The sequence below is a fragment of the Micropterus salmoides genome, unplaced genomic scaffold, assembly GCF_014851395.1.
Source record: "Micropterus salmoides isolate LMB-PRFRI ecotype aquatic unplaced genomic scaffold, ASM1485139v1 Ms_hic_scaffold_1, whole genome shotgun sequence".
Classification (NCBI taxonomy): Eukaryota; Metazoa; Chordata; class Actinopteri; order Centrarchiformes; family Centrarchidae; genus Micropterus; species Micropterus salmoides.
In genome coordinates, this window is record NW_024040040.1 from 14,832,093 (window position 1) to 14,902,958 (window position 70,866).

A 70,866-nucleotide genomic window follows, 5' to 3' on the forward strand; every position below is an offset into this window, starting at 1 on the left:
AAATTACAAGGTATTGAAATTTATAAGTATACAGAATATTAATGAAAAGAAAATAATATTGTTATTTTAAAAAAAATCATAATTTGACACCATTACTACATATAATGATCTTTTTGAAAAATAATTATGAAATATAGGGAGCAAATTAAAACCCCTTTAAAAAAAATGTCCTTATTCAAACTATTTTACTTTATTTATGGATAAAGGGTGTCACAGGATGTACAGACTGTAAGTCCAAATAAATATTTTTTGGATATATAAATAAGCAAAGGAAAACTCCCGCACGCTGTCTAATTTCCAAAGAATATATTAACACAACGTTTCGGTACTAGACCTTCTTCAGGCAAATGGTGTTACATACTGAGAAGCCACCTTTTATAGGAGGTGACTTATTTGAAATTTCATTGGTAGTTTACATTACTGAAGTATGAGATGTATGAGAGTTTTTTGGTCCTATTGTGTTTTTTTGGGGTCATATGTCCTATGTATTTATCTAGTGTTATGTTTATTTGCTATTTCCTCTAAGTTATTTGTCTATTGATATATAAGGCACCGGTAAGATTTGCGAGTATGTCGATGTATGAGTGCATTTATTATATTATTCTGATGTATATTCAGTATACAGATATCTACATTCATTTCATGGAAGTATGAATGAATGTTTTGTAATGGCTGCCATATCTGATGAGGAAGTAGGTGATTGGTGTAGACAAAATAAGTCACCTCCTATAAAAGATGGCTTCTCACTATATAACACTATTTGCCTGAAGAAGGTCTAGTACCGAAAAGTTGTGTTAATATATTCCTTGCAAGTTAGACAGTGTGCTGGAGTTTTTCTTTGCTTCGTTTGACTTTTTTGTCCCCCTCCAACGCACCTGTTTCCCGTTTTTGAGGTGCGAAGTTAATTACTGTTCTGGATATATAAATAAGACTTGCCCAGGGAGCACCGGGGGCCTGTGACAACAGGCTACAAGCTAAATGAATTACAGAATTAATCTATATCAGAACATGTACAAAAAACATATTCATTAATGAATTTAATCAGATGTTTTAAACAGCTCTGTTATTATTCCGAAACACATAAAGAGACCTCTTCAAGAGATTGTTAATGAGTATGGCGGCTGATTACTAAGTTTTAAGTATCTTTTATTAAACACATGAGTGTATGAGTAGGTACAGGTCAGTACCTGTGTACAGCCGCTTCTTTCCTCTGCTCAGTCTTCCTTCTTGCTTTCGATAAGCTCCTGGGTCTGCTGGGCTAGCCTCCTCTTCTCAGCCTGCTCCTTCTTCAGGGCCTTCTCTATTTTATTACTCTGGTAGATCTTCACCCCGGCGAACGCCAGACACAGCAGCAGTGTCTTTAGGGCCAGGATGTACAGGAGGAGGGGGACATTGTCCAAAGCCTGAAGATAGATTGTGTTTATGTTATTAACACAGCTGCTCTAACTGTTTACTTTTGATTATTTGTTTTTCTTGCGGACAAACTTTACCAGTGAATGAAGGGAAAAGAAAGCTCTGGAACAGTCAGGGATGCTGGAGAACATGTTTCTCATCTCCAATTGATTGGTTTGGCCTAATAATCACATATTCCAATGATGTGATCCACCAAATAACACTGCAGGATATTCTGTTATCATCAACGATGTAATCTATGATAATCACACTTCAGGATGTTCTCTTACTAATGATTAAATTTGGAGTGACAAAGATCTGGTTTATTAAAAACAGCAGAAGTAGCCAGCTAGGCTGCTGCAGAAGTAAACCATCATGAACAAATCCACCACAAACGCGTGGTGATAAAGGGGTCACTTTTAAAATAAGATTATTATAGTAGCTTTGATGGTAATAGGGTTGTGTCTCAAAGCGATATATCACCGATGAATCAACCTCTAGGTCCCTCTTCAGAGGCCCCAGCTGTCCAAATGGGAGATGGAAGTTAATTTAGTCACAGAGAGAGGAGGAGGTGTGTGAAAGGGGGAAGCAGCTGCAAACCGTGTGCATTCTGGACTTAACAGTTGTAACAGTGTATCCAAAATTTCATTCAGAAATTGTACAATTTTCAAATTGCTATGCCAACTGACCCAAATTTAACACAAAGTTTAGGTCAAGACGTTTTCATTATCCCTACAGAAAACTCTTTAATTCGTCTTACATCCAGCCAGTCAAGTGGAATTTATTTCAGTTATTTGTAACTGTTTTGTTACAACTGCCTCAGAATGTTGTTACTTATCTGTATATTTAACAACTTAATTACTAATCTTATGTTTCTGCAAATGTTTTGTTGTTTTTATGTCACGCTTGTTTCCCATCCCAATAACGCCAATTTGAATATTAATGTTATTCTCAATCTATTAATAGCGTACGTACGCACTTCCAACCGGAGTGTAGCAACACACAGATAAGCAGCACACCCAGAACAGAGAGACGGTATGACAGATAAAGAAAGTGTTTAGCCACAACTTCGACCTAAATGTGAAGTTGTGACATATTATGCGACACACGCAAACTTGCTCAGCTAACACTTAGCAACGTCAGCATTATGCTAGTGACAGCTGAGACAGCATACGGTTTATCAAAAAAAGAGCCAAATACAAAACATGCCCAAGGTATCTATAAAAGAATACATCAGAGCTTATTTACCTTCCAGTTGATCATTTTAGCTTCGGTAGTATTGAAGATTCTTCTTCTTGCGACAGCCAAAATTGTATTAATGCTTCTCACCAGGAGGCGGGGCTTTAAGTGACAAGCCAATCGCAATGCAGTCTCCGTATGACGTAATCTGTGCTGCATTCAAATCTGATGGGGCAATCAGTCTAGCACATGCTTGAAGGTTCTAGTAGTCGAGAGAAAGATGCATAGATACTTTCATTAATCATCAGAAAAAGGCTTTTTGGAGATAGTGGAGGTGTGGGTCCCTCGCCAGAATGTGCTTTCTTAGCATATTCAGATTCATTCTAGATAGACTCATAGCTTGTTCCCTAGCAAGTTACTTATTAACGATTATACTCATAAACCACTTCACGAAAGTAAGGAAAAAACACTCAACAACCAAGCACCAAAATCACAAATAACACATGACCAAACCAGTGACTTGATTACAAATATGAATGTGAAATCGGGGCCTTTTTAATTAATTCAGATGTGTCTTGTACGTTACATCCTGAGTCTAAGTGGATACAATTCAGTAGCTCTGATTACATAAACTAATATAATCTAAAACAACCACAAAACAACTGCGGTAAGATAGAGGGGATTTTTTGAAAATAGAGAAATAGGGTACCTCTCTACGTCAATTCTACCGGTTGCTTCATTTGAATGACGTGGCAACTTTCCATTGGTGGGAGGTCACAGTGCACGATGCCTTCTAGTGCCGTCGGGTAAACTCATAGGATAAACCTGCAAGAATACATCATACACACTTACTATCCTACTATGTGTGCCAACACAACTTGATACAAATTTCTAAAACTTCAAATCATAGAAATATCACTATATCATATTGTGTACTTCAATATATTATATAATTGCACAAATATACACAGACATGCGTAGTCACGGTGGCCGAGAGGTTAAGGCGTTGGACTCGAAATCCAATGGGGTTTCCCCGCACAGGTTCGAATCCTGTTCGTGACGAGGTTCTTTTTTTCGTTTTACATTATTGCTTTGACCGACAGCACGGCAAAATTGTATGTTTCCAACGCCAGCGGGAACTTCCGGATCTCAAAAATGTAACCAATAGCGTAGGGAAGTGCCTTAAACCTGCATCCTTCTAATGGAAAGAAGAGGGCGACAACAAACACAAGTAAGCGGTTGGGTCTCGTTTTGCAGCCCGTCAATTTTTAAATACCGGTATCTTTTATGCTGACGATACAGTCTATACGATAAACGGAGCAACTTTTAGAGCTTTAGTGGCCCCGTGTATCATCATCTTAAATCTAAATTTAAGCCATGGGGTCTAGTTTATATTTCGGTAGGATTACAGCGAGTAATCGATCCAAAATAATAAAGCGATCCAAATAATCCCAATGTCATAGCAAAAGTTCTCCGTGGCCATTAAACCCCGGTCAAAAGTTTTAGGGACAAATACATAATCGTAATCATATAACTAACCATCACAAACATGGCAACAAACGGACAAGACAGTAACGTTACTGACCTATCGTTTGTGCGAAACAGCACAGGTAACGTTGCTCACCTATCCAGCAAAGCAGTTGTTGGTTTTCATTCCTTTCAAATCTAGAAGGTTTTTCCAGCATTGAAACACCTCACCGATGTTAACACGGGTCCTCCCCTTACCTGTTCAGACCTTTTCCTCTTCGGCTGTTTCCCCGCCATCTCTCCTTCTGGACAGGTCCTAGAATCCCGTAATGAGTCCAGTTTGACTGTACCGGTGTTTGCGTCTTCATCTCTGCTCCATACCGCCACCTGTTGCTGATTGGCTGGAGCAATGTTTTGGGGATCACAAGGAGTCACTTTGTTTGTGTTACATTTACAGACCCACGACTGTGTAGGAAAATAATAATAATAATAATAATCTTTATTTGTAGAGCACTTTTCAAAAACAAGTTACAAAGTGCTTTAACAAGTGTAAAGACAATAATACCCAAGAGACAATAATACAAAAACAATAAAAGATAAAAGCATGAAAACATTGAAAAGACTAAAATACACGTTTAAGATACATATAAAATTAGTAAAATAGAATAAAATAAAAGGGATAAAATAAAGTTAAATAAGATTGGGAAAGGCTCTCCTATAAAAGTGTGTTTTAAGAAGGGACTTCTTCTGACTCAGCCGACCTGATTTCCTCAGGCAGGCTGTTCCAGAGCCTCAGGGCCCTGACAGCAAACGCTCTGTCCCCTTTAGTTTTCAGTCGAGACTCTGGAACAGACAACAGACCTCTGCCCGAGGATCTCAAGGTATGTGCTGGTGTGTATGGGACTAAAAGTTCAGAAATATAACAAGGCGAGAGGCCATGGAGAGCTTTAAATGTGATCAATAGAATTTTAAAGTCAATTCTAAAAAATACTGGGAGCCAGTGTAGTGAAGCTAAAATAGGAGTAGCTCCACAGCTGAGTTCTGGACAGTCTGGAGTCGATCAATAGATTTTTGGGTTAAACAGGTGAAAAGGCTGTTGCAATAATCCAGGCGTGATGAGATGAAGGCGTGTAAAATGGTCTCGGTGTCCTTAAAAGTTAACATAGATCGAATTTTTGCTATATTTCTAAGTTGATAAAAACATGATTGAACAAGCTTTGTGGTGTGCTGCTCGAAATTTAAATTACTATCAAACCAAACACCAAGGTTCTTTGCCACAGGCTTAATGTGATTTACTAGGGAACCAGCAGATGGCAGTATTTGTTTTGCCATCTGCTGGGACCCAATGACCAGGATTTCTGTTTTGTCTGAGTTCAGTTGGAGGAAATTATTTGGCATCCATTTTTTTACTTCACAAAGGCAGTTGTTAAGTGAACTCAGCATTCCAGGGTCTTTGGATCTGACGGGCAAGTACATTTGTGTGTCATCAGCATAAATATGAAAAGAAATTCCATGTTTATGGATAATATGTCCAAGGGGAAGCAGATACAAGGAAAAAAAATGGGTCCTAAGACTGACCCCTGAGGCACACCATATTTAACTGGACAGGACGAAGAGACATAGTTGTTTACAGACACGCAAAACTTCCTATTTGACAGGTAGGATGAAAACCATTCTAAGGCAGTACCAGAGATCCCCACCCAGTGCCTCAGTCTGTCTAACATGATGTTGTGATCAATGGTGTCAAAAGCAGCGCTAAGGTCCAGGAGTACCAGGACTGAGCACATGCCTTCATCAGCAGACATTAAAAGGTCATTGGTCGCAGTCTCAGTGCTGTGGTACTTCCTGAAACCACATTGAAACTTTTCAAATATTTTGTTATTTTCCAGTACAGTGAGCAGCTGTTTGGACACAATTCTTTCTAGAATCTTTGCATAAAAGGCAGTTTTGAAATTGGTCTAAAATTATGTGGGAGGGAGGGATCTAAACCAAGTTTCTTTAAAAGTGGGTTCACACAAGCCGTTTTAAAATAATCAGGGACACAACCAGTAGATAGGGAGCTGTTGAAAACAGAGATCAAATGGGGCCCAACAGAATCTATTACTTTCAGTAAAAACTTTGTAGGTATTACATCAAGTGGGCTGGAGGACACTCTCATTTGTGATACTGTTTTTAAAAGCTCAGACAAGTCGATGGGATAAAACTGGTTAAAACTCTCTTGTTGCTGGTGAGGAACCTTTGAGTAAGAGGCCACGGAGAGGCTCTGATTGACACCACCTTATTGGTAAAATAAGATAAAAACAATTCACAGTCGTCATTATTTCCATCTGAGGCATAAGGAGGGGTTGGGTTTACCAGCTGATCCACAGTCTTAAACAGAAACCTGGGGTTGTGTTTATGTGTAGTAATGAGTTCAGAAAAATAGTGTGTTCTCGCATCCTTAACCATGTTATTGTAGTTAATTAATAAATCCTTCAGACTGAGGTAATGGACTTGGAGACTTGATTTTTTCCATCTGCGCTCTGCTTTCCTGCATTCCCTTTTTAGGCTGCGAATGCTGTCATTTATCCAGGGTTGCTTACTAGCTTTAGACGTAGGCCTAACCTTTAGAGGAGCAGTAATATTTAGTGACGACAAGCAGATATGATTGAAGTGATCGACCAGATTGTTGGTGTTGGAATCAGACAGGTGTTGGCTTTGGCTCTGAAGGAATGCGCAAAACTTTGAAACACTTTGTTCATTAAAGATGCGAGAACACACGGCGAATCGCAGCTAAAAATAATACATCTGTGGTCAGATATGGTCATGTCCACTAATTCCACAGAGGAAATGCTGACACCCTGGGTAAAAACCAAGTCCAGTGTATGACCACGGTTATGTGTTTGCCCTTTGACATGTTTGAAGTTAAAAGAAGTGCCCATATTTAAAAAGTCAGTTGTATTAACATTGGTGGGGTCATCAACATGAATATTAAAATCGCCACAAAGAACAATTCTGTCATAAAAAAATGGGCACAAAACAGAGAGCTAACGAACCGTGAGGAAATATTTGCTAAATTTAACAAAAACACTTTACTAACGAGTGTCTCAACACAAGGTTGTATAACACACACAGAACTTAATAATTAAATGTATATTAAAATATGGTAACATATAAAATAAAGAAAAGAAAAGAAAAGAATATTAGGAGTGTTTTTCTTTTCATTTTTCTGGTAAGTACTTTTTGTTTAAAGCCTGTTTTTCGCTAACCAAAATTAGCATCCAAGTTAATTTCACAATTAATCATCCAAATATGATCACATGATATCATATGAACTGAGTTAAAAAAAACAAGATGGCAACAGCCAAAATGCCGAACTCACTGCTTCAAAACAGTAGTCCACAAACCAGTGGGTGATACTACAGTGACTACTTCCACTTCTTTTATACAGTGTAAGTTCCAGACTCGTACATACACTCACCTAAAGGGATTATTAGGAACACCTGATCAATTTCTCATTAATGCAATTATCTAATCAACCAATCACATGGCAGTTGCTTCAATGCATTTAGGGGTGTGGTCCTGGTCAAGACAATCTCCTGAACTCTAAACTGAATGTCAGAATGGGAAAGAAAGGTGATTTAAGCAATTTTGAGCGTGGCATGGTTGTTGGTGCCAGACGGGCCGGTCTGAGTATTTCACAATCTGCTCAGTTACTGGGATTTTCACGCACAACCATTTCTAGGATTTACAAAGAATGGTGTGAAAAGGGAAAAACATCCAGTATGCTGCAGTCCTGTGGGCAAAAATGCCTTGTTGATGCTAGAGGTCAGAGGAGAATGGGCCGACTGATTCAAGCTGATAGAAGAGGAACTTTGACTGAAATAACCACTCGTTACAACCGAGGTATGCAGCAAAGCATTTGTGAAGCCACAACACACATAACCTTGAGGCGGATGGGCTACAACAGAAGAAGACCCCACCGGGTACCACTCATCTCCACTACAAATAGGAAAAAGAGGCTACAATTTGCAAGAGCTCACCAAAATTGGACAGTTGAAGACTGGAAAAATGTTGCCTGGTCTGATGAGTCTTGATTTCTGTTGAGACATTCAGATGGTAGAGTCAGAATTTGGCGTAAACAGAATGAGAACATGGATCCATCATGCCTTGTTACCACTGTGTGGGCTGGTGGTGGTGGTGTAATGGTGTGGGGGATGTTTTCTTGGCACACTTTAGGCCCCTTAGTGCCAATTGGGCATCGTTTAGATGCCACGGCCTACCTGAGCATTGTTTCTGACCATGTCCATCCCTTTATGGCCACCATGTACCCATCCTCTGATGGCCACTTCCAGCAGGATAATGCACCATGTCACAAAGCTCGAATCATTTCAAATTGGTTTCTTGAACATGACAATGAGTTCACTGTACTAAAATGGCCCCCACAGTCACCAGATCTCAACCCAATAGAGCATCTTTGGGATGTAGTGGAACGGGAGCTTCGTGCCCTGGATGTGCATCCCACAAATCTCCATCAACTGCAAGATGCTATCCTATCAATATGGGCCAACATCTCTAAAGAATGCTTTCAGCACCTTGTTGAATCAATGCCACGTAGAATTAAGGCAGTTTTGAAGGCGATGTATGGTGTTCCTAATAATCCTTTAGGTGAGTGTAGTTTTGTAGACATGGTATTAAAATTTCTCTCAGCACAGTGCACCTCAGCTAAGATGGAAATGAAGCTGCTTATTCACTTGGGCAATGGGATATACTGTATGTAGATTAATTACAGCATTTCTTCAAATAAAGTAGAGTAAATCAAACTATATGTAACATGTAGCCTACCTGGTTTACTTGAACTGAGAGTTGAACCAGAGGAAATCTTAATTTTGAAATGTCTTAATTGCATACAGAAATTAAAAACCTGTCTGTTCGACCTGTTCAAACAGGAAGTGAGATAGGAAAAGAGATAGTTCATTCCCAATTATTTATGTTGATTTTTTTATTTATAATCATGAAAGGTTTTGGCTAGATCAGACCCCAACAGAGCAGTATACATACTTTGAGGGTCAGTTAATCCCTGTAAACAAGTTTAATGTTGAACCTGGCCGCGCCACACATTCTTAGACTGGTGTTGCTTTTGTGTCATGATAAGACAAACAGTCTAAAGTGCTACAGCCACTGGGAGTACCTTTTGGTAACTCTAAAAGACCACAGCACCCTCAGCTTTTATTGCAATCCATGTACATGATCTATCCAAACTAAGCATGAAAGTGCATTTTTGACCTTGGAAATAACTGATAAAAAAATTATTAAAAAGTCTTAAAGGTGTCCTGTGGAGATTTTGACCATTAGTAGTGCTAGTGAGAACTATAGGGTCCACATTTTGTTTTCCACAAACATATGGGTGACGCTGTACACAATCCTACCATTTGCTTCATGCTAACAGGTAGCGATGGTCCGGCACAAAGAAACATAGCACTACCCTCCCAAAGGCAGTGAAGAAAAAGACTGCTAGCTAATTCACATAAAATGTAAAAAAAAATAATCAACATTGCAAATGTTTTATGTACTCCGTTTGTTAGACCTCAAGGATACACAAAATATTTTTATTACCAAACACTGACTGCAAACATAGCCCACAAAACTCCACAGGGCACCTTTAACTCAAAGTCCACTTACTGGCTTTTCCCAAAGCTTTCAACCACATCTTCATCAGCAGTTGGAGTTTTAATAATGTGGCAAAAGTATGGAACTTTGGACATGTGATAAGTCATGTGGCAATCTATTGAAAGCTGAATAAACTAGTAAATGTAACTTGAGTTAAGATTTTTCTTTTGTCAAGTTAAAAGAAAGCCTTGGATCAAAGCCCTTGTCAGTTTTTAATGGGTCCTGCTCAAAATAACTGAAAGTACCTGCTGCGTGAGGAAATGTTTAAAATTTTGCAGACAAAGAACGGTTAATAAAGTCATTAAATCACAGCTACTTAAAGGCATTAATGTAATTTCATAAAACACTCAAATTAACCATCATGCTGTGCAGTACCTGATTTAGCTTTATGAAAAATAAATACAAGATGAATAAACATGTCTATGCTGATAACTATGTCAGCCATCAGTTTAAGTGGAATTTAATTTTTCAGCATACGAAACGTGTCAAAGTCAAATGAAACTACAGGCCTGTTCCCACTGGGCTCTAATGAAAGGTCGGTTAATGAGCACACACAGGAAGTCACAATGTGCCAATACCAGAGCTGAATCATTTTAGAAAGTAAGAGTGTGAAATTGGGAATATCATTGTATTTACATAGTGGGGTTCATTAGATGCCATGTCTGTAGCTCTTAGCAGACTTTGGTTTCTCCTGATCTGCTGTGTTGTTAAAACACACTTGAGGTCATGTTTTATTCCCATTCACACAGAGCTGAAGCATTAAAGCCCAGGTGCTCCAGTCAATGGAAAAGGATCAGGCATGCAGTGTGTCATGCAGTTTATATAAGTTCATGCTGTCAGCTTGTGAATTTCCTGTTGAGAGAAAAGAAATAAGTCAAAGTACAGCTTGATCTGTAAAGTTCAGGGAGCACATCACTTGGATTGGCAAAGACAAAAGTACACGTATCCTTTTTTTTCAGCTGTCCAGCCGGCCACTTACTGTAACTATCAGTCCAAACTTTATTTATCCATCCACCTGTCCATCCCTCAGTATATCCACCTTTACTTGTATTTGTCCATCTGCATCCACTTGTGTCTTCACCACCATCCATTTGTCTAGAGTATCAATCTTACCACATAGCCTACTGATTCATTGATCTACCCATTTAATAATCTATTCTCTTATTGTAAATAAATCCAATGACAAAGCCAAGACCAACAAGGAACTGATCCTACTAACCTAATAAAGTGGCTGGTGAGTGTATATATAGCTATATATTAGAGCTGGCCCTAATGGCATTTTTTGAGCTTCGACGCTTCGATAGTAATTAAGAGCGAATAATCGAAGCTTCGCTTGAGGGGGGATCGGATGAGGGAGAGATAACGCCGGCATGGGTGCGCAAGTCTGTGTGAATGTGTGAGAGAGAGCAAGAAAGAGAGAGAGCGCTCCGCTTATTTATTCTCACAGCTAGGCTAAGTAAGTGATTATTACCAAATCTTTGTTTTTAACTTTGTTATAGCAACTAGCAGACCCAAGTACAGGACTAAGAAAGGGAGAAATATTTATTGCAGGTTAAAAGGATCGGATATTGAGCGAGGCAGAGTGAAAATAGATGCATGTCGAACTGGGTTGGTGGCTGCTGTACAAAGCAGAGGGAACCGTAGCTGAGAGTCCAGAGTGACAGAGTCTGATCCGAGCAGGTCCAGAGCAGAATCCGAGAATAGTTTCGCCGGCGTGGTCCAGGCGGAGAGTGCACGGGATGAGCGTATTTTCGGTAGCACTAAATCTAACACGTTATTAAGCAAAATTCATTTTTAACTTTAATTATAGGGACTAAATTCTCTTCTTCTACAATCGGCCTAATATAATTAGGCTTATTTAAATGCGTTCATTATGTTGTTGTCAGTTTGTTTCCAGCCTACAGTTTACTGATTAGGCTAATTTTAAAATGTAGGAAATTTGACTGTTTCGATCTGTAATGAAATTAAGCAATTGTAAAATTAATAAACGCCATAACTTCCACACTACTGCTGTCATCACTCAGTTTAAAGTGCTCACACACAGCTGAGGGCTTCATTTCGTTTTCCCTTTGATGTGAACTGGAGTGTTACGTTCACTGCTGTCGTCGGCGGTCAGCTGCGCGAAAAAAACCCTTAATAATCGAATCTCATAATTGAAAATCGAATGTGTACCCAACGGTCGAATATTCGAATATTCAGGTCCAGCCCTAATATATATATATTTACACATTAAAAAAATCAGCTTCAGTAGGGACATGGACTTAGTCTTGGGATTTGTTGACAATAAGAAAACTACAGAGTAATACCTGCGTCATCCTTTAAGACAGAAAAAAGCTTTCCTCACTTAAATCTATCTGACAAGCTCTCTCTTTGGTGATTTGATCCAAGTGTAGTTTAATGAGCAGAATAAATTCAATAATGAGGATGCCTTCCACCCTGCACCCCTGGGTCTAACACCATTGATAAGCAGTGGTGTAATGCTTCCCTGTGCTTTGCATTTTATTTTATATAGTAATAATTAGTGTAATTCCACTGTTTGATTGATTATCAAAGCTGAGAGCACAGAGATGTTTGAGCATTTGTGTCCTTGCAGAGATGTTTCAACAAACCTCTCAAGTGTGCTGATTGTGGGTTATGTCCTTGATGACTAAACCACCATCTCCACCTCTGGTCTGCTGCACTGTGTGCAAGGAACTATATCTAACATTAGTCAGTCTTTTCTTCATAACATCTAGCTCACCAGCACATGCATCCTAAAATCCTGACGTTGGCGTCTTCATCACGCTTGTGTTGGTCAGTTTTGAAATTGTACTTTGGTGAGCACAAGAAACCACTTGAAAGCCTGGAGCACCCTCTCTAGGTAGCCCTGCATTAAATATCTCTCCTCTCAGTAATGTTCCAGTCAAAAATCCTTTGCAACTAGAGGTAGGGTGTAGCTGAAAATATCTTCCTCTGGTCATTCTGTGACCCATGCTGTAGTTCCCTGTTAAATTGTCTGCAGGAAACAGTAACAGGACTTCTCGTCTTCTCTGCTTCTTCATCACGCTCAGAAGTTCTCCCTCCTCTCAAGGAGCTTAACGGAGGGCAAGCCTCCGTGTGGTAGCATGTTCTCCCTCGCTCATGATGATCTGGTAAAGCATGGGTGCGCTCAGTAGCGCCCCCTGTGGTTCGTCCTCGACATGGTGAGCGGCAGAGACACTGAGGACAGAGAGGAGACCTCCCAGTAGAGAGAACGAGACAGGAAGAGCTGGTAGAGGGTCACCATGGAGATGGACTGGCAGAGGATCACACCGATGGTCACCACCTACAGAGAGTCAGAGATAGCATGGGTTATTTGGCCACTAGGGGTGCAGAGGAACACTTTAAAAATACAATATCATCCTCTTTGGAGTCGTTAGGGTGAACTTGTTAGAAACCAGCTGCCTATTTACACATGAAGCAGATATGGAGTAACATTATCATCGAACCTTCTCCCTCTGATGCTCGTTGAAGACAGCTGACATGAGGAAGAGGACGGGGTGGCAGAGGAACCACAGGAAGCATCCCTGCAGAGAACACAAAGAAGACCCCATGAGCACCTGATGAACTGAAGGTGAAGGTTTGTCTGTATGTTAGTGCACTGTGGAATTCACCTTGGCGAAGCAGAGGTAGAAGTCTCTCTTCAGGGTGCTCCTCTCAGTTGATGTGATCTGATAGAGGACAGAGGCCAGCAGGAGGGCCAGGGCCACTCTCAGGGCCATGAGGAGGAGACCTGCCAGACTCTGCTGGGTGTGGTAGCTGTGATGTTCACTCTCTGCTTCTGAATACTGCTCCCACAGCAGCAACGCTCCCTGAAGACGAGTTTCACTTTTAATAGCTCTAGTATTATTAGGTGCCTCTCAAAGGTCTCTGATGCTGAAGACGCCAAATCTAACGTACTCCCCCCAAATTCTGACTGTCTTTTTATCCCACAACTTGAACTGCATCATTCTTATATATCACACTAAAATCCATTATTAACCTGACATACTAGTGTAATCCTGCAAACCTGGGTAACGACTCCACCAACAGCGACCGCCGTGGATGCCGGACTCTGTTCCCACTGCAGAGGTCTGGACTGAGGCTTCCTGCCTCGACTCAGGGTCCAGCTCATACATAGACTCAGTATCATGTACAGCATGGACACCTGGGACACCATATCCCAAACTGCACCGGGAACATGGAGTAGAAAAAAAGAGGGTGCACATAACATAACAATTAATTTGTTGTCCATGTACAACTGAATCTGCAAAACAATAAAGTTCCTCTTGCTCTTATAACTAAATCAAGCTTCAGAAGCAGATTAAAATATAGGTGGATGGAAAGAAAGGGCATATTTAAGAAAGAGGAACATACACTCTGCCAGGCTGCCCATCACTGGAATACCAACACCATCCCTGGAATACCTGCAGAACACAATGGGAGCAGGAACAGGAAACATTAGAGTACATCAGTTTATATTCTCCTCAGTACCAATTCATATGTGTAGCACACCTGTCAGCCCTCCCGTTTTCTCCTGGACACTCCTGTATTTTACCATTTTCACCCGCCGTCCTCCCGTTTGAATATTTTTCCCATACATCTCCCGTAATTTTAACCTTTCCAAAAAATAAATAAATAAATAAAAAACCCAGCTGGGCCTTTTTTGGCATTATGTACAACATTAGCTAAAGCATCCAGTGACGGGAAGTCAGTCAGTCAGGCTGCCTAAAAGGTTATAATTTTGTGCAGGTATTGGGACCAACAATACAATCACTCTCTTCTACCAGTTGGCTTACTTAACCAGTAACCTCTCTCAGAATCACAATTGGAGCCTAATGTGTAAGTGATGTATACATATCCTTATTCAAGTTTCTAATGCATAAACTTGTAAGTGCTGAATATATATGCCTTTTAGAGTTTTCATTTATATAATGCAGTGAGCCAGGTATCACAGTCGGACCACCTAATTGTAGTCACTTATACTTAAAGTAGGAAATAGTTGTTGCACTGATATTTTAAAGCGGTTCCCTAATGGTGATTTTAGGATTCACTGCAGTATGTGGACAGTGGTAGGGGTGGTGAGACAGCCCGGAGCAGGGTGCTTGAAAACTTCCCTTATTTTCAAATCTCTTCTGTTGACAGGTATGACATAGTTAAACTCAATACAACTTTACAACCTAGTCTGACAACAGACTGAACTGTCATTTCATTTCAGCTTATTCTTTCTGACTTTAATACCACATAGAACGGTATTTTATACCTGTTTCATGATAATACCGACTAAAGTATGAAAGTATGATGGAAAACTATGAGGATGATTTGGCCTAGAATTATTTACTATTCTAATCACATTTAGTCAGTATTTCCCAGCAGTATACAGGAATAATAGACATATTAATGGATAGATTTAACAATTAAAAAAGACCAATTCATTAATTTTCTTGCTCATATCAACGAGCGAGGACAATCTGCGGTCACAACAATCCTACTTGTTGTTTATAGGTGTATAAAGTCTCCCAACAGCTTGCAAAAACATTTCATAAACAACATTGCTGCTTAAAAAAAGGCTGGAAATCGGTGTGCTAATATTTCAATCACAAGTCACTGGGGTTTACACTTCCCAGCAGGTGAGTCAGATTCTACAGGATGTACCTGGCCAAGTGGATGTAGTTGCAGAGAGCTGAGCAGCCCTGTAATGCCAGTGCCGTGGTCAGCACTCTGAGGACAGTGTGCATGGGACCTCCTTTCCTCAGAGCCTGATACAGAGGCTTGATGTAGATACAGCAGGCCACGAAGTAGGCCAGCAGCAGGAGGAAGTAGAAACTTTGGAGACCTGGTAGAGAGAGAGAGAGAGAGAGAGAGAGAGAGAGAGAGAGAGAGAGAGAGAGATACAATCAAGGAAGGACACCTTTTGTCCTACATGAATAATGCAGATCTCTCAGGAACAGTCCCTAATGTCACATCTGTGCAGACTGTGAGTATCAAAAGATTTGACCTAGCTTCTGGAAAACCGTTATTATTAATATTTAACACAAAACATCTTTTAATAGCTCCACACAAGCATAAAGCAGTGGATGTGGATAATTACATTAGCTAATTAGCAGGCTCAGTAATGCAGTGCCAAAATGTGCTGAGATCTGACAGCTGTGGTGATGGGAGTACTCTGGATGTCTGACCTGCCTCCTCTGCGCTGAAGTGCTCCAGTGGATTTCCCGCCGAGTCGGCGTTAAACAGCAAGACAGTAAAACTGAGATCAGCATAAGAAGGTATCACTGCACTCTCCTGCAGAGACAAACAGGAAGCAAGACGAGGAATACTCAGCAGCAAAATAACTGGATAAAGATTATTAACAAATGTATGTGTATTGTATTTAACTATTTGGAGTATTCACACTGTCATTGTTGTGGTCATGTGCTGTTAGTGAACTGCCAGTTGGACCAAAGACAGCTTTCAACATTGGAGGGCAATAAAGTTAAATCTATTCTATTACTACTAACTTATTTATAGAGTTACAAAGCTAAAGCTAATACGAATATACGCTGTCTCTGGTTAGCTTTCTGGTTAGGTTAAAACAGCTAAACAAAAAAACGATTTATGATAAAAACACAGCAGCCATTATAACCTGAAACAGCTCCCTCCACCAGCCTCCTCCCTATAGACTAAGCTTGTTCATTGTTAAGCGTGGGTTAGTCTCATAGCAATTTGTGATGCTGCTGTTACCTGACATGTGTATCTGTCAGAATACAGGGCCTGCCAGGCTGTAGGTGTGGACTGATGAGGGATCGTGTGGTTGAGTTCTTCTTGATTGAGAGAAACTGAAGCAGGAGGAGGAGGAAGAGGAGGACAAACACAGTGTGATGATGTGGCAGTGTGGAGGAGACAGAGAAATAAGAAAAATAAATAAATACAGCTGCATCACATCCATCATATCAGCTGTCTGTATTAGTGAACCCTGGTTCTTACTGGTGAACTGAGCTTTAGCGAGCCTCTCAGGGCAGCTGAGGTTGTCCAGGTCTGAGTCCATATCCCGATACAACAGCAACCTGGACTCCTTCTCTGTAGCCAGAGCAGAGTTGTCCAGCCTGCACACCAGCAGGCCGTTGTCACCTACAAAAAGACGGACAGGACAAGAGGTTCAATGGTACTGATTCTTATGCAAATTATATTATTTATTAGATTTCTTCTTAGATTAGAAGAAAAACCTGGTCCCAGATTAGTTGTGTGGTAGTTTGATTAATTTAGTGGGGCCTTACGATTATTTAATAAAGCAGAACCCACCTTAATGTCTCTATCAAGTCTGCTGAAATTGTGCTTTACTGGTGCAAATCATGACAGGCTAATTGATAAATTGTTTTAACTATTTTTAGGCACAAATATCACACATTCTCCGGCTCCAGCTTCTGAAATGTGATTACTAGCTGCTTTTCCCTCTTTTATATCATTACAAATTCAATATTTCAGGGTTTTCTATTGAAACACAAGCATTGTTTGTGCATGTTCCTAAACATGTTTTCAATTAAATAAGCACAAGCTGAGCAGAGAGCCTGTAGCTTTCGGGGGCCCCTGGAGTTATGGGGCCACTTGGCAGTTATACCCATTTAGAATCCAGCTTTGCCTCCACCCATACCCCTTTGTGATTCAGAAGCATCTCAAGAAGCTGGAGGGATTATGTCAGTTTCGTTTTCAAACATACTGACATTCACTGCAGTTCATCTCAGGACAAGCTGAAACTAAACAGCAAAATAAGCCAAATTATAAAAAAGAGCCAAGATTTAAATGAATGTCTCCTCTCTGACCTCCACAGAAGCTTCACACTTTTATAACCACTCAATCCTGCAGTAGGGTGCAGGTGAAAGGACAGCCTTGGAGCTGTTGTAGGGGTTCAAGAGGATGGGTGTATATTATAGATATATAGGTTAACATCAATATATATAGGTTTGATCTCAATATATAGTGTCCTGGAGCACTCACTGAAAGTCACCATAAATAAGCAAAGGCTTCAAAATAAAATTTAAACTCTGACGATGCTGCAAATTATATCTCTCTAATAATAACTGCCAACAAAGAAAGAAACAGAGGATATGCAAAGTACGGTTATTAAAAGTGATGTTAATCATTAGTGGAGCCATTGTCAGATACAGTCTAGCACTAGTACATAAAAAATTAAGAAAACACATCACGCCGCGTTAAAGTGAAAACTGAATAAGCTACTGTCTCTGGTGTAATGACACGTTAGCAGCAGCACATCAGCATCGTTACCTTGGTACATGAATTTAGTGATGAACTGGCCCTTCTGCTGTCTCGCTGCTTCGCTCTTAAAAAGTCCCGTTACAGTTTTCCCAAAAACCTCCGAACTGAGCAGAACTACAGCTACAAGTGCGGCTAATGAATACATTTTCCCCCGTATGCAGTTTAACGTTATCGACAAATAGTTGGCGAATGAATTCAATGAGCCACGAAGCCAGAAGTCAACCAGCTTCTCCAAAGTTACCCAGGATCACACCGGAAGTTAGGTGTTTCTGCCCTTCAAATAAAATCTCTATTACTCACTTTGGGGAATAAAAGAAGAACAACAAATAAGAGTGTAGCAAAAACATCAAGACTTTATATTAAATTAGGGATTAAACTAAAGATGTAATGGATTGCAAAATCACTGAACAAACACTGAATTGTGTGAGTAACTAACAGCACAGTATTGAAAGTATGCTTTATTGTTCATTATATGTGATGTTTTAAACAATAATACGTTACTTGACCAAATAAAACCAACGTAACCGTTTTTTAAGATAGTAAATAAATTTTTACGAAACGCTCTTATTTTGATATTAATTTCCGGACGTTACATATTTATTTTCACTTTGCCTAGTCGGCGTTGTTTGGCAGTTTGATTGATTTAGGATTCACACAATCAACGAGCGCGTACTTCTATACGTCATACACGACAACCAATCAGAGAATGGAAACGAGGGCTAGATGTCCCGCCTATTTTCAACGTGTCAACACTGTCGTAAAACGCCCTGCAACTGTCGCACTTTCCACAATACATCTACTGTACTGATGAAAATAGAGAACTTCTGTACTACCTATTCATACAATGGATTATAAACACGATTAATATGTTGTTATTATGTCTGTATAAAACTTTACTTTGAACTGACAGCTGCCGGGGTTCAGTGTTGATGACCAGGATGGACTTCAGCAGGAGTGTTCTGGTGACTGGAGGCTCTGGATTCATGTGAGTCCATGTAGTGAATTCAAAGTATATATATTAAGAAAGAAGATGTGACTCGATCATTGTCATTATTCATCTTAACTTGACTCCTCTCGCTGTTACTAAAGTTACACGAACACCTCTTAAAGCTGTTCATAACTTAAGCAGCATAACGTTATTAATGTTGTAACGTTAGCTGGCTGTGGTGGAGCCGAATATGCTTTTTTATTTTACTGTGGGTGATTTAATTAACTATATAACAAGGAATTATATGTAATATACTTATTATACGTAGGCTTTTGTTATGCAGCATTTGCAATGTACATTTTTCCTAATCTGATGCACCAGTCAGGACGGCTTTCTGGTGTGCAATAACTTATTATGGGTTTTTAATCTTAATAAACAAAGTAGATAGTATCTATAGCTGTCAAAATAAAAGTACATTTCCCTCTGAAATGTAGTAAAGTAGAAATATAAAGTAGCAGGCAACTCAAGTACTGTGCAAGTCCCTCAAAATTGAAATTAAGCACATTACTTAAGTGAATGTACTTAGTTACTTTCCACCTCTGTCTATGAAAGTATACTTTACGTTACCTTTTGCGGGATGGATTAAATTGCTGTGGTCATTCGATGCACTTAATGTTTTTACATCTTAAGAAAAAGCTCTCAAGCAAGTGAAAGAAAAGTGAAAAATGTGCTGCTGTACTGTAAGGTAGGCATACCTTTACACATGACGTGTGGCCTGTAAAGCCACAATGTGATTATACAGCTTACAAATCACTGAATTAGTTCTTTGGATAAAAATGAACAATGGTACTGCAGCTGCAGTGTCTTTTTGGTGTGCGCCAAAATCAGAATTATTCAAATTCTACTGGTAGCTTTTTGAACATTTTCCTACTGCTGGTTACTACACAGGTTTTGATCCACCTCCCCATCTCTCTCTCTTTAGAGGCTCCCATCTTGTGTGTTCACTGGTCTACAGACACCCTGACTGGAGGATTATTAACCTGGATAATGTGAGTCTTCACTCTGTGTGTGGTAGGGATGACATTGTCCTTGTCCACAAAAGAACGAATGAATATACAGATGTACATATTTCAGATATATTCATTCAGATATTTTGAGTTACAGTTCCATAATGATTTTTTTTTTTAGCAAATATAAAATTCTGGGCAAGCAGTGAATGTATTTTCTCGTGTGTGAAAAGTCTGATCTCTTCCAGCTGGATTACTGCTGCAGCCCCAGGAGCCTGGAGAGTGTTGAAGACAGAGCAAACTACAGCTTTATCAGGGTGAGAGCTGCTGGCATTAATGTGGTAACAGCAGAGATCAGCCTCTGTGCTGTAAAAGTGAGCAGCAGGCAGTAACAAAAGGTTCAGTTTAGGGAGTTTCAGAGAATAGTAACATTTGTACTGTTACAATAACTAGTAGTATAACTATTTAAAGATAACACTTTCTTTAACAGGGGGATGTGTGTAACTCACGGCTGGTAAATCACATTTTCAACACAGAAAACATTGATGTGATCTTTCACCTGGCGGCCAAAACACATGTCGGTGAGCAGCACTTGTTCAAACATTTATCTATCAGGCTGATTTTACTGTTTATGTTAATAATCTGTGTTGTGCCTCGCGCATTTATATATACTGGTTGTCTTCCCTCGCTCAGAGTCGTCATTTGAAACTCCGTCTAGTTTCCAGCATGTTAACATTGAAGGAACAAGAGTTTTACTGGGAGCCGCCCATCAGGCCCGACACCCGCCACAACGCTTCATCTACGTCAGCACAGATGAAGTGTACGGAGCCAGTCTCGACGAGGTCAGCGAACAAACGAACAGCGAGTCACTTGATAGAAGGATTTAGGTGTTTGAGTGATTTTGTGACTTTGGATATTGGGTGTCTGTTCTCTGCAGGTGTTTGATGAGAGCAGTCCAGTGAGACCCTCCAACCCATATTCTGCCACCAAAGCAGCTGCAGAGTACCTGGTCAGATCCTACTGGGACAAATATAAGGTACACACACACAGGCTGGGAAGTGGTTTCTAAATGACATGAATGAACAGGGTTTTAAGAAGCTTAAATGATCTGAAACTGAAGACATTCATCTTAGAGATTCACTTGTTACAGGATGTTTTCTAATGATAATCAACTAATTGTTGAAGCCAAAAATGCCAAACTTTCCCAAATTTCATCTTTTAAATTGTAAGAATTTGCTGCTTTTATTTGCTGCAATAGTAAACTCATTATCTGTGGATTTTGGATTGTTGGCCTCATAAAACAAGCATTTTCATGATGTCGCCTTGGGTTTTTAAAAACTGGGATGGGGATTTTTTCAGATCGAAGATGAAGAAATTAATCTAGAAAATAATCAGCTGAGTAATTAATCATGAAAGAAAATGTAGCAGCCCTAAAATGATTAAACAGAATTATAAGTATATGTTAAAACATATGTGTGTGGGAGCAGCAGCCATGTTGGTTTTATTGCATTTTAATGTTGCATATTTTCTGCATTTCCAGGGTGTGCTCACACTAGATTTAAACAATATGACAAAAAGAGATTTCGCTAGTACACACAGTTGGATTTCTTTAGTTTCAGTACTGTAATTACCTACAGTATATCTGAGGAGAAACACTTTATTTTTCAAGTTTGGTTAATTTTGATCTTTAAACTGGTCTCAAATGTGATTCTACTTAGTTACTTAGTCCAGGTTTTGTTTGTTTCTTTGCATGTTAAACACTGCTCTGTGTATCTGTTACCAGTTTCCCATCATCATTACCAGGAGCAACAACATCTACGGGCCCAGGCAGTACACTGAGAAGGTACAGCACCCTGACTTTCCTGTTAACATTTCCATCCATGATCAGTCCCTTCAGCACAATTCCACATTTTGGAGCCACAACTGACTTTCGTAGTAAATGTTTATCATTGTTTTCTTTCTGTAGCAGAACTAGCTTTGTCAAGAGGCTTGTGTCTGATTTATTTTGCAAACATCCGGTGGCGTTAACATAATCACTGTGGAGTGGTTTGAAATGTGTCCTGCATTTCGACGACACATTCAGAATGATTAATTATTATTTAATTATTAAGAACAATTACATTCACAGATTTTGCTGGTTTTAAATGCACCTGGTAAATGGAAGCGTGCAATGATCCTTCACTTTACTGAAACTCAACACACCATCAGGTTACAGGGATGAAGATATTCCCTGATTAAAACCGGCATCAATCATCTTCTCGATCTTTCAGGTCATTCCAAGGTTTCTCACCCTCTTGCAAATGAACAAGAAATGGTAGGTTTGTTTAAGCTTTACTTTGGAAAGAAACCTTGCGGTTGTAATCCAGCTTCAGCATTTGCCTGACAATAAGAGAAAAACAAAGCGAGTGAATCTAGTTTCTAATCTGGGTTTCTCCCTCTCCTCTCTGCCGCAGCACCGTCCAGGGAACCCTCCCCATATCCCGCCATTTCCTGTTCGTCGACGACGCCGTCAACGCCTTCCTGCTGGTTCTGGAGAAAGGGACTGTGGGAGAAATCTACAACGTGGGAACGAGCTGTGAGATTCCCATTGTGCAACTGGCCAGGGAACTTGTTAAAATGGTGGGTTTGGGAACTGTCCCACACAGAAACACACACAGTAATAGTGTCAATACCCAGCCCTTAAAGATGAAAGGTGTTTTTAATGACAAAACTGTGCATATGTTCCTTTAGGTCAAGAACGTGCCTGACTCCGAGGTAAAGGATTGGCTTGAGTTTGTGCCTGACAGGTGAGTAAACTAGTGGTGTATGTATGAGCATTTACTAAAATTCCTTTGTTCTGCTACTGTCATGACAACACGCATAGCTGCTGTAAATAAACAAAAGCCTACCAAGTACAATCAATATTACAGCAAGTAAGACATGCCACAATTTTTAAGCTTAATGTCGGCTTCAAATTAATATTTAGGAAGGATAGTTTAATATAAATTACTTTACTTCTAATCAATAAGGTAAAAATCCTGCACTCCTGAGGCCTACATGTTGCTTCATTATACATAAAACCCCCCAAAACTCTTAACACTTGATATATTTCGAGGTTCTTACTTTATGGAAACAAAGAAGCAGTGTACACATGGGACCAGAACCCTGATAAGGCGGATAAGTGTGACTTTTAAGTTAAAACCAAATAAAGAATAGGATTTCTATTGGCCAAAGCCCCTCAAGGGATTGCAGGATCCCACGCCTGCGGGCATGACATCACAAAGCCTATAAAAGGAGACCATTGCCATTTCACTGCTGTGGGAGCAGCTATAGGAGGCGTTCATCTTCAGAACTTTCTTTCCCCATCATGATGAGGTCTATCACTGTGTGTGAAGCCAATAACTGCACTTTATCAAGACCACAGCTGTTGGATCCAAGTTCACTGCTGGTAAATGGGAAATCGTCTGTATTTGCATAACTCCTTTCTAGTCAAATCCTTTTGAGACTGTATTCATGGTTATTAATAGTTTTTATAATACTAATATTTCTAAAATATAGATATTTTACTAAAAACTAAACCTGCCCCTCAACAGATCCCAGCATACCTCACCTAAAATATGATAGGCCAACTCGACACGTCATTCAAGACACACATGAATCTACTACTACGTCCTTGATTTATGCACGTCTAAAACATCAAACACATGACCTTTGACCTCTTCCCTATAGGCCGTGTGTCGACCTGCGCTACCCCATCACATGTGAGAAGCTGCAGCAGCTGGGCTGGAGAGCAGCCGTGTCCTGGGCTGAAGGCATAAGGCAGACCGGTGCAGTAACGCAGTCTCGCGCACACATGCACGCACGCATCTTTACAGATTAAATATGAATAATTAATGAAATATTTAACGTTAATTTCTGTGTTTTGTGTGTGTGTCTTTTAGTCAAATGGTACAAAGACAACCCAGACTTCTGGTCTGGCGCAAGCGAGGACCAAGGACAAATCAGAGGCCAACTTGAAAAAGCTACCAACAAATAACTCAGCTGTGGCTTGCTGCTCGACTGACGGGAGTGATCTAAGATACAGAGCAGTGACGTTTTTCTACAAATAACTGATATTTGTGTAACACAGAGGCTATTATGGCTGATCTACAGTGCAAACACCAGTCTCACTGTTCAGAAGAGTTCTATCTGCGTTGTGCCTCTCACTCTAAATGATCGTTGGACCAATGACGAGGCAGCAGGAAGGCCGAGCCTCCCTTCAACCAAAACAAAGTTTCACCAGAGAATGAATGCACTTTATCTTGATATTAATTACTGATTCATCTGATGTTCACAAGTTGATCAGGACCTCTACAGGGTATGTTTCAGGCTGTATGTGAAATTAGAGTTGTGACTGATCATTCCCATGTTGTGTTTCCTTCAATGACCAAATATTCTGGTGGTCAGCTCAAAACAGTGAAGACCCATGGATTACATTTACAGGCACCGACTCAATTAACGAGGTTACTACTGTTAGTTAAGTGCTTGTAAACGCACCACTGAACTCATCAGATTATGAAGAAGCCTTGTGAAACATTCAGTGAGTTTTAGAAACTTTAAATAAAATGTTAAACCTTTTACAGTCCAAGTCCAGCATTTTGATACTTTGATTTATTTTTAGAGCAGTAGCCTTATAATAAAAGGGATGAGAAGGGAACTGCAGCCAACTCAAAGCACTGATCTCGGTCTGGTGTGTTTTTATACATAGTAAAAGATATATTTTTCATATAAGTCTCTAGAATGTATTTAACATCTAATAAACTATTTAATAACTTCAAGGTGTTTGACAGTGTTTATGCTTTTCTCTAACATCTAAAATCCAACACTTTTAAAAAAGACAGACAGACCCAAACACTGGTTACATTTGCAAATCCAAACCTTTATTTGTGGTAAAATCAGAATAGATGCACAGTTTTTTTTTTTTCTTTCTTCGTGCAGTGCTCCTCTTCGTGCACAACTGCTAAACTAATACATAAAGCAAATACTAACTACCAGGCCGGTGTGTGTGTCCACAATGAGGGGTCTGGCCAGTCAGTAACGGCGACAACTCTGGGCTTCATTTAATTTCAGTTCAGTCACTAAACGGCAATCATTCCTAAATATGAATAACCCTCTGAGGTTTGTTGAAGTGAAAGTAAAATAAAGCGGCAGAGCGTTGGATTTGTTTTGTGTCCCCGTATTTGTCTTGCAGAATGCTTTTTGCCGTTTTGTGTGTGTGTTTCTGCATACAAAAGGCAGTAAAGTGTGACGATTCACCTGTGTACCATATCTTTGATCTGCCATTGATAGTGGCTTTGCGAGTGCCGCACTGCATTCTGGTCCATTGAGGCTACTGTTGTAGTACAACTGCAGAATGTCTGTGCTAAAAGTAAAAATCCAAACAGCTGCGATATATTCTCATGCAAGAGACCGATGAAGACTCCTACGGATCAGCTGCGAGTCACTCATGTAAAAGACACCTGGACGGACGTCATCAGGTCGTCCTTTCCCCATTTCTGATTGGCCAGAAGCTCCCACATATGGGCATTAACACTGTGACGCCTGAAAATATGCAAATCACAACAACATAGCAGTAGAAACACAGTTAATTCTGTGTTATGAAGACTTTTGAAGATCACCACTTGCCAGACATTCACAACAAGGGTATTAACGGGAAGGAAAAGTGTAAAGACTTAAAATGAAAAAAACAACAACATTTGACCTGGAGAGAATCTGAACACTTGTTTTTTGTACTGCATGTTTTGTTTTTAGTTTTTTACAAAATGGTCTTCGTAACGTTTTGTTAATTTTTTTTCTTTAATCCAAACCTTGGCATATACGTTGTTACTGTCTCAAATTTTTGTTTGCCAATTAAAAAATGGCTGTTTATGGTTGATTATCATTATTGGCAATGGAACCTGTCGCACAAACAGGTTTATGGATCTGATACTGAGTCCAATGTGACTTTAAAGGTAACCTGTGTAGGATGTTTCTCTTAATATGTCACAGTCGCATCAACTGTAATATAACTGTCAGTGCTTCACTATGTGGCCTTGTGTGACACAGCATGCACATCTTTACAAATGCTGTAACAGACAGCGAAGGGAAGAGCCGCGGTACGGCCGTCGGACTTTGCATCAAAACAAACCATGTAACAACAACCGCAAGCGGGAGGTAGAAGTTGGGTGCCAACCTTAAAACAAAATAAAAAAGGAAGCGATTGATTTTGTCGGTGGGCAATATGGGAGGCGATCCAAATTTGTCAACCGTCTGAGATTTTGTACCGTTTATATTGTGGCACCTAACCTTCATGGGCAGAACCGCATTATGGCAACATTGAGGCATTAATTTAATTCACTGGACTAACCAAAAACTGACATTTCTAATTGGTTATTTTGTCTATGAATGCAGATAATTACAATACACCGCAAAACAAAAAGCTTCAGCAAAAAAGGTAAACACGAAAAGATGTACACGCCTTAACACAGATTTCTGAAAAGCAGATGATTTTAAGTGACAGTTTTGGTATTTTTGGATTCATCACAGCTTGTTACTGTGACACATTCAAAGAGAAATCCTCACACGTTGCATCTTTAACATTAAAAAGCTCACACTACCCCAGAAAAATATAAATTTTCACTCATACCAATGACATTCAACATTCAAGTGCCAGTGTTTTTGTTTTCTGTCTTTTGGTCAAGTCACTTTGTAAAATATCAACTTTTGTGTTAGGCTTATAAAAATAAATACTTCTCAAAAATGCTTGATAAATTACACAAACTAGCAGCGAAAGTAGACTCGAGAACTCTGTGTGCAAACAGCTGAATCCTGTGGTTGCTGTTAACTAGAACTTCACCCGGTCCCAAAAAACAAGGAAGAACCTTTCCATACAACACACACACACACACACACACACACACACACACACACACACACGTGGAAAAACCTCTCTTTTTGAAACCTAACTGCGCTACACTTCAAACACTCGCTCACTCCTTCATACCTCCCGGAGGTTTTGAAGGATATGTTATTACAGAAGACTTTAGTTGAATATTAAAATAAGTAACTCAAGTATTTTCTGTAAAACTCGGTGGGATTTAAGTCTTTCTGTCACTTCTCTACAACAGAGGGGCCTTCAGGCCGCAGCAATGGGAGCATAGCACCAATAATTGTTCACGGACAATCGAAGCACTCCTGCTGGTAAGCTAGTTACTGTAGTGACACAATCATTTGCCATGGTGACACTGTCAGCATGTCTGTATACAGTGGAACCAACTTCACTATCTCCATTAGGGCTGGGTATCACCCTTGAATTTAAGGCATCAAAAGGTTTTGAAAATATTCAAAAACCAAAAACTAAAGTGCTGGATTTTTAAATGAGAACTTTGAGTTTTCTTTCAGAAGAAATAAACCGAGCAGTGGAGTTTACTTCTAAATAACATAAAGCTTATGGTCCAAACAAATGTTACATTTAAACTAATTTACAGTAGAGGGTATGTATTTGTTCACGTGATACCACGCAACCACACACACACACACACACACACACACACACACACCCCCGAGTGGCAAAAACAGACCTGCTGTGGCTTCAATAAATGGGAAGAGCTGCGATACCGTGAGAAAAACAAAACCAACTTGAACAGCCATGCCAGCAGCTCTGCGAGGCTGTACGTAGGTACAGCTAAATGCCAACATCAGCATGCTAATATGCTCACAATGATGATGTTAACATGCTAATGTTTAGCAGGTTATTTTTACTTAAAAGCTGAAACAATGTTTGAAGCAATGTTTCAATTTTGTTTTTTCATAGTGAACACACCCTGTTACCCCTGTGTTTTCCAATCCAGGGTGAACAACCAAGGTGACTTCGACGTACAGTGAGGTCACATGCATTCCCACTACTGAATATTGTATTTACTTTTATCAGTTTCTACAGTATAAAAGAAGTTGTTAAATAATAATTTAGATTTTTCACCCACGCTGAAAAATACCCAGCCCTAACTAACACGTTTTAGACTTTCAAGGCACTGCGCACACGTCAGAATTTGGGCTGAATTCACTTGTGCTCCACAGTAATCCGAACAAAGCAGACAGAAAACATCCCTAGCTAAACTCATGCAGAGAATCTCGGTGACGGCAAAGTGAAAGCAAACCACAAACAACGGATCTCTACTGCACTTACTGCAGAAGTCCAGTGCCCAAGGGGGCATTTTGACGAGCTGGGATGAGGGTTTGGGGCACAGTGGTAGTTAAGTGTTGCGCCAACACAGCTCAATGGTAATTACAGCTGACAGATATGCATCTGCCATAGAAAAAGACCTAAATACATTGCATATATATGTGCATACTCTGAACACTACTCGACAAGATTGCTCTATAGGCTAAACAAGACGAAACGATAGGTGAACTGAAGTTTTACCCTCCATGATTCCCTGCTGTATAACTCAAATCCCTATCTGCACTATCAGCATTCAACTAATCACTCATCTCTTTTATTTTATCAGCAGTCCCTAGCATCTTTATCACTGCACGTGAAATGCTCAGTCATCCCTTCATTTGTTCACAATTATACCATCTGCACCCCAGTGGCTCTTACAAGGCACAGCGATGTCTACACGCTGAGCCAGATTCATTCAAGTGGTTTTGTTGCTCACTGTATTTCCTTATTAACGGTATGCCTTGGACTTTAGGCTTTGAGAACAGCATTTTAACATACTTAGCATTATTATTAAAACATAAGAGACTGAACTAGCTGCATACTAAGTTTGTGGTCGGCCTCAGCCATGGATTCAAGTAACACATCCTGACAATATCCCCTCACACAGGGAATATATGACAGTTTATAATTCAGTCAAGCATAAAATGGGTGAATTTTTCTAACAGTGCCTGATAGCGCTCAAATTCAGTCATTTGTGTGAGCTCCAAAACAAACAACTATCTGGGTGGAAACTTTGGGGAGTGACGGACACCACTGAGTGCTATAACGAAATCAGAGAGTGCATCTTCAACTGTGATGTGAGGAGCTTTAATTTGGCCTGTGCAGATCCTTCTCCCAAATGGTTGAGGACATGAGTTGGACTTGCATGTTTAAAATGCGACGGTTATCAATTAACTGCCGACAAGACATCTGGTTAGGTGTCCAAGACTGTTAAAAAAGTTAAACTTAAGAGTTCTGTTGATGTGTGAAGTGAGTTTCAAACTAAGCAAATCCTTCATAACTGATTGTCATTTGCACGGTTATCTTCAACATCTTATCCTGTTACTGATGTCTATCTTCCTGCTGGTTATTCCTTCATACGGAACAGTAACAGTTCTTTTAGGAAATTGAAGATGGAGACCGTCTACAACTGCTGAAATTATAAATGTTTGTTATTCATATCATGGCCACACGAAAATTCCTTGATTGGTGCAAAAATCATCTATTGGGACACCTCAAACACAGTTCTGGTCAACAAACTGTTTTAACTGGTGCTCATAGTAGTTTAACTATAGCAACAATACAATGCTTTGTGCTACAGTCACGGTTAGTAACAGTTGATCCACACACTGAAAGAATACAGAAAGTAATTTCCTGTTTTTGGTGCATTTGGGCACGTTGTGTGGCCCCTTATCTTGGCCACAGGAAGGTGAACAAGGTTTAGTGAGATATAATGTATCACTGAACTCATTTCTCCCACCAGAAATTCTGACACAAGAAGTTGGTGCACTGACACACCAAGTAGCTTTTGGAAAATCTAGTTTGTTTGCGACCTGCTGTCTGCTCGAATCCTGAGTCCTCCAGCATTACTCGTCCCGAAACTCTTCAAAAAAATTATGTCAAAGCCAACTAGTTTCCCAAAACCTACCAGCTGTACTCGAGGAAAACAGCTTTGCAAATTGACCCAAACATGACATGTGATTAAAAAGTAGTCTAAAAATCATAGAGGACGGGAAAAATCAGAGTTCTAACATAACTAAAGCCTGCTGTATTTAATTGTAATTGTATTTATTTGCTTGGCATTTAACTCCTTGACCAAAAAACAACAACACTTGCATATGTTTTATTGTCTTGGTCCAGCCTTGTCATTTGTCAAAGCCAGTGGGCAATTTGAGGGAAAATTAGTTAGTCTCTAAAGAATGAATCTGCCGACTTTGTTCAAATTGCCCACTGAACTAAGCTCACAAGACACTGCCTGGTCCAACGTCGAGTGATCAAACGGAATTTTCTTCTTCTTCTTTTTTTTATTTTTTTATTTTTTTTTACACATCATGTTTCACTTAATTCATATTTGATTAGTCACATTCTTTTTCAGTGGAGATTCTCTATTTGTTTTAAGAAGAGTACAACTATTTACATTTAATCTGTATTTTCATTCCACTAAAGTTGTTCATGTAAACAAAACAAGTCAACCCTGATGAACAATTAACAATTTTCCCCACCAGGTAGCAACAGAGCATTTTTTGGCTGCTCATTAACACAGTGGGGATTGGACTTTCACCACTGAACCGTCCAAATTTCCAGTGGAGTTCCTTTTAGAAATGTAATCAGGGATGAAACATGGACATCCTGGGTGCAGGTTAACTGTCCCTTGTTGCCTGGTTCCACAGCAGGGCCTACCAAGTAGGGCTAACCAGGGATCAGGCATTGATTAAGTCACAAAAAAAATCATGTGATCTTCTTACGTGTGGTTTTAGTTCTGTTATGCCACTTTTCTACAAGCACACCTCATCTTTCCTGTATCTTACTGTGCTATGCCAAGAAAGGTTTCTCCTTAAACATTCCCAGCAGTGCTGAAGTGGGACATTGCTAGCCAAAGTGCAGCACACACCAGCTATGTGATTAAATTGCTGCTTTTCAGAGGAGCTGCCGCACATTGATGCTGGGAAAGATAACAGCATTAGTCTGCAAAGGCGCGTGTCAAGACGCTGCTGGTGTGTGTGCTAATATAGAAAAGCACTGCTGTGTGTCTTGCCTTCTTTTGTGTGGATTCTTTCCTAGCTGATCTCTTTGAAACATCGCAAGAGAAAAAATTATTTTCATTACAGGAGAAAAGTGGAACGGTAAACGATGAGGCTCCTATCTGTTGAATGAATAGTAGTAATAGGAATGTATAAAGGTCATGGTGCAGGCACAGTTTGGGCAAATCTCAAACCTCCAACACAAGATCAGGTAAGCACTATCTTCTCTGCTGGTCCTGTGCTATGGACAAGTCTGGAATTGTGCCTCACATTCGCTCATAGTACAGTAAGACAGGACTTGGCTACAATGTGCTACGGAGGTGTGGCGTTATATCCTTTGGAAAGGCCCAGCTGTCCCTGCTGTGGAGTGGGTTAAGCTAGATTATCCAGTTATTTACTTTTCTCCCTGACCTTAACAGATCTTAAAAGACCTAATGAATAAACTGGAATGACTTATTTCAGAGAAGACTTTTCATGTAACTCTCCAGGATAGAGTGAGCGATAAATTTTTGAACTCATTTAGCCTTTTCTTTTGTTGTGTTTCCCCCTTGTAAGAAGCTTTTGACCAACAAGGGTTTCAATGTTTGTGGTGGAAGCGGAGCCAGATTCCCAAGAGCATGGTGGCACTAAGAGTCAGCTGAACAGCCACTGATAAAATTTGGTTGTTTTCAGCAGCAGCCATGTAGTGGTTTTAAACTTTTATACCTGAAAAATGTTGTAGCATTGCTCTGACATCACTGCTGGATGTGGTCATGAGTGAATTTGGCGACTTTTGCCAATATTTCATAGCATAGATAATTGTCGGACAGAGTATATTTTATTTTGGCCAACATAGAAGAAGGTTAAAGAGTGATATGTTTAACCAATAATTTAAAATCAAATATGACTTGAGAGTGGCATCGGCCTTTGAGGCACATATCTATATCTACAACCACATATCTGAATGGTATGAGAGGGAGACTGCTGCTGTACAGCGAGGCCAAATTCTCTCTTAATGGCTCTGTAACTGACATAATGTGATCCAACAATTAGTGACAAGATGGCTTTGAGAAACCCAAACTCAACTCAAACCAGAGCTGTAGATGTGACATATAGGTCAATTAGTAGGCCTCGGTTTCCCAAAAGCACAAAACCACTGCTGTTATTCTCTGCTCACTGGCTAGTAAAGCAAAAAGAGACAAACGTAATGTTCCTTTTTGACCCATTTTAGCCACTCTGGATGAGGGTTTATGAAAAGAATCTGTAAATACGGTTACAGTGGTGATATGCTTTTGGGAATCAGCTCATCAGAGACCTTCTGACAAATTTGAACTCCAATAGACAGATAAGGAATTGCTTTGAGTTTCCTCATAGCAGTTTTTGTAAAGTTTTTTTTTTGCCAAGGTTTGATTTAGTTCAAGCCTAGTTTGTTTCCTTCCAAATAGAAATAAAGAAAAACATGTTTAAACCCATACATGACATTAAATACACTTTTTTTTTTAGTCACAGTTGGCCAATACTTGTAGCCAGTTACGTATTATGGCAATAAAAAAACGGAAATAAGAGACAAAGTTCAAATTCTTAAAGGCACAGTACAGAAACAAATGATTCTCCATTATGTTTTGTTTCAAACAAAGGTAATGCTGTTCGCATTTGTGGTATTAACAACCACAAATCCTAAGACTGTTTGCTAGCATCATTGCTAATGGGCGACAAGGTCTGCTGGCTTCCCACTGACTGGGTGTTTCAGTTTGTCCAGCCTCTTGTCCCTTCTGTCTCTGTTATACACCCTTGTCAGATCTCTGTAAATCAACACTTCAATATGTTTTACAAAGGTGAAAAAATAAAAAATAAAACATTTTCTGTTACTGTGGCTGCTTTTAAGTATCTGTCGTGTAAGTGAAGAAGACCTCAGCCAGCTCCCATTTTTGAATTTATATGCAGACATATGTTGCTCAGATTTGACATCTTGCCTATCTCTGCACTATATTTTAGAAAAGTTTTTGGCCGGTGATTTACAGCATGGCCATGCGTTACATACAAAGATGACATGAGAAGGTACACAGGACGCCTGGCTGGCTTGAATGCAGACAAAAACACAATGAAGCCAAAACTCAAATCTAAAGTGGGGAAAAAAAAAACAACTGGATTGCCCCCTCAGTCTTTACCGGCTGTTTTGTAGGACTTAACCCGCTGTAAATCTTAAGTGTCCATCTAATCTTAGGGGGTTAAAGGAACACCTAAAACCTGGTTAATTTCCTTCAAGCACTTGCCACAGAGGGAAAATAGTTTGAAATGTCCTCACTGAAACCAAAGGATGTTGCTCGCTGGAAGCTAACAAGTAAATCTGTGGCTAGTGTTGAAAAATAACCAACTAAAATTGGAGAATCCCTTTATAATGAGGCATATTTCAAGAGGTGAGATTTACCAGGAATTAAGGAATAAAAAGAAGATAAGATGGGGGACTGTAAAGACGAAAGTGGAGATGCAAAGGAATACTCTAAGATGGAATTAAAAGATCTGAGTGCATAGGGAGGGAGGAGGGCTATATAAATGAGTATAAATAGTTTAATATCATGCACGTGGGTTGTTGGGGTTAATGGAGGGGAGGAGAAAGATGGGGTGCAGACGACAGTATGGAGAAAGGAAGGAGAATGAAGAAGGAAGAGGGATGAGTGAAGGGGAGATGCAGGAACCTAGTTGCCCCACCAGTCAACTTGAGAGTGTGAGTAGTTGCCTCCGTAGCCGTCACTGGTGTAGAAGTTACCAAAACCACCTGAGGGGGAAGAAACAGAGCACAAAACTCAAAGTTAACAAACAAAAAGTAGCATGTTAGCTTGTCTCTAACACATCAAGTTGTGTTGTAGTGCAATGCTCAGTTAGAAAATGAGTATTATTATTAATTTATGTGTAGAGGAAACAGTATTGTGCCTAATATTGATCCTTGTGAGACACTTAACAATTTAAAATTAATAATTTTGTCTCCTATGAATAATTTATGACAATTGCATTTTCTTAAGCAATTCTACAAAAAAATATTGCAGCGTGTGGAGTGACTATAAAGTATAAAATGATTAAAAACACAAGTTTAGTCCTAAAGCCAGATCCTCACCTCCTCCAAAGCCACGGGTTCCTCCATGTCCTGCCTGGTTGCGACCTCCACGTCCTCCAAATCCTCCAGAGGTGCCTCCGGCGGCAGTCTGGCGATAATCACGGGCTCCAAAGCCACCAGAGAATCTGGTGATAAAATCAAATACATAATTTAAATCAAATACAAAGTGAACTTCACTGCATTTGGACAAAACATTGATAAGCTAAGACCCTTTAACATTTATAGAAAACACACACACACACACACACAATTAAGAAGAGACAGTGTGTTTATGTATACCTCTTAGAGCGTCCTCTGTTGCTGCTTTTATGCTGGTGTTCATAGGCTAGGCTCTCAAGCCAAGAGGGAACTTCCTGTTTGGCCTCTACCAGGATGTCCAGCAGGTCTTTAGTGATGTTGCCATTTTTATCATTAAAAAATGATGTGGCCAGTCCTACAGGTAAAAAAAAAAGTAAGCAATTGTAGCAGTAAATCTCAGCTTGTTGTGTGGTGGAGCTCAAAAAGCTCAACAGTCTATCCTCATGTTAGATTATGTAACACAAATGAAACGAGGTTAATCCCACTGACTGACATTTGTTGTTGTCTTACCCAGGTTTCCAACTCGTCCTGTACGTCCAATACGGTGGACATACTCCTCTATGTCGCTGGGTAGGTCAAAGTTAATAACATGTTTCACATTGGATATGTCCAGACCCCGAGCTGCTACCTGAGTATGAACAAAAAGAGTACAGACGTGTTCAAATGCAGTAATGATTCAATTTGGTTGTAACAGATGGGAGTTTGTGAATACCAAGAACAGTATTGCTACACATAGTAGTACTTTCTTTTGAGGCTGTCAATTAATATTTGCTGCCATATAAGTGTAATATACACATTATTAAGACAAGTTTAACCATTTTCATGGAAGAATTTCATTTTACTGACCGCTGTGGCCACCAGAATGGGGCATTTTCCTGATCTGAACTGGCTCAGGGCCTCCTCTCGGTCTCGCTGGGAGCGATCGCCGTGGATACTGGTGCAGGCGTAGCCCTCCCGATACAGGAAGTCCTCCAAGGCATCTGCGCCTTTCTTGGTCTCCACAAAAACCAGAGTCAACGAGTCCTTACCTGATGAACCGAGAGAGAAGACATCTTTGGTTTATCATTAAAAGGGGAGTGGGTAAGCTGTAGGCAGTGGGTTTCATTTCTTTCTTTTAATCCGCAGGTAGAAGGGACAAGATAAGCATGCATTAAAAACCTAAAACATATGAAACACCACACAGTAGAATCTGTATGTGTAAAGGAACCACACCTGAAAGAACAACCAAATCAAACTTTATACTCAACAAAACACTGATGTCAGCTTGCAAGTAGCTTTTCTGACACCACATTTTTGAAACAATTTGGTTTGACACAACCTTTTAAAACTTTTTCACACGGTCCGTGTCAGGGAGTTTAAACTTGTTTCATGGAACACAAAAACATCTGGACTCCTACTGCTGCCAACAGCAAATCTTTCATGTTGAAATGTAATGGCATCTATCTTACTCAATCATTAAATTGCAATAAAATAGAGCTGTAGGTACAAAATAAGATCATACTGACAATCTTGAGATGTAAGTCCTCCAGTGTTTAATCAAATCATATGAATCATTCTTTCAGCCCTACAGGCAGGTAATACGTCTATTTTCAGTCCCTGGTGTGATACATAAATCTTAACAACATGCACCTTAATTAGATTAAATTGTCACATCACATTACAACAGATGTTTTTCAGTGAACACAATAATGTAATGGGTAGCAGTGTGGATAAAAACCAAAAAATAAGCAAAAACATTAACACCATCAGCAGCACTGTGTTGTGCAGGCACTGTGACTAGAGACACTGATGGAAAGAGTTTGGTCATAGTCCTTAGTTAATGCTCCTGCTTCATGAACATTACCACCTGATTATAAAGTAAAGGGCATTGGGGCCAATGTCATTTACATTTATTAGCTGTTGTGACTACAACATAACCAGACTCTTTCTATCAAGGATTGGGTCGGACGTGAAGACACCACAGCAACATACGGTACATAAAAGATGCCACAAAAATACTCTTGATCTAAGAAAAAAAAAAACACAACAGGCATGTTTGATTTAAGCTTAGCAAACCTGAACCATGAAATGGTACACAGAGCCAAAAAGAATAATAATAAACAAAGGAGTCTTCATCCACAGAAAAGAACATTAAAAGGGCAAGCAAAATTATTTAAAATGTGAAATGACAGAGTTTCACCATTGAGGATCTTACCAGGTTTCTCTATGTTGTCTCCTGTATTGTCCTGTACCTCGCTGGGGATAACTTGGGATAAAACCACACCAAACCACCAACATGTAAACTGCACTCAATCAGTAGTAGAAATCCAACTCTGTGTGTTTAATGTTCCTGATTTACCAAAGGGACACAAACTATTGCACTGGCTGAGATGAGAGGACGACACTATGACAATGGAAAAAGGATTGGGGAAATAAAACTGCACAGTGTGTGTGTGTGTATTTGTGTTAGCAGTAGCTCTAAACCCATGTAGAAAAATCTGTTTGTTTGATGTGTCGTAGACCCGTAGTGTTGGGACACATGAAAAGGTTAGGAGTTGTTATATCTTTGGGACTGTCTCACCTGTAGCACTGAGCAGGTCCAGCAGGAATGACCTCTTATCGCTCTCTTCTACCCACACTACTTTCTGAGTTATGTTCTCTGAGGTAGAACCAACTCTTCCCACCGCCAGGAAGATGTACTCTTCCAGGAAATCCCTAGCCAGGATCTGGAAGAGGTGCAGAGAAGGTGCTTAATAGTAGATTTTACACACTGGATGGGCAAGATTCAACTAAAATGTTCTTTGTGTAGATTTGTAGAGACAAATTCCAGCTTTAGAGCATCAAGCTCCAATATTCCTACCATTTTCAATGTTGACATTGTTTACTTCATTTATTTTGTTTTTTTTACATTGCACTCATCTGTGCAACTCAAGACATTCTGAATGCTGATGACATTTGGGACCTCTGATGGAGCTTATTTGATACCGTAGGTTTTTACTAGTATCACTCATAACTTAAGATCAGGAAATAAACGTGTTCATTTAGAAGACTTTGATAGCCAGAAGTCTTGCATGGTGAATAACAATTGATTACTGTATATATCAAAGAATGCTATATGAGCTTTCTCTACAGTCCCTTTCTTTCAAAGCTACAACGTATACCTGGATCTCTTTAGGAAAGGTTGCGCTGAACATCATGGTTTGTCGGATGCCTTTATGCGGCATGGTGTCCTGTTCGACGATGCGTCTTATCTGTGGTTCAAATCCCATGTCCAACATACGATCTGCCTCATCCAGGACCAGGTAGCTGCAGAGATGAAAACAGAGGAAGAGAAAAGAGTTGGAGCCTTTAAATCAAGCAAACTGCTTATTAATCTTTAGAAGAATGCAATTTCATTAAAAAGAAATCTCTCATCGGCATCGTCCATTAAAGAAATCAAGCAAATTGCTTATTAAGTTCTATGCATCACCCCCTCCTCCTGTCTATGTCTTACTTGCAGTAGTCCAGTCCAATCTTGCCCCTCTCCATCATGTCCACCAGTCTTCCCGGAGTGGCCACGAGCAAGTGGCAGCCTCTCTCCAGATCTCTTATCTGCTGGCCAATGTCTGCTCCTCCATACACAACACAGGGACGCACTCTGGACCGGTAGGAAAACTACAAAGAAAAAGATGAATACATACATAGATTAACATGTCTTTATTTTTTAGCATTCCATGCTACTGTGTTTGTGTGTGCATGTATGCGCTCGCGCATATGTGTAGAAACCTTTCTGGCTTCATCATATATCTGCAGTGCCAGTTCTCTGGTTGGAGCCAATACCAGTGAGATGGGGTACTGCTTACGACGCCCGTACTTTCCATTCTCCTGTAATAAAATGACAACACAACATTTCAGTCCAACAACAGTTGATGGTTTTGTTAAGCAGCTACCTGTATAAGCCCCTAGGTGTCCCTGTTGCGCTGTCTATTCCTCAGTACGTCCAGCAGTTACTGCAGTTTGTACCTTGCAGGACACCATAGTTGTAAAGTACGTTCCGGCGGGGCCGCTATGTTGCTTTATGTTTACTTTCCGTGCCCTGTAAGGATTGGCTGTGTATCGGAGAGAGGATTGTTGCAGTGGAGGTCTCAACCACAATCCCGAATCCAGTGTCTGGCGCCTCCTTCCCTCCATACGACACCACACAACACCTACCAACACACAACGCACAGTCCAGGGGAGGCCTAGAGAGACGTCAGTGACCTCAGTGACGTCAAGAATTCAAAGGAGGGAGCCCAAATTTTCTGCTGGCTGAGAACCATGTTTAACTAAATACTGAGCTCAAAATTTCTCAGTACAGGTCAACACTTAACACAAAAATTATATATATGTCTAGCATGATATACTATACCTTACTACACAAAAAAAAAGCATTTTAATGCCTTTTCTTTAATTGTTGCTTAACCTTGTTAAATACTTCTGCTTTACAGTGCCCAGTTAAATATGCTTGCATTAAAACCAGTAAAGCTATTTAGTGTGGTTAATTGCTGATTCAGGGGGCCTCCAAACTGTGTCAGGGGAGGTTCAGTGAACGGAAGTAAAACCATATTACATCAGTTATCAAAACGAGATCACACAGAACAGAATGTGTGTGTGATCTGGATAAAGATAGAGTTTTGGGGAAGTTTACTGTTTTTCCCCTTTGCCAGAGTCAGACACTGATGAACATCTGAGGACAGACCTTTTTCTGTATTTGTTGTCTGAGGTTAAACAGCAATATTTGGCCATCTTGGCTTAATTGTTGAGCATCTGTGGAATCAAATAACATAATCATGGTCCTATAGTTAGAAAGGTTAGGAAAGTTAGGAAATTAGAAAACTAAGCAAGTAAACTGGGGTGAGGGGGCTCATTTTCAGCATTAATATAACCAACTGAAACTGCTGACTGACTGTTGAGTAATTACTTCTCTGTCTAAACATGATGTAATGTTTTTGTTGTTTGTCTAGTGAAAACGCTATAAAAACTATTTATCTAATCTCAAAGACTTAATACCCTATACCAATTGATCCATGTGTTTTAGTTCATTATAAATCATTGAGGAAATAAAGTGCCATTATTTGGGGTTATTATTATTTGGTTTTGGGTTTATTCTTACCTGTCCAGATGCTTTAGCTGCGTTAAGAGCTTCTCCTGGTCCTTCAGTATAGATCTGGCTGAGAATGGGCAGAAGGAACGCCGCAGTCTTCCCAGAACCTACAAACACAAAGTCAACCTCATTCATCTCCATTTGTAGAAACATCATTTTATTTTTCAGCTCAAGAATCTATGCGTGTGTCCTACCTGTCTGTGCGCAGGCCATGAGGTCTCGCTTTGACTTGACAATAGGAATGGCATATTTCTGGACAGGGGTTGGTCTGGTGTAGCGACTCAGAGCAATGTTACCCATGATAATCTCACCCATGTCCACATCTTGGAACTACACAGGACACACAATCAAACACATTTATAACAAGAGGAAAGTAATCATGCAGCTGATATATAATGAAATATTGTTGGATCCCTAATTAAAAACAGTAGCTTACGCTCTCGATGTGGTGAGGGCAGTTCTGTCCTGTGGCCTCGACAGGAATGTCATCATATTTCTCAAAGTTAATCCCAGTGTTGCTGGCAGAGAACAACTCACTACAGAGAAGCAAAGCAGGAGAAACACAGTGCATGTAAGTCTACTGTCCAGAAACGACAACTCAACAATGACTTCTTCTTATCATTGTTATCTCACTGCTAAAAAGATTATTTGTCAGATTTTTTAATTAAAATTATTTTCACTCTGAATGAATATCCCGGTTATTTTCTTGATTGAGTTGACCTATAAAACGTCAAAACAATGTCCAACACCATTCCATAAAACCCACAGTGATGTCTTTAAATGTCTTTTTTTGTGCGGCCAACATTACAAAAACTCTAAAGATAATGAGTTTAATATATATAAAAGCATTTATTATTTAACTCAGAGAAAAGCAGCAAACTCTCAATTGTGAAACTAGGGAACGTTTTTGATTGAGAAAATGACAAAAAACGAATAAGAGTTACAATTAATATTCTGTCCAATGACTGATAGATGAATTGTTAATCTTGTGATTTTGGTCATTCTAACTCTTTGTAAGTTAAGGGCTACACTGCATGACTTTCCGAAGCATAATAGACATAGCTTGAGAGATGCTTCCACTATATTATAAATATTGTTTTTGAGTTTTGTTGCTGTAAAATCAGGGTACATACAGGAATCCTGAAGTAAAATCCAATACCTTTTAAAGGTCTTTTCAAGACTTTTTCTACATATTTTAAGACTGCCGCGCCACTTTGAGCTGGCTGTAACTGATTAAATCAGATGGAATTTTTTGAGGTTTTAAAAGGAATTTATTAATATTAATAACATGTTTATTGCCTATATGTCATCAGGTTGTAACACCACCTAAAAATTGAGGCATTCACCAACTTTCTCAGTTGCCTATAACAGCCTGTATGGGCCAACAGTTTTCTATGTGAAGGACTGGTCAGATTTCCTGCGAAAAGCAACTCACTTTCATAAGCTATGACATTTATGTACACAATATTACAGCAAATCATGTGAAACACAGTGTGATTTTGTGTTTTAGTTGGTTTAAACTAGATAAGGTGAGCTTGCCTGCAATGATGTGTGATAACTTTCATCGACCACTTGATCAATACAACAAAATTCAAATAGGCCAGGAGGGAACAAAGATGAAGAGAATAAACTGCGTGATGAATAGCGTAAGTAGTGCAGGCGGTGTAGCACAGGCACAACCTGGAGGAGGAACTGGTCTAAATGTCTGTATTAGTATAACATTAAATTGAAAGTATTTTGTTAATTTCAAAGTAAACTGTAAGTTTGATGGTAATATATTCAATATGTTACTAAATTCAATATAATAGAATATAACTTAGCACTAGTATAATATTAATTCAAATTACAGCTGTTTCAGTTTGGGGTTGTTTTTTTATTCATTAACTTTGTGCAAGTAAAATGCTCTAGGCTACATAATAGTCTCCAACCTTGATTTTGGGCAGGCTACTAACTCGTCAATAATCATACCCATTTATGCAGAACAATGAGTTCAACATTTATAAATTTTGTTGCAGCACATCAAGCCTTTTTTTTAAAATCCCGCTCCATCCAGGCTGTGATTGATTTGTTCACAAAAAGTGACACTGACGAGAGCATCGGCTTTATGAAAAGTTGAATTAGTTTCAATAAAAAGCAGAGCTTTAGCTAAATAGCCGGCTAACGTTCGCCAAACCCACACGCTCCTTGAATTTTCCCTGTTGTCTTCTGTCTTACCGATTCCGCTGCTGGCGGCGCATCTCGCTCTTGTTTTTCCAGGAACGGGGCTGTTCAAAGTGGCCATAGAGGGACCAGCCAACCGGGTTAATCCCGTTACTACTGATCGCCACTCCGACTATGTTTTGGACAATTAACATTGTGGGTCCGGCGGGGTGGGAGATTATGGTCGGTTGTATTCGCAAATCATTTTCCGGTTCACACGGATCTATTTTTTGGAGCGTTTAAGAGTGAAATAGAAGACAGAAACGAATCACATAGTCGCTACTCACTGCCTGTCTAGTATTTTTGCCTATGCATTATAAATAAATATGTTCACCTACACTTTTAGCAAACAAACCTTTGGACAAACAGGATTTTCACATTGAAAAAAATATCTTCAAAATTTAATACCTTGTTAAATGGCGATTAAGACTTTTTAATACTTTTTAATGGCCTTAATTTTCGCAAAATTGATTTATTACCTTTTAAGACTTTTTAAGACCCTGCGGACACCCTGAATATAATGTCAATGCTTTTAAATATAAAGTGACAACTTTCTAGCTAACACTTCTTTGCTATCTTGAGCATGTTCTCTAAATGTGTCATTATGTGCTATCCTATGACACAGAACTCAATCAAACCCCAACCACATCATTCACAATTTGTCTAATGCTGACAAAGGCTACCATCTCTTGTGAACCGTCTCCCTGATATTTCTTGATCACCCTACAAAATGCATCACATTATCCAGCTTTCTTTGTCTGGAGTACACCTCTCTTGACTAGTGAAAGTGCAGACTCACTGTTCAAGGCGTTCGTTACGTGGTGTTGGTTTGGACCAATCTCCTTCATCTCGGGACTCCTCGACCCAGCGGCTGTTTCCTCCCCCTCCTCCTCCACCACCAAATCCACCATGCTCAAACCTGAGCACGACACAAAGACAATGTTGATACAAGGTGTGTGATGTTTTCCAGATTCTACAAATCAGACTTCTCTAGACTCTTCTCTAGTTTTTAATTTCATCCTATGTACAGGTGCATCTAAAAAAGTTTTGGGGGGGGGGTAATTTGAGCTGGAACTGTGTTTTTAATACTCTAAATATCAAATATCTGAATTAACTTCAGTCTTACAAAATCAAAAAGTCAACCAGGGTTTTCTCAGCAACAAATGCCACACCCGTGGAGCTCCAACTGACTGCAATCATTTTTGAATCTCATTTCACACAATTGTTTTTTTTCTGAATAGAACACAGAGACAACACTGCAGCTAACGAAATGGAGTCCACTAGCACCAAACCACGGCCGTCTCATTGCACAAAACAAACTCCAACAAAAAAATCCACGTAAGGATAAAAAAAAACAACAAAAACGTTCTATGTGTTGAAGCCCTTCAGCAAATTAGGATTTGGTTTGTTTATACTAGCCTATAGTGATGCCAGGCAGGGGCAGCCAGCTAACCTGAGCTACCACTGTTTGCTTTGTAACATTTAATTTAGATTTATAGTCATTTTACAGATACTCAGGTACACAGCTTCTCCACCTCTCAGTCACTGTAACTTACATGACCCACTTAATAGACAATACTGCATCATAACAACAACACAGTGGAAGACCCATTCACTACAGTAACTTTACTTACTGTCTAACTGTTATAAAGTGTGGCAATAATCTAATTTATAATATTGAGTCTACCTCATTAACCGTTTTCATTATCATCCAATAAATTTAGTTGTGAGGAGCTTCTCTGATGAGAGATTCACAGCACTGACGTATCATGTCGGCTAAATGCAGTCAGTGTAACGTTGTCATAATATGACCATGGTAACAACAAGCTGATAAAATAGTACACTAGCATTGCAGTGTGACTTCACCTCAGTTTCCAGCGTTTTCTGTGATGCTGTCTCTCGTTATGTCTCTGTTTTGGGCGATGCTGAGTGCTTGTTTATTAGTTCGAGCATGCCCAGGAGCACACACTTGGAAAGTGGTTACAATCTGAAAAACGTACTGCTAGACGCCACTAAAACATATATGTCCTTTAAGCTACGGCCCCCACTTCATTTTATTCAACAGTACACCAGTATAGCGTAACACACAGATAGGATCACAAGAGATTTACTTTTTGCCTTCATACTGAACATGGGACCTTTACCTGAATCTCTTTCAGTACAGTGACAAAAGGAAAAGTGCTATAGCAGTGGTTATTCAATCTGTCTCTGGGTCTCATTTCTTTACCTTCCTCTGTTAGCATTGCCTCTGTCATTGAAGAACGCAGACTTCCCTCGGTTGTTGCCAAAACTGCTATAGGCGTCCTTGGCAGTGTTCCAGCCGCCTGTGTCTAACAGCAGAACGAAAACAAAACTATCAGAAGACAGTTTCATTCATATAGTATTATTAGTGAACTGTTCAACAGGGTGCGGACACAACAACAGTGAGAAAAAGCTTTTATTTTTTACTTTTGGACCCACACATCCAGGCTGTGATTGATTTGTTCACAAAAAGTGATACTGACGAGAGTATCGGCTTTATGAAAAGTTGAATCTGTTTCAATAAAAAGCACCGATTTCGCTAAATAGCCAGCTAACGTTCCCCAAAACCCACATGCTCCTTGGATTTTCCCTGTTGTCTTCTATCTTACCGATTCCGCTGCTGGCGGCGCATCGCGCTCTTGTTTTTCTGGAACGGGGCTGTTCAAAGTGGCCACAGAGCGACCGGCCAACCGGGTTAATCCACTGCAGTCAAGCCAGCCTCCACTTCGAAAACGACAGTCAAGCCAGCCCAGTTATGCGATGCGTGTTTTTTTCTAGGCATTACGGTAACATTGTGTCGCAGCACATTTCAAAATAAAAGTGAGCTTCTGCTGAACATAATGCAATTGATGTGGCAGAAACGACTGAATAAATAAATAAATGTTAAGTATCTAAAGAAAATATTACATTCTCACAGAAAGCTTACTACATTCAGCCAAGACTCGAATTCATGTAAAAAGAAAACCTTCTGTTTCCACTAACTCATTTCCCTTCACAGGGACAGCAGACCACCTCAGGGTGACCCTCTGTCAGTATCAGAGCAATCTGATGTAGTATTTTTAAAATTACAGCCCTTGAAGGTGTGTAATATTTTCCCTATTCACAAAGATTCAAATTGACGTAAAAAGGAAACCTCCTGTTTCCACTGACTCATTTCACTTCACAGTGACAGCAGACCACCTCAGGGTGACCCTCTGTCAGTATCAGAGCAATCTGATGTAGTATTTTTAAAATTACAGCCCTTGAAGGTGTGTAATATTTTCACTATTCGCCAAGATTTAAATTGACGTAAAAAGAAAACTTCCTGTTTCAACTTTTAACAACTTTAGTTTAGTGCCCTTTCACAGGGGCCGATGTGAAGCCAACCTGCGCTTTTTGTTCAAAATGTGGTCTCACATTTGATTCACATACAGCAGTGGACGGCAAGAGGCAGCCCATGAGCCAAATTAAAGATTTCAGTGCAAGACTCCAGCAAGGTGAGAGGAGGTGGTGCTCAAACGCAGTCAAGATGGATGTATACGTGTATGTAGGCTATTTATGTAGCCTATATAAATAGCCTAATTGTAGCCTATATATTGATTTATTTTAATTAATATATTACCATATTTTAATATAGGCCTACACTTAAATATATGTTGTGTGTGTATCATGAATTAACTACAAATTTCGTCACAGTCAAAATGTAATTCAATGTTTGTAACGTTGATATATTATTGTCGCATATGTTGACATCCTTGGAGGTATACAGATGAAATAACTTAATTAAAAAACAGTAGACCTATAATGTAACATGATAGTAAAAGCAGGTAACCTGAGGGCTATGCCTACAGAAGCTTAGAAACAGAACAACAGAACAACCAGCTGACCAAGATGAAAGACAGAAAGGGGTAAAAACCATATGAGGCCAACACAGTGGACTACTAGTAGGCCTATAAAAGAGGTATTGGCGTCTGATCAGCAAACTTCAGACCTCTATTAAAATGAATGAATTATCAGGATGATTCTTTTGTGGCTGTCCACCTCCACAGTTTGTCCAGTTAGAACAATTAATGATGTTGGTAATCAGTCCAATCCAATGACACTGTCACAGTCTTTGTTCTTGTGACTTGTTTATTGTAGAAATGGAAATCTAGTATGAGCAGAGGTGTGTGTGTGTGTGTGTAACAGTGAACAGAGACTGGGGCTATGTTGTTTTCTTCATTTGTTGAAAAAGGTCTTATGTTGTGAGAGTACCCTGACAATCATCTTTGAAATTTTAACCTTGTCCTTTGTAGATCCAATGTGACTTGTGTGAAAGGTGGTTCCATGAGCAGTGCCTTGCTATGGACACCAGAGACCTGAAGAAAGCGAGAAAATCAAAGTGGAATTGCTCTGTGTGCCTGTAATACATCGCACCAATATATCTTGTATGGACAAGGAAGTAATGGGAATAAAGAAATGATCCAAGATACACACATATGCACATTCTGAACAATTACATTTTTTTTGTAATATATACACATAGCCTACTTTTATTTTATAAAGATGTTTAATATTTTGTCTATACACATACATGTGTATATATATATGGAAAATAATGTGCAGTATGTGTGTGTGTGTGTATATATATATATATATATATATATATATATATATATATATATATATATATATATATATATATATATGCGGAAATGTTTAAATGTATATACATTTTGAAAATGGACATGAGACTGCTTTGATATTGGCTGACTGTTATTCTCTGGTGGTCACTTGAAGAGGACACTTTCAAGTGGTGTAACTTTAAAAACCTACATCAGATTGCTCTGATACTGACAGAGGCCCACCCTGAGGTGGTCTGCTGTCACTGTGAAGTGAAATGAGTTAGTGGAAACAGAAGGTTTTCTTTTTACATGAATTCGAATCTTGGCTGAATGTAGTAAGCTTTCTGTGAGAATGTAATATTTTCTTTAGATACTTGTGGTGTCTTAAGCATTTATTTATTTATTCAGTCGTTTCTGCCACATCAATTGCATTATGTTCAGCAGAAGCTCACTTTTATTTTGAAATGTGCTGCGACACAATGTTACCTCATGCCTAGAAAACACATGCATTGCAAAACAGCGCGAGGGCTGGCTTGACTGTCGTTTTCGAAGTGGAGGCTGGCTTGACTGCAGTGTCAATCCTGTTACTACTGATCGCCACTCCGACTATGTTTTGGACGATTAACATTGCGGGTCCGGCGGGGTGGGAGATTACGGTCGGTTGTATTCCTAAATCATATTCCGGTTTCGCACAGATCTATTTTTTGGAGCGTTTAAGAGTGAAATAGGTGCACGGTAGATCTTGTCTATGCATTATAAATAAATACGTTCACCTACACTTTTAGCAAACAAACCTTTGGACAAACAGGATTTTCACTTTTTAATAGCCTTAATTTTCGCAAAATTGGTTTATTACCTTTTAAGACTTTTTAAGACCCCGCAGTCACCCTGCGTATAGACACAGACAAGGTGCAACAGGATAAGAAAACATTTTTTAGGTTTCATGCAGTAAAACCAAATCCCACCTTTATTTTCGTAGCCAGCGAAGCCCATCGGCTGCGCTGGGTTGATCGGGTTGAAGGCCCCGCCTCTGTTGCCGCGGTAACCTCCCCCAACACCACCTCGGCCACGCTCCATGCGAGGCGGGCCACGGTTAAAAGAGTTGCCGCCAGCCATGCGGTTGTCATGGTAGCCATTAACAAAGTTGTTGCGCCCCCCATCCCAACCATCTGCAGAGGGAAGGCAATAATACGCCATGAAACACAATGTATGCAGGATTATTACTCATGAGATGCTGTGAGAGTGCTAACATTACTGTTTAAGTGCTTGATCAAGGTCACAGATTACTTAACACGCACTTCTTCACAGAGAAGAGGAGGAGTAACAAACCATAAAACATACTGATGAATGAGCAATGCATGGTAGGGAACTGCAAATGCAGAGTTTAGTAGAAGTTCAGAGAGCAACTTACAGTTGGCTGCGGGCGCTATGGTGTAGCCACCCTGTCGACCAGCAGCAAAGGCATTTCCTACTGGACAGGAAGACAATGTTTGAGCAGTCTTTTTTAATCAGTCACAAGTGCAGTTAATAAAGGTACCCTGTGGAGTTTATGACCACTGGTTCCATTACGCAGCAAAGTGGGTCCCCACTTTTTGGTTTGCATCATGCATGCATAGACACACAAGCATGCGGGTGACCAGATTCATATTCTGCCACCGGTTTCACACTATTCCACTGATCAACAGTTGATGGCAAGAAGAACCATAGCCATGTGCCAGCAAAGGCAGGGAAGAAGAAGACTGCTAGCTAGCTAACATGGATGTAAACAATGCAAAATATTCTGAAAATCAGCTTTGCAAATGTTTCATGAGGAAGGAAATACATTCAAGGGTTCACACAATGTACTTTGGTGAGTAACACTGAATGCGCTTTTTGTTTGTTTAAAAGAAAACTCCACAGGACAGCTTTAACTTGATGCTACACACCATTTTTGGAAGCGTCTTTGTTCCGTAAATGTGGAGGAATGTATCGCCCTGCAGACAGAGAGAGACAGTGTCCAGCATCACTTAATGAATTATAAAACTGTAAGGACTTGATTTTTAATTATTCAAAACTTCTAAAGCACCCACAGATAATCAACATTCATTGATCTATGGTGCATATCTGCAGCTAGAAAACATGGAAATCCAATGCAGATTTCCGAACTCGTCACCTAGACTTGCATCAGTGACGCACTTAAACTGTACTAATTTGAAATTAGTAGTGAACAAATAAGTGTGAATTTAAAAAAAAAAAAACGGAGTTTTAGTACTTCTGTCAGTTAAAGGACATTGAAAATATTCCCTTTGTTGTCTTTTGGTCAACATCCCTGTCCTTCCCAATTTATTCTCTATGGACCACTTCCTTGTTTGCTGTCTTTATGACATCTCCAGTCTTATTCCCGTGCTTTAATACTTGTCGAGGCAATGTTCAGGTTTGTGAGTGTCTATGCACATTCATAACTCTTTTAAAAACCGTGTTGGCTGCTTACTGTTAGTGCCTCCACCTTGTCCGTCTGCTGAACTTAAGTCTAGGACAGCGAGCTGGAGAAACAGAGACAAACTGTCAGAAAACCACATTCAGCAGAACAAATCTCCATCCTTGTTGCAGCAAGTGACACCAAAACCTGAGAACTAAAGCAAACAAGTTTTTTTTTTTTCGTAATAGCTAGATGAAGACTTTGCTTACAGACACTAGACAGTTGCTAAACTGTCACAATTTAAAGGAAGAGCGCACAGAAATATTCTTGGCTTTTTTACATTTCAGCACCAGTCAACTCTGCACAAAACCTCAACACACACAAATCCTATTATGGATATATCAGCAAACTGCACACAGCTGGTCTGAGCAACTTTCCAAAGGATAGGAAAGTGATGAGAGGGAAAATATTTGATGTTGTTTTGTCCAGTTTTCTCTGAGCAGAGAGTGTTTAACTGCTGTTCAGAAAATAACTTTGGATTTAATTCTTATATTTACAGACAGTGAATTTTGGTCCTGGGGTGGGATGCTCTACACTGCAGCAACATTGGTGAACTGTAGGCTGATAAGGGGGATCTGCATAAAAACCTTCCCACTGCAGCTTTCTTTGCATCCTAGACGAAAAAGGGGATTTGTTTAAATGTGGTCTGAGTTGCGCATCCAACTCCCTCACACATTTGCCAGTTAGACCTTTCAAAAATATCAACTGAGAACATACAGTACTTTTCTGTTCCTAGCCAACTGCCTGACCAGTCAGACTCAGCTAGTCTACGTTGCCAGTGACGCAGAAGAAATAAGCTTCTCTTTTTTTTTAAGCGGGACGCAGTCAAGACAACCATGAAAACTGCAATAACGATACTCCGTTTTATCTGAAAGCCAGTGGGCTAAAGCGTCGAACACCGCATTGTTTCTGTCAGCCCCGCTAGCTCCCTCTCCGCATACCTCCATTTTATTATTGTGTCAAGCTGCAAGACAAACGCAGTGAAGATAATAGCAATGGGTGCGTTTCATATGGCAACACGGGGAAACCGACGGCACCACTCGGGCGTAATTGGTCATTTGGCTCTGTCATAATTTAACAGTTTGTCCACAGTCTAATCTAACTGTCACATTTAACAATAAGACTACAACTTCCTTAAATAATTTGCCTTGATGTAGCACACAGCTACAATCCGACAAACAAGGCCCTTAAATGTTTTCCACGTCGTATGGTTCGTTCCCATTGACCTAACGTCACACTCCTCGCCCCGCAGTCGCTCATGGTCGCGTGACTGTTCATGTCAATGTAGAAATGAAGCGCACCTAACGCAAGCTAGCTAGCTCGCACAATAGCATCTTGTTAGCTGTGTTTTTGAGCTAGCCGGCAAGCTAACATTTACCCCTGACGTTATAACAAATTTCACCAACTGACGCTGCAACACACATTAAACTGACGCGGCTTACCTGCTGCTCTAGACCGTGGACATTTTCGACGGCCACATGACTCATAACTATAGAATATGGAGGAAAAATGTTGTCGTTGAAAAAAGGACCTCTTTGTTTGCCGGGTTTGATGTAATGTTATTTTTCCCTTTGCCTCTTTCCTGTTTCTGTGGTTACGACAGATGACAGTTATTTCATTGGCTTAACAGGTACTCGTAACTCTGTAAAATGCTATTGTTGAATTTTACGTGGTGGTAAATTCCTGTATTTTAGCTACAAGGATGGTACTTCATGCAAACTCAGCTGATGTCGGCTTGCTCTTCAAGCTGCTGAGCGTCATGCAGTAGTGAAGCCAGCCTGAATAACACACGGAACAACATCCGGTAACGCCAATATAAAAGTCCACAAACGTGTCAAATGTTAGCTATAATTTGCACCAAATGTAGTCTGTAAAGCGATAACTACTAAACATTAGCGCATGTAGTTTTAACTATATATCGCACATTTGAGCTATTATCAGGTAACATGTCCTTTATGTAAAATAAAAAATATGTCAACCTTTCTATATGTCAACTCTCCTTACTCCCGGATATCCGATGGGCTAGCGCTAGTTAGCTTGACAGACGCATCTGAAATGTTATTAATGCAGACACCGCGATACTTTAGTCATAGTTTGTCGCGATATCACCGCTACAGTACAAGCATATTGACCCATTATGTCCATGACTGCAACCCAGTGGAACAGTGTAGATTATCAATAATCTTCTTTCTATGTTCAGTTGCCTCTTTAAAGTTTGCAAAAATTGTTGAACGTGTTGTGTCTGGAATCTTGTTAAACCCACACTCCCCAGTCTATAGCCTTTTATAGCATGTTAACACAGCTATATATAGCTTAGCATAGTGCAGTTTATGAAGTCCCCGTTCATGTCAGGATCTCAGGTCTGTCAGTGTTGTGAGTAGGTTTGACGTGAGGCTTCCCACTTGTGGTGGAAATGAGTAATGACTGTTTCCACTATGTTGCTTCACTTTGCCCTCAGTTTTTTGTTTTATATTTTAACTAATTTTATATTCTAAGCAAACAGAACCAGTTGAAAGAGCAACACTTGTTTTTCCTACTTGCACCTCTGTAGAGAATTTCATTTGCAGTCAGTCACAGTCACACAGTACTAAAAATCAGTTACTTCATACAAATCATTGCTCAGACACAAAAATAGAAACAAGGTCTCACTTTACTTGGAAATAACAGGAAATATTTAAAACGTGAGTTTATTTAAATGTTGAAGACCCTCTGATTTCATGTAAGACCTAAATGCTAAATAGAAATAAAAGTTATTGTAAGACATGACACAACTGTAGAAGGACATTTCTGACTTTAACCAGAGTGCAATGTGTTCAAGAAAGGGCAATATTTAACAATTAACACTTTCACTGTAGAAGGACCTGAGCGAGAACAGACTCTCAAAGGGGCAGACATAAACAAGGGGCATGAAAAGGGTTAATTTTCGCTTTAAGATCATATCAGAGTGGACTTTCTGGACCACAGTTGGCTTCCAAACTTCAAACATGTCTTCACATTGAAATAACAAATGAATATAGCCTTTAGTAATTAAGTATTTTTGCTTTCCAACCACTTTTTTCTTCACATGACAGACACATATGAAGCGCCTCTCATGACATGTGCACACCTGTGTAAGAAAAACACAGATGGCTCACATGCAGTAGGGGAGACTGGGGGCAATTGTAACTGTGATGTGATTTAGATGTAGCTCTATCTACACTGAACAATAGAGGTCGCTGCAGAGTGTGAGCAGTATTTGTGTTGGGAGTGAAGCAAGGGGCGAGTTTGTTTGTATGTTTTTAGCAGCTACAGCATGCTAGTTAAACAGTAGCCTGTTCAATGATGTCTACTACTGTTAATAAATGGCAAAACTACAACATGAGTCAGAGAGCTTCATGACAGTAACACATTCAATTTCTCCAATCAGAAACAAGCTACAGTGATGACACTTAATCTGCACATGCTCAATAAGATTCTCTCTCTGCCTGTGGAAAAGGAGCAGGATCATTTCACCTTAGCAGAAGTTTTAAACAAAATACTGATTTTGAGGTATGAAAGTAACTTTTTGGATGTGCAGTATTTTTCTTCTGGTGTCTAAAGTTTAGATGACTGCAAATCTAAACTTGCATACATTTTATCTCTAGGTTACTGATTAACAATTAACACTAACAAACTATGCTTACATAGTTGTGGCTAGCAGGCATCCAAGATTTTATCATGGCTGCAACTTCGGGGGCAATTGTAACACAGTGTTACATGGCTACATGGCCCAATGTAAGCAGCTTGTTTGTCTGTTTTGAAAATAAACATATTTCACTAAATTTAAATGTAAAACCATATTAAAAAAAGGGTGTATTAAAAGAAATGGATTTGTTCTAGTATAAACAAATCACCAATTAACATAGGCCAACATTCTTTGTATAAAATAGTGTGTTTTATATGTGTTTAACAGAAAGTGTGAATATTATATAGGCCTAAGTCTGCAAAAGTAAAGTTCCTTTCATTGTCAGTTTGTCTATATAGTGGACTTAAAGTAGTTGATGGAATAAGACCCAGCAAAACCAAAGAGAATGACTAGTTCACTAGTTAGAGAGAGCAGAGGATGCCTGACATCTAAGATAATCTGAACCCTTTAAAAACTCTTATGTAACATTACTAGCTGTAAAGTAATTACTTTGAGATGCAGTTGGTTAATAAGACTTATTTTTCAGTGTTACAATTGCCCCCGCACACTGTTACAATTGCCCCCGCCAATGACTAGTGTATCTCAAGTAGTTTGTGAGTTATTAAGGAAAATGTAAAATATGTTACAATTGCCCCCGGTCTCCTCTACTCCTGTCATGTTTGACATGTTAAAGTATATAAAGTGTGCATACACGCCCATGCAATCTGTATATTTTGACAGCCGCCAATTAAGTTGAAATTAATGACAAATTCTAAATGAAACTCGAATCCATAAATGAAAACCAGCAGCATTATATAGCATTATTAAAGTCACTGTGCCTAACAGATTGTCACAGGTCCATCACTCATTAAATAGCGTGAGTTATACGCACAGCAGATGAATGCTGCAATTATTTTTGAGTGATGTCATATTTCATAGTGTGTCTCTCTCATGTTCAAGTTTAGGATTGTTTTAATAGGGTGTGTGATATCTCATTGTACAAGGGTTGTGCTACATTTGCGGGGAATGCAGCCGACAGGGATGTTGCCATTGGAAGAAGGAGTTAATGTGCTTACTATATAGGGACCTGTCTACTGTATATGAGAGCATGTGCTGTGTTGTTTGAGAGTATGTGTTGAGAGATGTTTATTTCTGTATTTTGTGTTGTCTTTGTAAAGCTCCAAAGTCCAAAACAAATTTCCCTTCGGGGACAATTAAGTATATCTTATCATATCTTATCTTAACCCACCTTGGCTTGCAACTGTGAAGTGAGATGGCTGACATCACTTTCTTTTGCATTTCAAAGAACAAAGATAATTTATTGAGCACTACACACAGTTTAGATGACAGAGATAACAACTTGTGTTTCTATAGGTCCTAATTGTGTAATACTAATACTATAATAATTTCCAAGACATTTCCTAGAAAGAATTATGTAATTTGGTGCTCATTTTAGTAACATTCAGACAGTGTTAAACTGGTACACATCCACTTAATTAACACAAATTAATTGCTAGGCTAACATTATGAACTGGATCTGAAGCACAGCTTTTAATAAAGGTGCAGCAGTTAATCTTTCAAGATAAGAGTATCACTTCATTAGAGTAAAAACACATCAGAATGTGTAAAAAGTTGAATTTCGTCTACAAGCAAGCATGCAATTCAACAAATTTATAGTTTCCAAAAATAAATGAACAATGATTAAATAGTTCTTTCAAGTAAATTCCAACTTTCCCTGTAAGCATTAAAATTACACAGTTCTTTGCAGGAAACTTTCAAGGAAATTGTTTTGAAATTATGAGAAATTATTGGAAATTATTTTCCTTCGAGTTTTAGGTCACTCCAGCATAAAATTCTTCATGATATCAGTTTAGCCGAAGCGACCTTGGTGGCACCAATAAAGAAAGGAGGATTGTTGTGGTGTAGCCTTTTCTACACTCTCTTTAAATAAAGTTTTTTCTGGCATTGTTGCTTTAATTTTACAGTTTGACAGACAGACAGTTAACACAGGTACAGAGGTGGTGATGACATGCACAAAGCCTTCAAGCTGGATTATGGGTCTCGAACCATTTAACTGGGATGCCCAATTCTTTGCTTGCTTTTATTTCCTTGATGTCATTACAACTCTTCCATAAATTCATAGGTTGTGCATGTTAAAGGGGAACTCCTAAAGGTCAGTTTACCTGGTGATGTCATAGCGATGTTATCAAGGTTATCTCATCTTAGCCATGGAGACTTCCCATTGTGACAGCCCCTTTGTGGCTTGAAGGTGTATGTGTTCTGTCAGCACTGCAGTTGTGGTTTTCTATTTGAGGTGCTTATTGCAGTGATCCTTCCCGAATCTGGAACACCTGGGCCCAGTGCTCCGCTGGAGATAAAAGCCCCACCTCCTAGACTGGATGTCTCTGCTCATCTTTTATGCCAGCAGTGGCACCTTTTTGGTTTTGTTAAATGTTTGTTTTACGTTTATATTACAACACTTAACACCATGTTTACACATCCACACCTAGTGATGCTGCTGACTAACACATCCAACAGTTGAAGTGTTATTTCTGTTATAATAAACATTGTGCACTTCAGGCAGCATGCCTTTCCCACTTTTGTCATGGCCTTTGAGCAAGGTTATGACAACATTTATGCTAGAAATCCTTTGTTACAAAGTGGCGGTATGAAGTTTGAAAGACCTTGCCATTCACCAGGAAGCGACAAAATGCTTCTGGTTGCATTCTGACAGTTATTTTGTAATCTGTTAAGAAGGCTGACTCAAGCAGATGTTGTGCTGGTGTTTTTTTCCATTATGTGCGCATGTGGTGGTTTTGATGACAAGTCACACCAACTCTTTCATTCACAAAGCTTTCCAACATTTGTATCATTTGGCTTTTGCCTCAACAACTGGCTCACCATATGGGTTGGGGGGTGGTGGTTAACCAGAATTAAACCCCATATGAATTCCGAGCATGTTGTAGGTTTTAAACTCTGACCCACAAACACATATTCTGTGGTTTTTAGTCAGGTCCCATTGGGTTGCTATTTTATGCTCTCTTCCTCACACACACACACACACACACACACACACACACACACACACACACACACACACACACAAATTAAGTGGCTTGGTCAAATTGAAAGTTAATATTTATACAGCTCATCCTTCTTCTTCAACAACCAACAACACAAGAAAAGCTGTTTCAAGTCTTCCATGAACCATGTGTGCCTACATGCTGTATTGGTACTTTGTGAAACCAAAATTTCTCTTTTCAATAGCTGTTAAAGTTTAAGAGACAACCGGTGTAAGATTGATTAGTTCAACAATAAATCAATAATATTATAATTGTATATTATATATCAGATAAGTGCCCATTCACATCTAAAATTTCATTCAATGCAAAATGTACGCTCTATAGGCATTGGTTCTCATTCAGCAGCACAGAGCTCTGAAAAACTACTACTTGTTAAAACTACTGAGCCTGTACTTATTTCCAACAGACACATTTGAGCTCTGAGTTTACCACGTGCATACTTTTGCACATCATGTTTTCCAAGGATTTGAACTTTTGCACCATTATTCAGTTTGAATGCTTCCTTGTCTTGTTTTATGATTATCAGTTTATCAAGAAAGCAAGTGACACTTCCTGAAAACAGCAACTGTGCAGCAGCCTGTATTGTAGGATACAAAAGAGAAAAAAAGCCTCTGACCCGTCTTGTAATTTTTAGCAGTGAGGTTGTGTGGGATGTGTCTACCCAGTAACTTTCCACTTCCAGCCTGTAACTTTCCACTGCGGCAAGGGATGTCAATGTCATCTTAACTGACTGAGTGGTGGCATGTTTGCTTGTTGTGTTGCTTTCTTTTGAAGTATGCTTCATGTACCATCATCTGCTGGTTCATGGTGTGTCCTTGCCTCAGGTCTTCTGCTTTGAAGCAGAAATTTTACATTCACATTAAAATTTTAATTCACATTTAGTTGTTTTCCAAGACAGCTTCTTGTGCTGCATTTTATAATAAACTTATCACAATGAGTAACCAAGTAACAATCCACGCAGCTGGTCATAAGCAGCCAACATTTACAGTTTAATAAAAGTAGGCAGCGTCACAAACTGGGGGCATGGAGTTTGAAAGACAGGGGCGTTTGCCAAGCAGGGAAGGAATAACAAAAAGATGTGTCTGAGGTACATCATGGCAAATCCAGTGTTTTCGAAGTTTTTTCCCACATTGTAGGTAGAAAAAGTCACACTATCTTGCGAGTGCCCCAACTTTATGGAAGTACAGAACTAAATGTCTGTGAAGGTTATCCGGGATATAGTTATCCAAGGATGGTTAAGAACCCAAAAACACGCTAAGACAGATACTGGTCTACCCCAAAAAATGCACACCCAAACACAAGAAAAGCAATCTAGTGTATGCGCTCCAATGCAGTGAGGAATGCAAAGACCTGTATGTTGGGGAGACTAAGGCCCCTTCCACACTACTCCGTTTTTGTTTACAAACAGAGAATTAAGACGTGATATAATATGAATATGAATATGATCTCCATCCACACCAGCATTTCCGCTGCGTTTTGGAGTTGATCTCCATCTACATTAAAACGACTGAAAACGCACAGTAGGCAGATGAGTGTTATTTGCACGGTACAGAATATTGTAATAAAAATATGATGTCAAAAACCCGGTCAGCAGCATCGTGTTTCTGCTTTGCAATACCCAATCAGAGAGCCGAGCATGAGCGGCTGCATCATTGTATCTAAAGTCCTACGTTTTGGCCCGTCTTCACTAAAACGCCCTCTGGAGTTTTGAAACGCAAAACGGGGTCTCTGTTTTAGGTCTTCGTTTTCATCGTTGTAGTCTGGACAGGAGGTGCAAACGTAGTAAAAGGTCATCCATCCACCATCCATCGTCAACCGCTTATCCTGCGTACAGGGTCGCGGGGGGCTGGAGCCAATCCCAGCTGACTTTGGGCAAAAGGCGGGGTACACCCTGGACAGGCCGCCAGTCCATCGCAGGGCCACACATAGACACACAACCGCTTGCAGTCACATCCACACCTAAGGACAATTTTGGAGACACCAATTAACCTAGCCTGCATGTCTTTGGATGGTGGGAGTAAGCCGGAGCACCCGGAGAGAACCCACACGGACATGGGGAGAACATGCAAACTCCACACAGAGAACCCACAACCTTCTTGGTCCAAGGCGACAGTGCTAACCACTAGACCACCGCGCTGCCAACGCAGTAGTGTGGATGGGGCCTAAACAATCACTACAAAAACGCAATGGCTTAACACAGAAGGGCTAACTCTTCAGGTCAAGACTCAGCAGTTTACCTACATCTAACAGATAAAGGACACTCGTTTGAGGATCACCGGGTCCACATTTTAGACAGAACATGAATCTTTGAAAGAGGTGTCAAGGAAGCCATTTACACCCGGGTTGAGTAGCCGTCGCTTAACAGGGGAGGTGGTCTGCGACACCACATATCCCCCACTTATAATGCTGTCCTTTCATCACTTCCCAGGAAACTAAACAAACAATCTCTTTTGGCCTCAGGTGAGGCTGGCAACGATGGTTGTTCAAATTTGGCCTTGGATGACTCCAGTGACCACAACTGTCGTTACAACAGCCAGGAGCACTAACGAACCAGTGGTATCTTCTTGACAAATGACCACACAGAGGTTAAATAGTTGAGTTTCCCTACCAGTTAGTCAGAACTGAAGAAGTCTGTTGGATGATGGATGAAATGTCTTCAGTTATCTTATACCAAGTCCAGCTAGTGGCTCGGTGAGGCTGTACTTGGCACAGTCATGCTCTGGACTAAATGCTAAGGTCGGCATGTTAACAGTGGTCACAATCATGGCAATCCATCCAATAGTTATTGAGGTGTCTATGAAGATTCTCAGTCATCCAGGTCATAGTTATCCAACGAGGGTTAAAATGAAGGGCAACTGGACTTGGTTGAAGCTACTGGAAGACGTTTCGTCCCTCATCCAAAGGACTTCTTCAGTTCTGACTGACTGGCAGGGAAACTCAGCTATTTAACCTCAGTGGGGTCGTTATCCCGGGTCATCGATACCGCTGGTTCGTTAGTGTTCCTTGGTGTTGTGACGACAGTCGTTACAGTCATTGAGACTACCTGTGGCCAAGACTGAACGACCATCGTTGGTATCTTCACCTGAGGCCAATAGGTTATGTTTGTTGAGTTTCCTGGGAAGTGATGAAAGGACAGCATTGTAAGTGGGGGATAAGTGGTGGCGTAGACCCCCTCCCCTGTTCAATGACGGCTTCTCAACCCTGGTGTAGATGGCTTCCTTGACACCTCTTTCAAACCATCCATCCATCTTCTCTGTCTAAAATGTGCACCTGGTGGTCCTCAAACGAGTGTCCTCTGTCCTTCAAATGTAAGTAGACTGCAGAGTCTTGACCTGAGGAGTTGGCCCTTCTGTGTTGAGCCATGCGTTTGTGTAGTGGTTGTTTAGTCTCCCCAATATACAGGTCTGTGCATTCCTCACTGCATTGGACCGCATACACTAGATTGCTTTTCGTTATTTTTGTTATTGTTATTTTTGTTATTGAGATAGTTTGGACCAAGTGGAGGACTGACCGAAAAGAAAGACTACTTTGGGTGTGTGTTTACAGTGTATAGTTGGTGGCAGGAACTGTGTCAGAGGTGAGCTTGATATATCCACCAGGCAACTTAAGGCTGCTGGATGTCTCGCTTACAATATACTAGCTGTCATTATAATAAACAAACAAACAAACAAAAATTCACAGCGTATTTATTTTTTCATTCTCTGTCAAGGACAACATAATAGTCCTCCTCATGTACAAATCCTAATAGAGGACAGAGGCCAAGTGGAGAGAACAAGCCCTTTGGTTAGACATTTTTTCAGTTAGGGGGAGAAATATTACAGCATATACAAGAATCTGTAAGCAAGACCAAATTTTCAATCTTCAAAAACATCTTTTGAACCTGCAAAAACACTTTGCAGCCAACTTAAACAACTTTGTATCGTTTCAGTCAAATTATAAAACCTCTTAAAGTGATCAGTGGTGAGATATCGGATTGGATGGACATTGGATCAAAGGACACCGATCTTGGTAGTTCCATCCTTATTTTTACAGTGTAAAACAAGGTGTAAGAACTCCCAGTCAGATGTGGGAAGACAACTTAGAACCGGCACCTCTGCTTAATCCTGAGAAAATCCTCATAGTAGCCACATTCAGAAATACCACTCAAGTTATTTGGCTTGACTTAATCACTTTCTTTTGCATAGAACAGGTTCTAAGTCTAAGTTTAATTGCACAGTGTTACAATACAATTACAATAACAAAAACAAAACAAAATCCGAGAGAGGAGGAATGAATGAAGAACTCATTCCAAGTGATTCGGAAACCATCATTAACATCAGTTATTACAAATTAACAACACCATAATGCATAATTACATCCCATTGAATGTAATACAATTACATAAAATGTTTTAAACCATTTAAGTGGAAGACACTTTCAGTTCTATAATAGGTGTAGAAAAAAAACACATGATAAGATCTCAATGAACGCATGTTTTCATAACACATCCTTGTGTGCAGTAGGAGCAGGTTGTGTTCCTTTTCAACAGTCTGTTAGAGCATGTACAACATTATGTATCATGTGCATGCGTTATAATAACAAGCTGTTAGTGTGCATGCGCCAACGTGCATGCAGCCTGTTGCAGTTGTTAAAGAATTTCCCCTCGGGGATCAATAAAGTATTTCTGATTCTGATCCTGGTTACTCTCTAACACTCTCTTATGTGTTGAAAATTACCACCCCTTCAAATATGGAGACTGAAAAGAAAGCGCTATAGGATATAGTAAGCATTTCCTGTAACAGTCCACTCTCCTGAAAACTCCAGTCAAATATTATTGCAAAGCAAGTTTTGTGTTTTGAATTCAAATCTCATGTCCGTATGGGTAGATAATTCCAGAGACAAAGCAAAGCAAATTCTAAACACCCTGAGCACATAATACACTCTATTTGGTATAATTCGAAGCATCGCATGCTGAGCAGCTGCTAATATACAAAGCACTAGATCAATACCAAAGCCCTTGGATACCTTATACTGTAATAATATTACTTTTCCCAGTAACTAAGTAGTGTAACTAATTACTTTTCTAATTATTACTAGTTATTAAGGCAAGTAACGCTGCGTTACTTGTTACTGAACGCACCGTCCTTGACGTAAATCCACGACTATGCGGCAGCTCAGCTGGACTGGACTTTGTTGTTCATGTCACACCCGATCGATTAACAATAAAGCCCCTGCCCTCCATGAACTAATCCTTGACAACACGCTGGATTTCCTTCTGCTTACCAAAACCTGGCAACAACCCAATGACTTCTTCTCTCTCAGCCAAGCATCCCCCACTGTCTACAATTACATCTGCAAACCCTGCCCCTCCCGTCGTGGAGGCGGCTTCGCCATTATTTACAATTCCGGATCACTGAACTCACCCTGCCCTCAATATCTTCATTTGAATATCTCGCCTTCAAAGCTCATTCCTCTATGACCGTTATCCTCATCAACCGGCCACCTAAATCAAACCCTTCCTACCTCTCTGATTTTACAGAACTCCTCACACTAGCCTCATCTCTCTCTTCACGTCTGCTCCTACTTGGTGACTTAAACATCCATATAGGCTCCCCCACCTGCAAGCTGTCATCAGAATTCTCCAACTTACTGGACAACTTCACTCTCATCTAACATGTCACATTCTCCAACCATGACAAAGGACACATACTCGACCTGGTCTGCTCCACTAACCTACCAGTGCTCGACCTCCATCCATGCCTCTTTCCCCTCTCTGATCACAAACTGATACGGTTCACCATTCCTTCTCCAGCCGCACGCCCCCACCTCCTTAGAGAAATCACCTTCCACAACCTTAAATCCATCAACTCTCAGACCTGCTCTCCACAACTCTTCACCTGGACTCAACCCTCACCTTACCTGATGATCTCACAAACCGCCTCAACTCTGCTTTGTGTACCTCCCTTAACACTCTGGCCCCCCTCAAAACAAAAACCGTCTCCTTTAACACCTCGTCACCCTGGTACACACCTGCACTCCGGGAAATGAAACAAACTGGCCGCCAACTTGAACATCTGACAAAAAATCATCTCTCACAGTCCACCATGAAGCCTATAAACTCCACCTCATTGCCTACAAAGATGCCCTCATTGCTGCCAAATTTGCCTACCTCTCCTTCATATTCACCAACCCCTGTCATAACCCCAGAACCCTCTTCTCCACAATGAACAACCTCATCAAGCCTCGGACCAACACCCTCCCTACCTCTACTCCGGATCTCTGCAACACATTCCTTCACTTTTTCGCTGATAAAATCAACACTATTTATCAATCTCTATCCCCTGCATCTGACCTCCCAGTATCTACTCCAGCAACTACCACGGACCCTCTTCCCCCTATCCCGCCTGACCTCCCTCCTTCTCCTCCACACTGCCTTCCTCTCCTCTCAGTTTGACCTGGTCACCACTCCTGAAATCTCTAAACTCATCAGCTCTTCTAAACCCACTACCTGCTCACTTGACTCCCTCCCTACTCCACTCTTGAAGTCATGCCTCCCCGTTGTAGCAGACCTAAATTTAGTAATGCAATTTAATAAATTTATGAAAATTGATACCCAATTATGAATTAATATTCATAAAATCAAGATTTTCCTCGTTTCAGGGCACCACCGGAGTTGTTATAATCCTAGAGTCTCCGGACCTCTAGGTAATTTTAATAATTATACAATTATTACTAGTGATCAGTTAGTTTATAATCGCTCAATTATCTTAAATCAGTCAGTCAGTCTCATATCTAAAGGGTCAATTCTCTTGGCAGGGACTAGAAATAGGCAACACACACAGCTCTTGATTATATTACAGTGAATTTATTCTCTAACTAAGGTGAAAAGATGGTTGGATACAGGGAACATAAACATTTGCTGAACAATGAGCCTGGAGGTTCGACTGTGGGAAGCATTTGACTCATACGGCATAGAAGAGCTAATAAAAGTAAACTAATGCAATGATTTTAGGAGTTAACATGGACATATCTGATCACAGAACGTGTGTTAAGTCTTACTGCTTGTCGACATCCTGCTTTTGGCCTGTTGCAGGGGTCCCACGCTAGCTGCCCGATCCTGGCTTTTTGCTAGGGATTCTCCAGGGTTCTCCGTGTCTGATTGAAACGCCTCCTCCGTCTGGCAATTCGGCTGTTTTCAGGTTTCCTTCGTTGTAGCTGGCGAGACCACGTGGCTTGGTCTGACCTCGGTGAAGTTGGCTCGACGAAAAAGGCTTAAAATGGAACTTGGTCGCTCCTGAATTAGTCCAGTGTAACTTAACGGACTGATAACTTTAACAAACAAAAGAAATAAAGAAAATAAAACAAATCGATGTCGCGGCACTTCAGGTGTGTAGCTTCAGGCGAACAAAAGGGCCTGTTTCGCTGGCCGACTGAGGGCGTTGCCTGGTGCGGCACGCCACACGCGTGCCAAAGCGTCCAGCGAGCAGAGCAGAGTGGAAGAGAGCCAACAGCGAAGAAGAAAAGAGAGCACGCGAGATCGCGTGTCGCTCTTTTGTTGCCTGGGGCGTGGTTCCCCAGTGGGCGTCTCAGGTTTCCCAAGGGACTGCCTTTCTAAACTTAATGTCTAAAAAGAAATCTATTTGCGCGTATTATAATCAAATATTTTCCACAATCGAACCTCAATGGTTGAACGGTTGTACTGTTCTAAGCATTTGGTAACAGGAAACAATTGTCACATTATTGGTCAGGATATTTATACATTTAACGGCATTTCCAACGAGGGCATGTAATACTTATTTCGTCCACTTGGGGGAGCTCAGGTTACATGAGGAAAGCTTGGATTACATTAGATGAAGGAGTGTCTTGCTGAAAATAAAAACACTGCACAACTTTCTTTTCAGCACTAATATCAACAACGGATAGCAACAACAGTTAACATAACTACTCAAATAGAGGCAAACGTAATCAGGCAACTAAAGATTTAATTAAACTTAATTAAATGCTTTGAGTCTTTGGAGACTGCAGTCTTTGGCCATTCAAAGTTCAGCTGTCCTGGATTGTGTCACACCTAGGTGAGACAAGGAGTATCCCTTTTTGATGTGGTAATAAAACAAAGAATAAGGTCAGTTGCCACGGAAACATGTGTGGGGGGCCAGTTTTGATAGGCTGTTCAGGGAAATGCCAATGGCTGGTTCGTGTCCCTTTGTCAGTTTAACAGTCAGGCCCCGCATTATCAGCTTCGGAATCAAAAAGGTGCCAGTTTTATGGTGGGGCTAGCACTTAGAGAAAGCAACTTTGACCCCTCCCCTTCTTCTCTGGGGAGGAGAAAGGAATTTAGAGTAGCTCCAAGTTTATTCAATATAAAATGCACAAATCCACACCGTTGTTCACTACACTGTCCTTTCCCCCTACCTCACTAACCTCTTCAACTCCTCACTGTCCCTTGGAACTGTCCCCTCGGCTTTCAAAATTGCCGCTGTCACCCCAGTCCTTAAAAAACCTGGTCTGGATCCCTCTTCCCTTAATAATTACCGCCCAACATCCAACCTCCCCTTTCTGTCTAAAACCCTTGAACGTATAGTCGCCTCACAATTACAAACTCATCTTCATGCCAATAACCAATTTGAACCTTTCCAATCTGGTTTTTGCCCCCTCCACAGCACAGAAACTGCTCTCCTCAAAATCTTCAACGACCTCCTCACTTCCGCTGACACCGGTTCCCTTAACATCCTTACTCTTCTCGACCTGAGTGCAGCCTTCGATACCGTGAGCCATAACATCCTGCTCACCAGACTCAAAGACCTTGTTATCGAAAGGTACTGCCTTCACCTGGCACTGTTCCTACCTTTCCAACAGATCCCACTTCATCTCGCTTCATAACCACACCTCTGTCACCCAAGGCGTTCCCCAAGGCTCTTCCTCAAACTAAACAGCAATAAAACAGAATTCCTCCTCATAGGCTCCAAATCCACTCTCAGCAAAGCCAATAACCCCACTCTCACCATCGATGGCACCATTGTCTCCCCATCTCCCCAGGCCCTCAACCTTAGTGTGATTTTTGATTCAATCCTCTCCCTTGAGCCCCACATCCGTCATGTCATTAAAACCTCCTTCTTTCACCTTTGCAACGTTGCCAAAATCAGACCCTCACTCACACCCTCTGCTGCTGAAAGACTCATTCACGCCTTCATCTCCTCACGGCTGGACTACTGCAACTCACTACTCCTTGGTATCAGCTCAACCTACATAAAAAGACTGGTCCAAAACTCAGCCGCACGACTCATCACCCGCTCCAAATCCTGGCACCACATCACTCCAGTCCTAAAACAACTACACTGGCTTCCCTTTTCTCACCGGATCACATACAAAATCCTGGTCCTTACCTACAAAGCCATTCACCACCTGGCCCCTTCATACCTCACTGCCCCTTGACTTTGAGTTCGAGAAAAACGCTTTACAAATTCAATTTATTATTATTATTATTATTATTATTATTAAATAGGCTACATGTGCAGTAAAACAGCTGTTTAAAAGTCGGAATTTATTTGCTTTATTTTTTTATTTCAGCCGCTTGTGTTAAGAAACGTTAGGCCTAGGCTAAATGCTTTGTAACAACCACACTTCTTGCTGCTGTTATGGATATGATGTAAGTTAAAAAGTCAGGGGAGACTACATTGTTTGGGGGTGAAGGGGGGTGGTAGGGACAGCAGTGTCAAAATTAGCTTATAATTTGGATAATTATCAATGCGGACCGCCACATATTGATTTTCCAAATTTTTACTAGGCTTAAAATCATTTTTGATTAAGGAGCTGTATTGAGGAGCATATATTCGTAGAGCACTTCCTGGCTCGCTCCCTCTTTCTCTCTCTCTCTCTCTCTCTCCCTCGCTCTCGTGAACACCGCTGCACAAACCTGTCCAATGTTAGAATAATGTTTTTTTAAGGAGTAATAAGTAACTAGTAATATATTACAATTTCTGAGTAACTTGCCCAACACTGGCCCCTTGCTAGCCAGTCTAGTCAAAGCAACAGGATTATGATGTGATTATTAATGTAGATTAAGTGCATATTAAATAGAAATATAAACTTTAAAGTTTTCCTGGGTGTTTTCCCAATTTGTCAGTGAATGTAATTAACTACCACCACCATAACGACAATTTTTGCACTGATCTCCTAAAGGCAAGCGTTTGTGGACCTCTGTACTGTTGAAGGGGTTCCTGATAGTTCCCTATTAAAAGAGGAATACTTTTTCATTCAGTGCTTGCTAGATTGTTGAACAGCGTTCACAACACCCCCCTCCAACTAGAAAATACATTTCAGAACATACAAAAAGTGCTAATAAAAAAAAACACCTTTTCAACAGGTGGTTCCTTAGCCTACTCCTGAGTATATTTCTTACCATGTCGTCTAGCCATCGCAATTTGGCCCCAGGCAAAGTCATTCAAATCCTTACGCTTGCCCATTTTTCCTGCTTCTAACACATCAACTATGAGGACACTATGTTCACTTGCTGCCTAATATATCCCACCGACTGACAGGTGCCATGGTATTGAGATCATCAGTGTTACTCAATTTACCTGTCAGTGGTCATAATGTTGTGGCTGCTCGGTGAAGCGATCATCACAACAAAAGCATATTTTAGAAAACTATAAACGTGGGCAAGTAAATTAACATTATCCAACACTTAAGTCATGGCTTGAATAGTGCTGTGAGGCTCGGGTAGGGTACACCTGATTTTTTTCAGCACACACACACACAGAACAGACACCTAGGAGACTGTGAGAAGATATTATAAAAATCTGACCAAAAGACATGTATTAGAATTGTATATTGCACCTTTAAGAAGAGTGAATATGGCCTACCTGTAGACCATTCCTGCTTGTAGGTTATGGACAAACGTGGCCCACTGGTTGGAATTAATCAAGCCTATAAGGAGAAATAGATGAAGAGAAAGATCCCGACAGAGCAAATCACCACCAGTCCTATGTTCAGGATGATCTTGGTTTGTGGAGGTTCATGGAGAAGCTCATCCAAGATCTTCTCCTGTTCCTGGATGGTAATGACCTGAGTTTTGAGCTGCTTCTCTTGGAAGCCACAGATCCAATGTAAAACCTTCATACATCTCCCACCCTCCTCTTCATCCGCCCCCTCCCTCCTTCCTCTTCCTTCTACCTTTTCTACCATTTTAGGGTCAGATTGGTCAGTTAGTGAGTGGCAACCATTCTCGATAGGATTGTGGGTTTCTATGTCACTGGCTGTGATAGCATGATCATTGCATGGTTGAGCATTTTCGTTATTGCCATTGAGCATGTTTGGGTGGTCTTGATACTTTTCTTTACCAAGCAAACTGTTTCCTTTTAGGATTGCATGGTTTAGATGCTTCAAAGCATTGATGTCTTCTCCAGTATTTTGTTTTTCTTGAAGTTTTAGCCTCTCCCTCTTGTTTAACCCCCAAAGAGTAGTGGTTCTGATTTGTTCTTTTCCAGGTGGAGGAGTGCAGAGACTCACAACTACAGTCACCAAAGCTGACACCCAAAACAAGATGGCCGCCACATACATGAAATGAACATCTTTGATGAAAGATGGCCGCTCATCAGGCCGGTCGCAGTGAGGCTCGCGGTAAACAAATGCCAAAACCAGACGCAATGCTCCGAGGGCAAACCCTACCATCCCACCCCAAAAGGCACCCGTCTCATTGCAGCGATGCCACAGGACACCAAGCAAGAAGAGAGCAGCTATGGGTGGAGTCAGGTAATCTGATACTTCTTGGATGTAATAGAACATCTGGCCCCCCTGCATCTCGATGATGACCGGCACCCAGGCAAAGCTGATGATCACCATGAAAACCACAAAAAACCTGCCGACTATCACTAACTCCCGGGATGACACCCGCTTTCGTAGCATCTTGTAAATATCCAACGTGAAAATGGTGCTGGCTGAGTTGAAGATGGAGTCCAAGTCGCTCATCAGAGCTGCGATCATGACAGCCAACATCAGGCCACGGAGACCAACGGGCATCACTGACATGACGAGACGTGGGTAAGACACATTGCTACAGCCGACTGCGGATCCGCACACTTCCATGCAGTGTTCTGGGCTGATACATGCCAACTCATCAGCAAACAAAATCCTGGAAATCATCCCTGGAATCATGATGATAAATAAATCATTTAATGAGTCCACAGTCAAGATATGAAGTGTAAGTCACTCAAAAAGCAATAATGGCTCTACCTGGGATGACAATGATGAACATGGGGAGGATTTTCAGAAAGCCAGCCATGATAGTAGAACCTTTGGCATGGGCAATGTTCTTTGCTGCCAGAACCCGCTGTACAATCACTTGATCTGCACACCAATACCTGGAACACACAGTGATGCTTAGATTAACAATAAATCCTCTACAAAGTATTAAGGTCCAGAGTGAAATACCTCAACAACCAATGGATGGATTGCCATGAAGTTTTGTACAGACATTTGAGGTTCCCAGAGGATGAATCTCACTTTTTTTGTGAAATGTCTCAAAAACTATTGGATATATTGCAAATTATATTTAGTACAGACATCCGTGTTGCTCTCAGGATGAATTATAATCACTTTGGTGAGCGCCTGACTCTTCATCTTGTGCCATCAGCAGCTCAAAATTGAACTTTTCCATTAGATTTGGTTTTCGAACAGATACCTGTAAGAGAAGTGCATGCTAACATTTGTAAATTAGTAAATGTTAACAAGCTAAGTCATTGAACTATATGGTGAATATGAAACATAGTTCCATTATACCTACTAAGCATATTCCTCCTGAGCATAATAGCGTGCTAATGTTTCCATTTATTTCAAAGCACTGCTGTGAACAGTCCTTGCTAGTGGCCCGTACAAGTTGCAGAGCAATGTGGCTAAAACTAACAATATAACTATAATGAAACAGTTTGTCCTAAGGGTATTCCCACAGGAGACAAAATACCAAATAGAGGCAGGAGTCTGGCCCAGTATGAAACCTGGCCAAGGTAAGTCTTGATCCCTCGGGCCTCGAAGGATTTTCAGAGCATCTGGCTTTGGCTTGAGGTGGTGGTGGCAAGATTCAGAATATGTCAGGTTGGGTGAAGACAGCAAGATGGCAGTGATGTTTGGAGTAGCCTGCATGTACTTGGTCCTCAATCCTTTAAATGACATGGCATGACATGATTTATCATACGGTATAGTGTGCAGATCAAACTGTAGTTTAATTAATTACATGGCATAAATGGTTTAACTTTAATGAATAAGAAGATAGTTAGACCTTCAAGTCCTCCCACTTTGAAGAGGCTGATGCCTGTAAGGCAGAGTGCTCCGGTGATCATGAGGAACGCCTGGACCGAATCTGTGTAGATGACAGCTACCAGACCTCCAGTGACTGTCAGCAAAGCTGTCATGGCAATGAGGAGGATGATTGACAAATAGAGGTTCCACCCTAAAGATTCCTGAATGAACAAAGCTCCGGCATAGAGGTCCACAGACAACTTGGTGAAGATGTACAGGACAAGAGATAATGTGGCAAAATACACCTTTAGTCGCCTCCCGCCATACCGTTTGGAGAGGTACTCTGGCATGGTGTAGACTCCGGACTGAATATACACAGGGATAAACACCCAGCCTAACAACTGGAGTAATAGTAGAGCATTGAATTCCCATGCAGCAACGCTGAACCCGCTGGCAGCCCCTGATCCAGCTAGTCCAATGAAATGCTCACTTCCTATGTTGCTAACGAATAGAGATGCTCCTACAGCTGCCCAATTCATGGAGCGACCAGCGAGGAAGTAGCCGCTTACTGTGCTTTGGTTGGCTTTCGACATGGCAAGGAAACCGATCGCCAGCACCAGGATGAAGTAGATCACTACAACAATGATGTCTGCCACTTCCATGATAGCCATGTTTGAGCACTTTCGTAGCTCTTTAACAGAATGGAACTAACTGCTGAGCTGCAGCACTATCCAGGTTCAATATATTAGCACCTTATATCCAGTTAGAACTCTATATAGTCCACAGATTCCTGTTTCAATCTGATTTTAAACAGTCAAACAGTGCCAGACAGTGCTATTCAGTTGGGCAACAAAATCACAATTAACAGTTATCTGTCATATATAAAGTATAAAGCAGGGGTCAGAGATAAATTATCCTTGTTCCTTTGGCATCTGACTCTAAGAAAATATCCTTTCATGTCTTTGATCTTGGTCTTTGTAGTTAACCTCAGCTTTGGGAATTAATGCAGGCTTTGGCTTGGCAGCCTCCGAAATAGCGGTGCTTAGCCACTGGGGTTTCCCTGAGGGAGACACAAACGAAAGAGTTCATTTTAATCCGGCAACAAACAAAAAAAATCTTACTTCCTGATTGCAAAACATCCTGTAACCACATTTAAAACACTTACCTACTATTTATATTGCTTCTGTAAAGCACATGTAGCCCCCCAAGACCTTTAGGATCACTCAAAACATTAATTTTCACAGTATGTGTCATCATATAAGATATAACTTACAACTGACTTACCGACTGACTGACCGGGCCAAGTTGTGGACCAATCCATCCTGAAATATCTCAAATTAGTTGACTTTAGTGATCCCCTAATTGTAAAGGTTTAAAGTGAAATGTCTCACAAACTTTTTGACGGGTTGCCGTGAACCTTGGTACAGATATTCATGTCCCCCTCGGTATAAATTGTAACTTTGGTAACATCCTGACTTTTCATATACCACCATCATCAGGTCAGTGTCTCAATGTGTCTAGTAATTTGGTGTATGAGAAAATATCTACAATGCTAAGGCACTCTCTTATCTTTTCAGCTCTAGGACCAAGCTTGTAACATGAAAAATATTGGGTCGAAAGGCTATAATGTAACTAGCTTTATTTTCTGTTAGTCTATTATGGGACTGTAGTATGAAGGGTCCTGCATCAGGACTGCTTTTTGTGTTTGTTGAGCAGAGTGCTCTGGTCTGTTGAAAACAGCTTGTAATGCAAACAAGTCTTTGGAAAATCTAAATCTCTTCATACAGCTTTAGTTCATCCACTTTATTTTAGCTCTGTGGAGACAGCATGAAAATAATTCACTAGTATAAACAGTTGAGAACTACCGCATCAGTGACATTTCGTCAGCACAGTTGAACCTGTATTTCCAAGTACAGGGTTTAGTCCTGATGCTACTTCCAGTAGAATCAATATTGATTTAAAGTAGTTAGTACAAGACTAATTGACTACTTGAGGGTAATGCTGGGAAAACAGAGGTTTTGTCATATCCAGCCTCAAGGTATCTGAGGTTACTCTCCATGTTTAGAGTTTTTGGACCTACAGGTATTTTTTGTGGTTTTGTCATTGCACAGATTTTAACATGACTTGTGTTTTATTCTGTTTCATTATATGAAGGGACTCACTACCACTCCCCTCTTTCAACCACATCATTTCCAGGGAATTTGAATGTATTTTAACCACATTTTGAACCTAAAAAACCCACATGCACTAAAGGTCCTGCACCCTGCAGAGGTGTTTCCACTGATCCTGGCTAATTATTTTGGGTGGACTTGTTACATGTTGCTGCTGGATTACATAACTGCCCCTAATACAGGTGGGGAGAGGCAGTGACACATAGCAATACAAGTCACATGCAGTCTTATTCACTTAATTAATTATAATATTCTTAAAGTAAAGCATGATGTGACTGTTTTAATCCAATAATATTCTTAAATAGTTCTAATAAAATATGCTGTTGCTGTTCTATGCTGGTTTGATTAATTGTGGTTGTTTTTATTATTAGTATTATAAGTGTTATTTTTCTTGCTTATTATCTTAAGATATTTAT

The 70,866-nt window shown here is 40.3% G+C and overlaps 5 protein-coding genes and 1 non-coding gene across 16 annotated transcripts in view; 2 read left to right on the forward strand and 4 right to left on the reverse strand.

Annotated features, from left to right (window-relative positions):
• Window positions 1–2,797, reverse strand: part of LOC119903292 (small integral membrane protein 11A-like) — a 3,663-nt gene extending 866 nt beyond the window's left edge. The window contains exons 1-2 of the mRNA XM_038719476.1: window positions 2,641–2,797; window positions 1,188–1,403 (exon numbers count right to left, since the gene is read on the reverse strand). Coding sequence (XP_038575404.1) covers window positions 1,215–1,403; window positions 2,641–2,790 — 339 coding nt within the window. The 5' untranslated portion in view covers window positions 2,791–2,797 and the 3' untranslated portion in view covers window positions 1,188–1,214. The remainder of the gene's footprint in view (window positions 1–1,187; window positions 1,404–2,640) is intronic.
• A 754-nt stretch (window positions 2,798–3,551) lies between these two features.
• On the forward strand, window positions 3,552–3,633 carry trnas-cga. Its single transcript has one exon. It is a non-coding gene; the product is annotated as a tRNA-Ser (tRNA).
• Window positions 3,634–9,880: 6,247 nt separating this feature from the next.
• gpr180 (G protein-coupled receptor 180) lies at window positions 9,881–18,179 on the reverse strand. Of its 2 annotated transcripts, XR_005444484.1 has the most exons (11): window positions 17,947–18,179; window positions 16,651–16,794; window positions 16,408–16,502; window positions 15,864–15,969; window positions 15,340–15,520; window positions 14,062–14,111; window positions 13,715–13,872; window positions 13,320–13,517; window positions 13,155–13,232; window positions 12,297–12,991; window positions 9,881–10,539 (listed from the first exon to the last, which is right to left on the reverse strand). XR_005444484.1 is itself a non-coding variant. In XM_038719485.1 (10 exons), the coding sequence occupies exons 1-10, from the start codon at window positions 18,080–18,082 to the stop codon at window positions 12,836–12,838; spliced, it is 1,302 nt and encodes a 433-aa protein (XP_038575413.1). In that variant the 5' UTR covers window positions 18,083–18,179; the 3' UTR covers window positions 12,053–12,835. The 2 variants fall into 2 exon arrangements, 1 of the variants encoding a protein (XP_038575413.1); XM_038719485.1 differs by lacking the exon at window positions 9,881–10,539 and having other exon boundaries at window positions 12,053–12,991.
• Window positions 18,180–18,698: 519 nt separating this feature from the next.
• Window positions 18,699–24,668, forward strand: LOC119903392 (dTDP-D-glucose 4,6-dehydratase-like). 2 transcript variants are annotated; one of them, XM_038719527.1, is made up of 12 exons: window positions 18,699–18,922; window positions 19,848–19,914; window positions 20,106–20,189; window positions 20,363–20,453; window positions 20,566–20,714; window positions 20,810–20,908; window positions 21,656–21,715; window positions 22,143–22,186; window positions 22,326–22,491; window positions 22,603–22,658; window positions 23,581–23,678; window positions 23,793–24,668. In XM_038719527.1, exons 1-12 carry the CDS (start codon window positions 18,867–18,869, stop codon window positions 23,885–23,887), a joined length of 1,065 nt encoding a protein of 354 aa, XP_038575455.1. In that variant the 5' UTR covers window positions 18,699–18,866; the 3' UTR covers window positions 23,888–24,668. The 2 variants fall into 2 exon arrangements, with proteins under 2 accessions (XP_038575455.1, XP_038575463.1); XM_038719535.1 differs by having other exon boundaries at window positions 20,121–20,189.
• An 80-nt stretch (window positions 24,669–24,748) lies between these two features.
• On the reverse strand, window positions 24,749–50,107 carry ddx3xb (DEAD-box helicase 3 X-linked b). 9 transcript variants are annotated; one of them, XM_038719500.1, is made up of 20 exons: window positions 49,784–50,107; window positions 48,354–48,405; window positions 47,809–47,856; window positions 47,295–47,351; window positions 46,849–47,052; window positions 43,507–43,609; window positions 42,079–42,198; window positions 39,517–39,616; window positions 39,275–39,410; window positions 39,090–39,187; window positions 37,724–37,822; window positions 37,452–37,612; window positions 37,120–37,264; window positions 36,540–36,684; window positions 34,826–35,007; window positions 34,490–34,607; window positions 34,181–34,334; window positions 33,902–34,026; window positions 33,499–33,565; window positions 24,749–25,431 (listed from the first exon to the last, which is right to left on the reverse strand). In XM_038719500.1, exons 1-20 carry the CDS (start codon window positions 49,826–49,828, stop codon window positions 25,335–25,337), a joined length of 2,256 nt encoding a protein of 751 aa, XP_038575428.1. In that variant the 5' UTR covers window positions 49,829–50,107; the 3' UTR covers window positions 24,749–25,334. The 9 variants fall into 9 exon arrangements, with proteins under 9 accessions (XP_038575428.1, XP_038575427.1, XP_038575433.1 ...); XM_038719499.1 differs by having other exon boundaries at window positions 47,295–47,354; XM_038719505.1 differs by lacking the exon at window positions 49,784–50,107 and adding an exon at window positions 49,283–49,763.
• A 14,818-nt stretch (window positions 50,108–64,925) lies between these two features.
• LOC119903402 (sodium/myo-inositol cotransporter-like) overlaps window positions 64,926–70,866 on the reverse strand; it is a 6,805-nt gene continuing 864 nt past the window's right edge. Inside the window, exons 2-5 of the mRNA XM_038719549.1 lie at window positions 68,320–69,339; window positions 68,005–68,200; window positions 67,278–67,405; window positions 64,926–67,189 (exon numbers count right to left, since the gene is read on the reverse strand). Of these exons, the coding sequence (XP_038575477.1) occupies window positions 65,973–67,189; window positions 67,278–67,405; window positions 68,005–68,200; window positions 68,320–68,950 (2,172 nt within the window). The 5' untranslated portion in view covers window positions 68,951–69,339 and the 3' untranslated portion in view covers window positions 64,926–65,972. The remainder of the gene's footprint in view (window positions 67,190–67,277; window positions 67,406–68,004; window positions 68,201–68,319; window positions 69,340–70,866) is intronic.

Excerpts from the sequence above, each read along its gene's own strand:
- ddx3xb (XM_038719499.1), bottom strand. The coding sequence starts at position 49,828 with ATGAGTCATGTGGCCGTCGAAAATGTCCACGGTCTAGAGCAGCAG. Across the intron at positions 48,406-49,783 it reads TCCACGGTCTAGAGCAGCAG|CTCGCTGTCCTAGACTTAAG; the intron begins GTAAGCCGCGTC and ends CTGTTTCTCCAG. Across the intron at positions 47,355-47,808 it reads CAAAGACGCTTCCAAAAATG|TAGGAAATGCCTTTGCTGCT; the intron begins GTGTGTAGCATC and ends CTTCCTGTCCAG.
- gpr180 (XM_038719485.1), bottom strand. The coding sequence starts at position 18,082 with ATGTATTCATTAGCCGCACTTGTAGCTGTAGTTCTGCTCAGTTCGGAG. Across the intron at positions 14,112-15,339 it reads AACTACATCCACTTGGCCAG|GTATTCCAGGGATGGTGTTG; the intron begins GTACATCCTGTA and ends TGTGTTCTGCAG. Across the intron at positions 13,518-13,714 it reads TTGGTGGAGTCGTTACCCAG|GGAGCGTTGCTGCTGTGGGA; the intron begins GTTTGCAGGATT and ends ACTCGTCTTCAG.
- LOC119903392 (XM_038719527.1), top strand. The coding sequence starts at position 18,867 with ATGACCAGGATGGACTTCAGCAGGAGTGTTCTGGTGACTGGAGGCTCT. Across the intron at positions 20,715-20,809 it reads ACGGAGCCAGTCTCGACGAG|GTGTTTGATGAGAGCAGTCC; the intron begins GTCAGCGAACAA and ends TGTTCTCTGCAG. Across the intron at positions 20,909-21,655 it reads CCTACTGGGACAAATATAAG|TTTCCCATCATCATTACCAG; the intron begins GTACACACACAC and ends ATCTGTTACCAG.